The 72,089-nt window shown below is 41.4% G+C and overlaps 2 protein-coding genes across 3 annotated transcripts; one reads left to right on the top strand and one right to left on the bottom strand.

The window, feature by feature from the left end:
• Positions 1-22,409: 22,409 nt before the first annotated feature.
• On the bottom strand, positions 22,410-44,054 carry LOC132691517 (uncharacterized). Of its 2 annotated transcripts, XR_013554987.1 has the most exons (3): positions 43,507-44,054; positions 26,123-26,287; positions 22,410-22,472 (listed from the first exon to the last, which is right to left on the bottom strand). XR_013554987.1 is itself a non-coding variant. In XM_078445271.2 (2 exons), the coding sequence occupies exon 1, from the start codon at positions 43,884-43,886 to the stop codon at positions 43,512-43,514; it is 375 nt and encodes a 124-aa protein (XP_078301397.1). In that variant the 5' UTR covers positions 43,887-44,012; the 3' UTR covers positions 42,049-42,355; positions 43,507-43,511. The 2 variants fall into 2 exon arrangements, 1 of the variants encoding a protein (XP_078301397.1); XM_078445271.2 differs by lacking the exons at positions 22,410-22,472; positions 26,123-26,287 and adding an exon at positions 42,049-42,355 and having other exon boundaries at positions 43,507-44,012.
• A 128-nt stretch (positions 44,055-44,182) lies between these two features.
• Positions 44,183-52,483, top strand: ING2 (inhibitor of growth family member 2). The gene is made up of 2 exons (XM_060652883.3): positions 44,183-44,751; positions 49,719-52,483. Exons 1-2 carry the CDS (start codon positions 44,580-44,582, stop codon positions 50,387-50,389), a joined length of 843 nt encoding a protein of 280 aa, XP_060508866.1. The 5' UTR covers positions 44,183-44,579; the 3' UTR covers positions 50,390-52,483.
• The last annotated feature ends 19,606 nt before the right edge of the window (positions 52,484-72,089 follow it).

Raw genomic sequence — 72,089 nt, 5'->3', positions numbered from 1 at the left:
ACAGGAGCAGGACGATAGTTCAATGAGAGTGGCCACCGTTGAGTTTCTTCCTTAATTCCTGCAGAACCTCTTTGGACCATGAGCAGAAGGGGGTTTAACAACCATGGGACCCAGTGTAGACAAGCTTCCTTCTGCAACAGGTATTAGAAAGTCACTAGCTTACTACAAAAAGAAACTAATCTGTTTTTAAGTAATCTACCATATAGAATTTATAGTTAGTAGGGACTCAGGTAAGGCTTAAGGGACCGTCACACAAGTTAACATTTAACTAATGCTAAAAATAGCTATCACTTAATTTCTTACATTTTTATTATGAAATATAATTGCAGAAGTCCGTAAAGTCCAATAATAATTAATTGAATACCCATATAACATTACCTAGCTCAAAAAGTAAAACTGTCGCCACTGCGAGAACTCCCATGTGAATAGCTACCATTTATTTGGTGCCTACGATGTGTTGTTGGTTTACCTATGTTTGTTGTTTGTTTTTTTAAAGTGAGCCCTATACCCAATGACGGGCTTGCACTCCAGACCCCAAGATCAAGAATCACATGCTATGCTGACTGAGCCAGCCAGGTGCCCCTACCTATGTTTTATTTGAGCCTCCCTGAACCCAATGGGGTGGGTTGGTATTGTTGATCCTATGTTACAAATGAGAAAATTAATCACCATTTTGAATTGTTTCCCTCAAATAACAGAACTAGTGTCTGGTGAAGCAGGGACTCAAATCCAGTATCCTTACAGAAGACTAAATGATGACTTAGTTCCAATTTGGGGCAGTGACTGTGAATACCAATGAGACACGCTGTCCCATGACATTTGTTTCCTGTGTTCCGGAAAATAGTAAGTGTAATCATACTTTGAGGAAAATTTAAGAAATTTTATTTGACCATTTAAACTAGGAAGCTTCCAGAGAAGTAAATATTAAAGGAAACTGCTCAAGTATGTATCTGAAATAATCATTTCCTAATATTTCCTATAATTTTTATTTGTAGAGGCAATCTACAGAGGCAATCAAAGGGACAATTTACAGAGGCAATGGTGTAATCAGTGATGTAACCAGTGGTTGAGGCAAATTATCATGAATCCTGTCTCATTACTCTTCACCATGTGTATATTATTATTATTTTTTTTTTTTTTTTTTTGGACACTGGCTAAAGAAAAATGGTTTTCACGAAATGAAAAAAGAGGTCCGTGGAAGCATTTCTAGTTTATCTTACCTGTGTGTACGGATAGTGGGCCATACTCAATGTGGGGATTCTCAAATACACTCAATAACCTGCAGTTGGGAAACCAATATGGGGTAAAGTATGTGTGTCTTCTGTCCTTGTTTTTCATTTCAAAATATTCAATGCAGTCAAGAGAAATATGACATAGGTAAAATAAGGATACTATTTTGAAAATATTTGTTCCTTTTCCCTTGCAATTCACATTCTCTAGCATTCATTCTGCTGTTATAGTTCCTATAAGGAAGGAGAGGATAATATGACTTTAGGGAATAGCAAGGAAGTTAAATCCACTCATTCTAGCCTGGGTAGATTTTGAGGAGGAGAAGGGTGAAGAAGGAAAGCAGGTGTTTGAGACACGTGGGTCCTGATCTCTGGTCTATAGCATGAACTTCAACTGTCAGAAATGAGGCTGCAGTCATGACAGTTTTCATTTAGTGAGGATGCCTTGTTTATCCCAACGGCCATCAAAGAATGCATCACTCCTTAGCAGGATCTGAGAGATCCAAACAAAGAGGGCTTGAATAAGAAATGCTGAAGGCATCAGGACCGAAACTCCAGAGCCACTGAATTGTACAACACCAGGGGGCGTCATTCCCACGGAATACGATGGATGTCATTTAATACAATGAAAGATGTTGTGGAACAAGGTGGACCTTTTTGGAATCCCTGAAATTGTTGTATGAGTAAACTTATTTTTAAAATCATACTTAAAAATTTTAAAATACATATTAGTTGTTCTGTGAAGCATGGATAGCATATAAATTTTAACTGTTCTTGTTAAAGAACGAATGTTAAAGTTATGTCGACCATACGGGGGGCACTATTTATACATACTTGGTCATGGGTTACTTTGCCCAAAACATTGTTCTATAAGAAGAATTATTTTGAGACAATAGCCTAAAATCAAGTATCAGGTGAAGCAAGGCTACTTGGGTTAAGGATTTTTTTCTCTATTCACAAACCTTGGGGAAAACCTTCAGGAACTAGGCAGATGAAGAATTGTGTCAGTTCAGGTATGGAATAACACTGAGAGCCTGCTCGGTGTTCTCTCCTGCAGATAGATAAAGTCCCTTAATTATCGAGTTTGCTTCTATACACTCGATGTAAGCCCACCAACCCTTTCTCAGTTTCCCTTTGATCCGTGTGTCTGCTCCATTAATTCTCTCTCAGTTGTTCCTTTGAGCTAACATAAATCCAAGATTGTAAGAGTTTTACTTTCTAAAACCATGGAAGATAGCACGTACTTCAGAAGTCAGACATCCCATAAATTTCAGTGTGATGTCGCTTCTGGGAGAACAGTGAAAGAAAATTGCTGACCCTTTTTGATCTCTGTCAGTAGGAAGAAAGAGGGGAAAGACCGGTACGCGGAAAATAATCTAAGTTCATCTCCATCACCTCTGTTCCTGTGAAATGGATCTATGAATTTTGTGTAGACTTTGGTGGTTCTTTAGAATTTAAATTCTATCCCTTATTTTAAGGAAATCCATGCCATCATCTATCGAAGCAAAGCTTTCCTACTGAGTCTTCACCTACAACAGTCAAACTAAAATAACATTAACAGCATATTGAGTTTCTATTGCTGCTGTAACACATTTACCACAACTTTGCTGGCTTAAACGACACGAATCTGTAGGTTAGGAGGCCAATGCAGGTCTCCGGGGGCTCAAATCAAGTCGTTGGCAGTCCTGCGTTCCCTTCTGGAGGCTCTGAGGAAGAATCTGTTTGCTGGACTTCTCCAGCTTCCAAGGGCTGCTTATGTTCCTTGCTCCTGACCCTCTTCCTCAGTCTACAAAGCTAGAAATGGTGGGGCGTGTCCTCAAATGGCATCACCCTCACCCCGCTTCTGCTGTCACATCTTTTTCTCTGCCGCTGGCATCACCTACTCTTCTTTTTCTGCCTTTCTTTCCCACTTATAGGGACCCCTGTGATATTAGGTTCACACAGATAATCTCCCTATTAAAAATGTTTTTTAATGTTTTTAATTTATTTTTGAGAGAGAGAGAGACAGAATGTGTGAGAGAGAGAGATGCAGAATCTGAAGCAGGCTCCAGGCTCTGAGCTGTCAGCACAGAGCCTGCCGCGGGGCTCAAACTCGTGAACTGTGAGATCGCGATTTGAGCTGAAGTCAGACACTTAACCGACTGAGCCAACCAGGTGCCCCAATTATTTCCCTGTTTTAATATCATCTGATTATGTGATCAGAGGATCAACTTTATTAATTCCATTTGCAACCTTAATTCTCCTTTGCCGTGTAATGTAACATATTCACAGCTTCCAGGCACTAAGACATGTTTACCCTGACGGTCCATTATTCTGCCTACCCTATAGGGATTTGAATTCACCACCATCACCACCACCATTTTTCTTAAGAATGTTGGCTTTCTACCTTCATAAGTGAAAAGCGTTGACTACCTTGCTGCTGAGCAAGATGCAGAATGGAAAGTGGTACAGCTTAGAGATGAGTGCAGCTTGATAAATTGATGTGATTAAGACGGATATACTTATTTTAAACAATGTCTGATCACAAGTAGTTTCTCTGCCATTTAATCAGAGTCTAATTAGGGAGTCTTTTTCTACTTCAAGGATCCTTAAATAAGAATGACTTTCTCTTCAGGGTCAAATAATGGAAGTAAAATAACAGCTGCAATGGCAAGCAAATTCTTGACAGTTTTTCAAGACTTCTTTTGAGGCTAGTAGGGTAGAATTGCATCTTTGCCATAATGAGGCTGGTGGGTAGGGTAAGAGCTATAAAATAAATGCTCCGTGCCTAATTTCATGTACATATTGCCTGACCCTGATGTCACAAATGTGAAATGCCAACTTCTCATTGCTGAGAAACATACATGTTTTAGTTTTAATTCATTTATTTAAATTCAAGTTAGTTAACATACAGTGTAGTATTGGTTTCAGGCATAGAACCCAATGATTCGTCACTTACATATAACACCCAGTGCTCACCCCAGTAAGTGCCCTCCTTAATGCCCATCACCCATTTAGCTCATCCCCCCACCACCCTTCCAGCAACCCTCAGTTTGTTCTCATCAGAGAAAGATACATCTCAAATTTTTTTTTTAAGATTTTATTTTTAAGTAATCTCTGCAGCCAATGTGGGGCTTGAACTCACAACCCCAAGATCAAGAGTCACACGCTCCACCGACTCCAGCCAGGTGCCCCAGATACATCTTAAATTTATAGCTTTTAGGTATAGCTGAACAAATAGCCAGAGAGTATATATAATTATTAAAACACATGCTTAGACATTCTTTAGAGCCATAATGGTTAAATACATCCTAGGCATTTAAAAAATCACATTGACAGACTTCAGATATCTAACATTTCATTGTAAGTATTCTAAAGAGGTAAAAGGGAAGTATTCATGACGAACATGACAGCACATTTTGCTCAACATAATATGTATACTTCTAAAATCAGAGTGGTTTTTTTTTTTTTTAACATTTATTTATTTTTGAAAGAGACAGAGCACAAGTGGTGGGGGAGGGGCAGGGAGAGAGAGACACAGAAACTGTAGCAGGCTCCAGGTATAGTGATAAACCCATATGTCATTTAAACATTTTTTTAACATTTATTTATTTTTGAGAGAGAGAAAGCATGAGCAGAGGAGGGGGAGAGAGAGAGGGAGACACAGAATCCGAAGCAGGCTCCAAGCTCTGAGTTGTCAGCACAGAGCCCGACCTGGAGCTCAAACTCACGGACCATGGGATCATGACCTGGGCCAAAGTCAGACGCTTAACCGACTGAGCCACCCAGGCACCCCAGAGTTACGTTGTGTTTTTTTTTTTTTTTTAACTGCAAATTTATAGAACACGAATTTTGTGTGCTTCAAAGAAAATCTTTATTTGTAAAGAAGATTTTTATTTCATTATTCTACCATTTTCAAAAAAATTTTAGGCCACCTCTTTTGGAAGGGCCTTTTGTTCCAGAAGCATATTCTTTGGAATTGCCTCCGTTATTTAGTGGTAGAAAATGTCTGTATTTTGTGGATTGATTCAATTTTTTACTTTTACTTGAGCACAAAATGCACTTATCAGATGGGGCCTCAAATTAACTCATCAGTTTTGATGACTCACAAGTTCCCACTTAAGGGCTCTTGTGTCATTTGTCAACTGGCTTAACAGAAAAGTTCTTCAATCTTGCCGTTTCTTGAGTGCCTGTATCAGTTAGAGTTCTTTCATTTCAGGCTACAGGAATTAACTCTAAAATGGCCAAACAAAAATTGTTAAAAAGTTACTCATTGAATCAAAGGACAAGTTAAACCACCAGAGCTCAAGAATTTAGGCAGCAGCTGCCTGTAAGAGACTCATTTCAGACCTAAAGACACCTGCTGATTGAAAGTGAGGGGATGTAGAAACATCTCTCATGCAAATGGATAGCAAAAGAAAGCCCGATTAGTAATACTTATTTTGGGCAAAATAGACTTGAAAACAAAAACTAGCAAGAGACAAAGAAGAACACTATATATTAATAAAGGGAACAACCCAACAAGAAGATATAGCAATTGTAATAGTTATGCACCCAAAATAGAAGCACCCAAATACATAAAACAGTTAATAACAAACATAAAGGAACTAATCAATAATAACACAATAATGGTAGGGGACTTTAACACCCCATTTATATCAATCGACACATCATCTAAGCAGAACATCAACAAGAAGACAATGGCTTTGAATGAATCCACTGGAACCGATGGATTTAACATATATTCAGAACATTCCATCCTAAAACAGCAGAATACACATTCTTTTCAAGTGCATACAGAATAATCTCGAGAAGAGATCACATGTTAGGCCACAAGACAAGTCTCAACAAATTCAAGAAGATTGACATCATACCATGCATCTTTTCTGACCACAATGCTATGAAACTAGAAGTCAACTGTAAGAAAAATTCTGGAAAGACCACACATACATGGAGGTTAAACAACATGCTACTAAAGAATGAATGGGTCAACCAGGAAATCAAAGAGGAGATTAAAAAGTACATGGAAACAAGTGAAAACAAAAACACAGCAGTCAAAATCTCTGGGATGCAGCAAAGGCAGTTCTAAGAAGGAAGTTTATAGCAATACAAGTCTGCCTCGAGAAACAAGAAAAATCTCAAACAGCCTAACTAGAAAAACAACAATAAACAAAACCTAAAACTAGTAAAAGGAAGGAAACAATAAAGATTAGAGCAGAAATAAATGATATAGGGACTAAAAAAAATCAATGCTACAGATCAATGAAACCAGGAGCTGGTTCTTTGAAAAAAATCAATAAAATTTATTTTATTTTATTTTTTTCTTTATCAAGAAAAAAAGAGAACTCAAATAAAATTATAAATGAGAGAGGAGAAATAACAACCAATAGCACAGAAATACAAACAAACACAAGAGAATATGATGGGGGCGTCTAGCAGACTCAGTCAGTAGAGCCTGAGACTCTTGACCTTGGGGTTCTGGATTTGAGCCCCATGTTCGGTAAAGAGATTATTTAAAAATAAAATCTTAAAAGAAGAACATTATGAAAAACTATATGTTAACAAATTGGACAACACAGAAGAAATGGATACATTCCTAGAAAAATATAAACTACAAAAACTGAAACAGGAAGGAATAGAAAATTCAAACAGACTGATAATCAGCAAAGATTTTTGGATCTGTAATCCAAAAACTCCCGACAAATAAAAGTCCAAGACAGATGGCTTTATAGGTAAATCCTACCAAACATTTAAAGAATTAATATCTACTGCTCTTAAAACTATTCCAAAAAGCTGGGGCACCTGGGTGGCTCAGTCGGTTGAACGTCCGACTTCGGCTCAGGTCACGATCTCAGAGTTCATGAGTTCGAGCCCCACGTTGGGCTCTGTGCTGGCGGCTCAGAGCCTGGAGCCTGCTTTGGATTCCGTGCCTCGCTCTCTCTCTGCCCCTTCCCCACTCATGCTCTGTCTCTCTCTGTCTCTCAAAAATGAATACACGTTAAAAAAAAAAAAAAAAAACTATTCCAAAAAGTAGAAAAGGAAGGAAAACTTCCAAATTCATTCTATGAGGCCAACATTATTACCCTGATACCAAAACCAGACAAAGACACAACTGAGAAAGAGAACTACAGGCCAATATCCATGATGAACATAGATGCAAAAATTCTCAACAAAATACTAGCAAACTGAATTCAATGATACATTAAAAAAATCATTTACCACAATCAAGTGGAATTTATTCCCAAGACGCAACAGTGGTTCAATAATCACAAATCAATCAATGTGACAATCAAATCGATAAGAGAAAGGAAAAGAACCATATGGTCATTTCAAGAGATGCAGAAAAAGTACATCCATTCATGACAAAAACCCTCAACAAAGCAGGTTTAGAGAAAACATACCTCAATATAATAAAGGCCATATACGAAAAACCCACAGCTCACATCATTCTTAATGGGGGAAAACTGAGAGCTTTTCCCTTAAGATCAGGAACAAGACAAGGATGTCTGCTCTCCTCACGTTCATTCAACATAGTACTGGAAGTCCTAGCCACAGCAATCAGAACAAAAAGAAATAGGGGTGCTTGGGTGGCTTAGTCAGTTAAGCACCTGACTCTGGATGTCGGCTCAGGTCATGACCTTTGGTTGTGGGATTGAGCCTGTGTTGGGCTCCACGCTGAGGGTGGAGCCTGCTTGGGATTCTCTCTCTCCCTCTCTCTTTCTGCCCCTCTCCCGCTCGTGTTCCCTCTCAAAACAAACAAACAAACAAACAAACATTAAAATAAAATGAAGTAAAAGACATCCAAATCAGTAAGGAAGAAGTAAAACCTTCACTACTTGCAAATGGCGTACTCTATGTAGAAAATCTGAAAGACTCCACCAAAAAACTGCTAGAACTGATCAATGAATTCAGTAAAGTCACAGGATATAAAATCAATGAGCATAAATCTGCCACATTTCTATATACCAATAATGAAGCAGCAGAAAGAAAAAATTAGCAATCTCATTTACAATTGTACCCAAAATAATAAGATACCTAGGAATAAACCTACCCAGAGGTGAAAGACCTGAACTCTGAAAACTATAAAACGCTGATGAAAGAAATTGAAGAAGACACAAAGAAACGGAAAAACATTCCATGCTCATGGATCGGAAGAAGAAATACTGTTAAAATGTCTGCACTGCCCAAAGCAAACTACACATTTAATGCAACCCCTATCAAAATACCAACAGCATTTTTCACAGAGCTAGAACAAAAAATCCTAACATTTGTATGGAAGCACAAAAGACCTTGAATAACCAGAACAATCTTGAAAAAGAAAAGCAAAGCTGGAGGCATCACAATTCGAACTTCAAGTTCTATCACAAAGATGTAGTAATCAAACCATGCAGTGCCTTGGTGGCTCAGGCAGTTAAGCAATAGACTTAAAAAAATTTTTTTTTAATGTTTATTTTTGAGAGAGAGAGAGACAGAGCATGAGCTGGGGAGGGACAGAGAGAGAGGGAGACACAGAATCTGAAGCAGGCTTAAGGCTCTGAGCTGTCAGAGCCCAATGCAGGGCTTGAACCCACAAACCATGAGATCATGACCTGAGCCAAAGCTGGACACTTCACTGAGCCACCCAGGCGCCCCTAAGCCATCGACTCTTGATTTCAGCTCAGGTCATGGTCTCACGGTTTTGTGAGTTTGAGCCCCTCATTGGGCTCTGTGCTGGCAGTGTGGAACCTGCTTGGGATTCTCTCTCTCTCTCCCTCTCTTTCTGCCCCCTCCCAGCTCATGCTATCTCTCTCTCTCTTCTTCTCTCTCTCTCTCAAAATAAATGAATAAAAAAGACCAGTATGGTACTGGCACAAAAATAGACACATAGATCAATAGAACAAAATAGAAAATCCAGAAATAAACCCACAATTAATATGGTCAATTAATCTTTGAGAAAGGAGGAAAGAATATGCAACGGGAAAAAGTCTCTTTTTGGCAAATGGTGTTGGGGAAACTGAACAGCAACATGCAAAAGAATGAAACTGGACCACTTTCTTACACCATACACAAAAACAAATTCAAAATGGATTAAAGATCTGTGAGACCTGAAACCATAAAAATCCTAGAAGAGAACACGAGCAGTAACTTCTTTGATATTGGCTATTGCAACTTCTTTCTAGATATGTCACCAGAGGCAAGGGAAACAAAAGCAAAAATAAACTGTTGGGACTACATCAAAATAAAAAAGCTTCTGCACAGCAAAGAAAAAAAAACAATAAAACTAAAAGGCAGCCTTCAGAATGGAAGAAGATACTGGCAAGTGACATATCTGATAAAGGGTTAGAATCCAAAATATATAAAGAACTTATAAAACTCAACGCCCAGAAACCAAATGATCCAATTTAAAAAATGGGCAGAAGACATGAATAGACTTCTTTGGATATCTCCAAAGAAGACATCCAGATAGCCAACAGACACATGAAAAAGATGCTAACCATCACTTATCATCAGGGAAATGCAAAACTACAGTGAGCTACCACCTCACACCTGTCGGAATGGCTAAAATCAATAACACAAGAAACAACAGGTGTTGGCCAGCATGTGAAGAAAAAGAAACGCTCGTCCACTAGTGGTGGGAATTCAAACTGGTGTAGCCACTGTGGAAAACAGTATGGAGCTTCGTCAAAAAGTTAAAAATAAGAACTACCTTATGATGCAGCAATCTCACTACTGGGGATTTACCCAAAGAATACAAGAACACTCATTCAAAGGGATACATGCACCCCTAAGTTTATGGCGGCATTATTTACACTAGCCAACATATGGAAGTAGCCCAAGTGTCCGTCAGTTAATGAATGGATAAAGAAGATGTGGTATATATGTATGTATATATGTATACATATAAATACACACAGTGGGATATTATTCAGTCGTAAAAAAAGAATGGAATCTTGCCATTTGCAACGACATGGAGGGAGCTACAGAAGTATCATGCTAAGCGAAATAAGTCAGAGAAAGACAAAATACCGTATGATTTCACTCACATGTGGAATTTAAGAAACGAAACAAGCAAAAGGAAAGAGAGAGAGACGGCACCTGGGCGGCTCAGCTGGTTGAGTATCCGACTCTTGATTTTGGCTCAGCTTAAAATCCCGGGGTTGTTGGATTGAGTCCTGCATCGAGCTCTGTGCAAGCATGGAGCCTGCTTGAGATTCTCGATTCTCTCTCTCTCCCTCTCCCCCTCTCTTCCTCTCACTCACTCGCTTTCTCTAAAAAATCAATCAATCAATCAATCAATAAATAAATAAATTTTAAAAAGAGAGAGAGAGACAAGTGAAGAAACAGTCTCTTGGGCTCCTGGCTGGCTCAGTTGGTAGAGTGTGCAATTCTTGATCTCAAGGTCATGAGTTTGAGCCCGACATTGGTCATGGTGCCTATTTTGTTTTTTAATATTTATTTATTTTTGAGAGACAGAGAGAGAGAGAGCACGAGCAGGGGAGGGGCAGAGAGAGGGAGACACAGAATCCGAAGCAGGCTCCAGGCTCCGAGCTGTCAGCACAGAGCCCGATGCAGGGCTGGAGCCCACAAACTGTCAGATCATGACCTGAGCCAAAGTCAGGCACTTAATCAACTGAGTAACCCAGGTGCCCCTATTTTTTTTTTTTTTTAAGAAAAGAAAGAGTCTCTTAGTTATAGAGAACATACTGATGGTTACCAGAGGGGAGGTGGTGAGGGGATGGTTAAATAGGTGATGGAGAGTAAGGAGTGCACTTGCCATGATGAGCACAGGGTGATGTATAGAAGTGTTGAATTACTATATCGCACACCTGAAACTAATATAACACTGTATGTGAACTAACTGAAATTAAAATAAAAACTTAAAAAAAACCTACATTATGCTGAAAAAGGAAAGAAGAATCTAAGCAGCAAAGACAATTTTTCTTCCTTCCTTCCTTCTTTCCTTTCAAGTAAACTCTATCCCTGAGGTGGGGCTTGAACTCATGACCCCAACATCAAGAGTCGCGTGCTCTGCCATTGAGCCAGCCAGATGCCCCAGATACAGACACTTTCATCAAGATACTGTCATTGAAACAATTCAGTTCTGGGGCACCAAGCTTTATGTTCTCAGGAAAGAGAATCCAAGTTGCTAAGCTTAGGTTACATGTCTGTCCCATGGGGTGTGGGTGGGGGTGCATGAATAATTTATTGATCAATGTCAAGAGTACACTTGGCTCCATGAAGGCCCAGACACAGATACCACCTGCATAAATCAAAGTTTACCTTTTTATTTTTTAAGTTTATTTATTTATTTATTTATTTTGAAAGAGAGAGAGAAAAAGAACAAGCAGGGGAGGGGCAGAGAGAAGGAGAGACGGAATCCCAAGCAGGTTCTGTGCCATCAGTGCACAGCCCATTGTGGGGCTCAAACTCACGAACTGTGAGACCGTGACTTGAGCCGAGATCAAGAGTCAGATGCTTGACTGACTGTGCCACCCAGGCACCCCTCAAAGTTTACTTTTTTAAAGGATATAGAACGAAGTTAGCACAGTTGGGATACTCTGCAGAGAAATCAACAATATTTTCCGAGGACAAAGAGAAGTTGAAACTTCTGGACCCAGACCCTCAAAAGATAATGTTTTGAGTTGGCGAGGGTCACCTCAGACCTTCTGAAGGCACAGCTGCATCCCTCGGGCCCCCATTTCTGTGGCAGAGGCGAGAGGTCTGAGATGCAGCCTGTCTAATACGTTGAAGGCTGCCGTACCCGAACCAAATGCGCCCCATGGTAGAATTACGTTATGCACACTATGATTTCTAGGGCTCAATATATAGTACTTTTAGGCCTGGAAAAACTTCATCCGTTGTCTTAGCTTTCCCAAGACAACATGGCTCGAACAAGAACATACTTGAATTCAATGCTGTAGGACCAGAACAAAGTCAGTTACTTATGTGTCCCCAGGACTCTAGCCCCTGGACCAGCTGATGAGGCTGTCCTGAGCCAGGCACCTGGACCGATACCTCCTTGAGACCATATGGCGGGGTGTGGGAGCAGGCAGGGGTGGGGTACTGGCGGGGGCAGGGGAGGAGAGTTCTTCAAAGTTCTCGTTGCCTCGAGGATTCTTCTCCAGAGGGATGTTTTAACTACAAAAAGGGAAAGATGTGCTGGCCAAAATAGATGTCCTGTGGAGTGACTTATGTGAATAATTGGCTGTCGGGACCTCCCACAAGTTCTTCCTGTGCTTCACACTATAAGAAGATAGTCATTAAAACCAGCCAGCTTCCCGGGTCCCAGAGCACACTCTCTCCCCATTCTCAAAGTCTTTTCTCCCTAAAAGTAGCCCAAGCAATTATGTACCAGAAAAAAAAAAAAAAAAAAGTAGGCAAGAGATGTGCCTCGGAAACTCCCCCCAAAACCTGATGAGAATAATGCAGTGTGGGTGCTTTCCCACGATGGATTTTCCTCACCATGGTTATTGTGGGTTCCCTTCTACTGGATTTCGAGCTACTGTCACATCTAGCTGACGCAGCTCTTTGCTGCTACCCTAATTTTTTGGTCGTCGCTGACTTCCCGGAGAAGCTGTTCTCACTAAAATAATCTCCAACGTTTTCTTCCAGTCCAACAGTTGAGAGATGGGAACCACAAACACACTGCATGCTCTTAAATCTGATATAATCTGTGAGAAAGAATAAAGTATTCACTCTTCCCTGCTTTATCAGTAAAAGGTACTTGTGACGGAAGTCACAACCGAAGGACAGCACATAATGGACAGGGCTGCCTCCTTGGGAGAGGAGAGAGGCAGCCCCAGAGGATTACCTGCTTTCGGGAAAAGTCCATCTCACGAGAGTCCGATTCCAGCCTAGCTCTTTAGCGTTTCCTACCTGCCAGGGGAAAGTCTTCGTGTTGCACACAACACCCCCGTCTTACGGAGCTGGGGAGAATACTTAGCAGACAACTCATGAGTGTTCTTGAGGCACAGGACATGTAGCGCATCCTAAGCACAGGCTGACTTGTGTCTTTAGCACTCAGCCTACCATCGGGCATGTTCGCCCGTGTGATCCAAAATACTTACTCTTCCTCAAAGGGATTTTTGTACCTGAAACTTAGCAGCCTGAGGAACCCTGAGGTACACAGCAGGCATAATAGACCCAATGGGTCACATTACAGCCAACGAAGTCAGTCCGAGACACGTTTGCATTTGCTAAGAAATCTAGCAGCATAAGAGCACTAATTTGGGGTATGAAAATGAAAATTCTATAAAGCTATGGAAAAGACTGCAATTGTAAATTCGCTAATTGGGAAAGAATTCACAAAGACGAGCTATAGAAAAGCATGGCCCATAGTAGCACAGATGGAATAAACATAAAGCCTTCCAAGGTAAAAATTTAAATGAAATTGGCACTTAAATTAATGTGTGTAATTTGGGAACAAATATGAGTTATGCATCGTGTGTTTATAAGGTTTTGTTATAATACAGAGCAATTTCCAGAGTTTGAAGTTGATGGTGTGAAGCTGGCATGGGGCACTTATTTTCCAGGAAATAATCCAAAACCATAAGAGAAAATGAGCAAAAAATAAAAATGTGTGTGTATGTGTGTGTGTAAGATAGGGAGAGAGAGAGAGAGAGAGAGATTAGGAGACAGCAGAAATGCCAGATCACAAAATAGTCGAGGGACCGTGGAAAGCAGTGGGGATCAATCAGGAATGAGCATAGAAGGATATAGAGAAAAAACAACTACGGTGTCGTAAAGCCAGCAAACTACACTTACTAAAGTGAGGATACACCATGAAGCGCGGAACTTAAATCCTTTGTTTTGATAGTGGAACAGGGTACGTGCACCAAAAGGTTCAGTTCTCATGGAGGAAGCAGCCTGTCTCTGTAGCAACAGGAGAAAAGAGATACGGCATTATGAAAACAAACAAAAAAACAAAAAAACCCACCTAAACCTACAAACAAAACTGTAGGTTGTAAGAAAAATCCCAGCCAGGCAGCAACATGGTTTGGGATCCTCTGCAACAGAACTTTCTACAAATAGCTGGTCCAGAAATAATTTGTCTGTTTCAGAGATGAGTAAGCAAAAAAAGAAAAAAAAGAAAAGAAAAGAAAAGAAAAGAAACCATATAGGATCTATAAAAGTATACCTCAGGAAAAAAATTAACAAGATGAGGAGGAGAAACAGAAAGAAAAAAAAAAAGCAATAGTCAACAACTGCAGAAGAAAAAATGTTTGCATAGAATGAATAAGAATTTGGACCATTGCATAACTTCATGAATTAAAAGCAACAACTTAATTATTTTTTTAATGTTTTAATGTTTTATTTATTTTTGAGAGAGTGCGAGCGGGGGAGGGGCAGAGAGAGAGGGGGACAGAGGATCCAAAGCAGGCACTGCGCTGACAGCAGTGAGCTCGATGTGGGGCTTGAACTCATGAACTGCTAGATCATGACCGAAGCCAAAGTAGGATGCTCAACAGACTGAGCCACCCAGGTGCCCCTAAAGCAACAGCTTTAAAAAGCAGTTAGTCCTCTGAAGCAGCAGCTTGAAGCAGAGATACCATAACTTGGACAAGAAAGAATGAGGAATGGGAAAGAATACATAAGACAGAAGCTGGGGGAACTCCGGGAACAAGTAGAAGAAAACAGGACAGCCATCAAAGGAATGGAAGAAAACCGGTAGTGGTGAAGGGAGATTAGACGCGGTGGCTGACACAGGAGCACAGAGAGCAGACAGCATAAAAGTGGGTGGAAGGAAATGCAAACCACGGTTAAAATGGGTTAGAGAGAGAAAATGACAGACGGGGAGAGCAGAGAAAGGAGATTCACCATACGCGTAACCGCATTGTCTTGAAATGAAAGTCCAAATAGTTGAACAGGACAAATGATAACATTTCAAGAAAACATTTATGAAATAAAAGAAAGCTGGAATCGATATGTCAGAAGAGGACACTGCTTTTCAGGGAAAACTGATCCATAGTAGTAAATATTTAGATATATCCTAGTAAACTTACTGGACTTGAAAGGTTTAGAAAAGAATCCCCTGGGTGTCCAACCAAAAAAGATTAAGTCATTTATAAGAAAAAAGTTAGAGTGACCTCAGACTTCTTCACAGTAAGTCAGCACTTAGAAGACATTAAACAGGAAATGTGACCCAAGAATTTTTTATCCAGGGGTGCCTGAGTGGCTCAGTCTGTTGAGCATATGACTCTTGATTTCAGCTCAGGTCATGATCCTGGGGTCATGGGATTGAGCCCCATGTTGGGCTCCACGCTGAGTGTGGAGCCTGCTTAAGATTCTCTCTTGCTCTCCCTCTGCCCCTCTCCCCTGCTCATGCTTTCTCTCTCTCTAAAACAAAAAACAAAAAAAAAAAAAAAAAAAGAATTAAAAAGAATTTCATATCCAGGCAAACAATGATTCTGATATAAAAGAAAAAGACAAACAATTTTTAACATCCAAGAATTCAAGGAATATTGTCCCTATGAGCCCTTCATAAGTAATATACTAGGGGAAAATTTAACCAGCAAGCAATAACCGGGAAAGCTAGGGCATAGGTATTGGCAGTGATCATTGACTCTATTTAGTAGTATAACAAAGATGAAAGCAAACTTGAAGATTAAAGTGGCAGAAACAAAAGTAAATATTACATTTTTTGATAACATAGAAATGATATAATTAATGAAAGTCGGGCCAGAGGCTGAGAAAGAAGTTAGGAGGTAATAAGTATACAAATTTCCTCATCTTTAATAGATGGGCTCAAAGGTTGCCAAAGTTGGCAAATCAAATAATGGATTTTTTTTCAAGTGTTCAAAGGTAAACATTGAGAAAGATATTCAACGAAATTTGGGAATAGTATATATAATAGTGTGATGGTTAATTTTGCCTGGGCCAGGGGGTGCCCAGGTATTTGGTTAAACATTGTCCTCGATGTGTCTGTGAGGGTATTTCTGGATGAGATGAATATCTGAATAGGTAGCCTGAGAAAGCAGGTTGTTTTTCCCCACTCTGGGTGGGCCCCAACCAACCCATTGAAATCCTGAATAGAACAAAAAGGTAGAGGAAGAGAGATTTTGCTGTTTCTGCCTGACAATCTTGGAGCCAGGACATCAGTCTTCTCCTGCCTTCAGAATCTGATTTGGATTGGAGATCATACCCCCAGCTCTGCTGGTTCTCAGATCTCTAGACGAAGGACTAGAACTGTACCACTGGCTTTCCTGGGTTTCTGGCTTGCTGAGTGCAGACCTTGGGACTTCTCAGCCTCCAAAACCATGTGACCCAATTCCTTACAATAAATCTCTTCATAATGTACATATATTCCTATTGGTTCTGCTTCTATGGAGAACCTTCACTAATACAAGAATTAAAAAATACTGCCGAAAGAAGTCAGAGATTAGAGCATACTATGAAGTGAGAAAGGTAAACTCTGAGAAGAAACTCAAATCTTACTTCCTATCACAGGAAACACACACACACAAAACAAAATAGATCATATGCATCATCTTGAAAAAGATTTAAAAAGAGAAAGCACAAGGGAAATAGGACAGAACCAACACCAAATATATCTTATCAAAAAATGTTAACGAATCAATTTACTGCTTTTTAAAAATAGATGTTTATTTATTTCAAGAGAGAGAGAGAGTGTGTGTGTGTGTGTGTGTGTGCGTGCACTCTTGAGGGGGGAAGGGGCAGCGAGAGAGGCAGACAGAGAATCCCCAGCAGGCTCTGTGTTGTCAGCGCAGAGCCTGACTTAGGGCTTGATCCCATAAATGGCGAGATCATGACCCGAGTCAAAATCAAGAGTCTGAAGCTTAACTGACTGAGCCCCCTGCAGGCGCCCCTATACCTTTATCTTTTGAAGAAAACATTTTTCAGAATGCATCACGAAGCAAATACAACCCTATGGGGCACTCAGGAGACATGACTAAAACAAAATTATGCCGAAAATTCAAAAATAAAAGGATGAGCAAAAATATATAATCAGAGTAAAGAATATTAAAGGGGGTGCTATGTGGGGTGTTTACATTGCTTTGCACATAGAAAGTACTAGGAAAGTGACAAAAACCAAACTACCCAAGAAAGCAGGAGTTGAGATGTTATCAGCCAAGAATGCAGGTGTGCCCTCGAATGGCCTTGCTCAAAAGGAAAGACGTTCATTAAATCTTGTCTGGTGACTTATTCGCAAACTGAAAGGCAGGAAAAGGATTAATCTTTCTCTAAGACAGGAATTCAGATAAATACATCATGTATTAAGCCAACTTGGAATGGTGTTAGCAATTGTTGGCCTTGAATATAAACAACTTGACTAACGTCACCCATCCACATATCCGTGCGTGTATACTAATTACACTGGTATTAAACTACGGCTGTGGCGATATTTAGGATTTTCGTTTTTTGTCCTAAAAACAATTCTTTCACATCGGTAACTCTTTGATGGTTTTTACCAGGGACAACAAAATACAAACTCCGTCCTAATTTTTTTCTTCCCTTGCATACAGGAAGAGTGTCTGGTCTGATAGCAATTCTACAGCATTTCCCTATCCATTTCCAGGCTGATCACAGCCTCTGGCTTCACTGCTAGGCCGCTGTACTCCAAGACAGCTAATTGGTGCAGCACCAACACCCCCTACACGTGAAAAAGCGCTTGCAAAAAACCAAGCACAAACACTGCTTTAGTCTCTCCCAAATGCTGGAGCTTTCCTAGGTCTTTGGAGAGCGAGCCCACGGTATTCGAAGAGTAAACACTGTCTTGTGTATATCCGAAGCGGTCTTGAATTCATTTCCATCCACACTTAAATGTTTTCTAGGATCACAAAATAATGAAGGGAAAGAATACAAATAAACTTTGAAAGAAGCTGGAGTGTCCAAGGTTGATATCGGGGTATCCGACTGACCAAAGGCCTGATACGTCATACCTGCGGGTCTCAATTCATAAGGCACCTCCCCAGAGAGGCCTAGGCTGGACCACATCATCAGTCAAGTAGTTCCCACGCACCCGCGTTGTCTTTGAATGGTTTCTCAACTGGCATGCGGGGTAGGAGGGGGCGGTGCTGGGTTCTGTAAAATGTCGCTAGGGGTCCTATAAGCGCCTGTGACTGGAACAGAACATTTGTTTGAACTTTGCATGCTGTTCAACCTCAGCACACATAATGATCAATTGTACTATTAATTTCGTTAGAGGTCTCTGAGCCCCTTACGGCAGGGCACAGTCGGACAGTGCTCATTTAGTTGAGTCCATTCTCCGTTTTTGACACTGGATAAAGGGGTCCACTGATAATCTGATAATCAGTAGGCACTATTGCAGGGGGGCAGTGGGGTGAGGGGAAGACCGTAGGCTGCTGACACCAGCTCCCCAGTCTCCCCTTACATGCCACCGACGGACAGCAGCAAATGTGACTACTGGTTAGAGTATCGCGGCGAAGGGGCACCTGTGTGGCTCAGTGGGTTAAGCGTCAGACTTCGGCTCAGGTCACGATCTCACAGTTCGTGGGTCTGGCTCTGTGCAGGCAGCTCTGACCCTGGAGCCTGCATCAGACTCTGTGTCTCCCTCTGTCTCTGCCCCTCCCCAGCTTGCATTCTGTCCGTCTGTCTGTCTCTTTCAAAATAAATAAAAATTAAAAAAATAAAGATTATTGTGGCAAAATGTCCTTTCAAAGGAAGGAATCTTGATGCGCTGTGACTCAGCTGCCCACCCCCGCTGCTTTGCTGATGTAAATGCTGCAAAAGGTAGATCGTGCAGGTAAAAGTGAATTATTACTTTTTTGTGCTTGCAATCCTCTCGTTTGGTTTTTCACTATGCCCTTCTGTTTCATATTCGTTTCGCTTTTTGTGTGACAGCCTAAGGTAGCAATTTTGTTCTGGAGAATAGATGAGATTGACGGACATCAGTTTACACGAATGGACGATTCTAAATAAGGGTTCGTACAACTCTCTGAGCCATTTCACCACTAGTGAAATGAAGAATACCCAAAAAGTAACAGTGAGAGTTATTTGTCAATGGGTTTTAGGGGAGCTGGCAATCCAAGTTGGCCTCTTTGTATGTTGTCAGACAACTTAAAAATGCAGCAGTGGCTCCAAAAAAAGTGAATAGAACTTAACTACAAACCACGGCTGTTTGAAAGGTACTGACAATGTCCCAACACACTGCTTTCTTCACAGAGAGGTGCCGAAGTGAAATGAAATGATAAAGGTTCGGAGTGATTTTACAAGAAGAGTAAACCGCATTTAAACAAAGCCCAGTTCACCTGAGTATGTTCTCAGAACTGAAAAATCGGGACAAAGGCACATAAGTCTGGTATATAAAGCAACCCGGCCGCTTAGCAGAAGGAGAGTTCCCAGCCTGGTTGTCTGAGTTCAAAGGGGGCTTGCAGAAGGACTTTTGAGAAAACAATAAGACAGATTTTCCTGGTGCTTCAAAGATAAAGAATGTCAGCAAATACTGCATCACATGAACTAGCCGAATGAGCATCTACCAGGCCCTGGAGAAAATGTTTCCACTTCAAGTAACAAGATTCCTGGGTTTTGGGTTTTGTTTTTTTTTTAACATTTATTCATTTTTGAGAGAAGAGAGAGAGACAGAGAGTGGCGGGGGCGGGGGGGGGGGGGGGGAAGGGGAAGAGAGAGAGGGAGACCCAGAATCCGAAGCAGGCTCCAGGCTCTGAGCTGTCAGCACAGAGCCCGATGTGGGGCTTGCAGACCCAGAGATCATGACCTGAGCCGAAATTGGACACTTAACCGACTGAGTCCCCAAGGCGCCCCACATTCTTGGGTTTAAAAAGAAACTGAATTTTTGGAACAATCACACTGAGAAGGAAAACCTTGAAATGTTTCCATTGCTGTTTGGCCTTAAGAGTGAGGAAAGATATCAGTAGGTCTCAAGTTTTTCTGAAAGCCACCCAGAAGAACCCATGGCAGAACAGGGGGAACAGTGCCTTCCCTCCCTTTCAATGCCACCGAACACCTGGGGGAGGGTTCCTTTCTCTGAGTCTGCTCTGCTCAGCTTGAGAACTTGACTTTGAGACAAGAGAAAAAATTTTGTCAACTACAGCCTGAGGGTACACTCTGGATGAAATTCCTGACCTTTTCCTAGACATGTTCTGGATGTCTGCAAAAGAAAAGTATCCTGACTCTCATGGGCCAGCAATGAAAAATTTGCCGCAATAGTCGACTTCTTTCTTTTATGAGTAAGCTTTTTGTAGCTTAACAAACATCAAGGACAAGGACAGACAGATGTGGTCCTGCTTCAACTGAAAATGAAATCTGTGGGTACATATTTCAAATTCACTCCAGGATCAAGTATTTGCATAAACAGAAATAAGCACTGGTGTCTTTTAAAGAAGGAAATTTTAGTCTTTCTTTTTAGTTTCAAAAATATTTTTTATGCACAAATAGGCCTATAAGAGATTAAGAAACCAACACACGTCAACAATAATTTTGTAAACTGTTGTGCTGATGTGATCATTTCACTCAATAAGGAAATGTTTTTACCAAGTCTTCTATAAAATTGTGTTCTGGAATCTATTTTTATTAATATTGCTTTGACTTCTGGTTTCCATAGCTTTGCTATTCAACATGGTCAATACATTTTCATGTTAAGGAACATTAATTAAAATTGATTTATAACCTTAAGTTAAAGTCATTCTACTGAGACTCCCTTTTAAAAAATTAAACCCCAATTTTGGCTTCAGCCAGTTACTTATTTTACTGTGTTTGCCTTATGACTTTTAAACATTTATGAAAAAGAAAGAATGATTTATCTTAAGAAAAGAAAGCTAACTTGAACTATTTTTTAAAAGAACATTTGGCTAAAAAGTAACTTTTCATTTTAAAATGGGGAGACTACTCTTGCACATAGCCATATTATATAACATATACCATATCTTATTACCCTCTTAAGTAGTGGAGATTTTTAACAAGAGTTGTAGGCCAACTTGGATGAGGTTTAAAAAAATCAAGTATGAAATTAATAAGAAGGAAAAACTTGTTTATTCTACCTACACTACTGTTATCCTACAACAGCCTTAATATCTCTTCGGGAGAGGAAAACCACAAGTCAAACACAGAAGCTCGGTGCCCGGCCAGGAGCATTGCCTGGGAAGAGGTTAGGCTTGGTGAAATGTCCAGTGACAAGATCCTTGAGCCACCAGGGGGCAGCATTAGGGCGTTGATTTCTTAGGAACTAAATGAAGGAAAAGGCAGATACACATCTTATTCAACAAAAATGTATTTGGCATCCTACGTGCCAAACACTTAAGAAGTGTTTACTGCAGAATGAAATGGTGTTATAGCAGGTATCAAAAGCAAAGTTCCCTGCTTCCAATTTTGCCGGTAGTTTAGGTCAATAACATCGTCTCTTCCCAATACTCATGTCAGCCTTTTAACAAACATTGTGTTTTTCTCTTACTTCTCACTTTGAGCCCATTTTTATGTTATTAGTCCCACTTTGGAAAAGACGATAGTTCAGGCAAGGCTATGATCATTTCTAAGTGGAACAAAGAGAGTGTTCCTTTGGCCTCTCCTTTCTTAAAATTATATGTATCATTATAGAGTTTTCTTCTACCAATGCCATTGTAGGAATTTATTTATATACTTTTTCCCACTAGGCCTTCAAAGCCTGCATTGTTATTAAAAATTTTTTTTGAGGTTTATTTATTTTTGAGAGAGAGAGAGAGAGAGGCAGAGAGAGAGGGAGACACAGAATCCGAAGCAGGCTTCAAGCTCTGAGCTATCAGCACAGAACCTGACATGAGGCTCGAACCCCCGAACCGTGAGATCATGACCTGAGCCAAAGTCAGACGCTTAATTGACTGAATCACCCAGAAAGCCTACATTATTTATCATCTGGTGCCATACAGAAAAAGTTTGCCAGCCCTTGACCTAACCCACTATTATCTCTTCCTCGCACAAACTCAGAAGATTCTAGACCATGTACCATCTGGCTTCTGTCTTACTTCTTCACTTACCATGGCTGCTTTTTTCTTCCTCAAACGCATTAAATCCTTCCCCTCTTCAGGACTTTCATATTTGCTGCACCCTTTCCCTGAAATGCCTTTAAAGGTTCATTGTCATTCTTTAGGTCTTATCTCAAATATCACTAACTAGAATGACTATTTCTTACTCCCAGTTATTCTTTCTACAAAATCACCCTCTTCGTTTCCTTAATCATTATCTCAATTATCTATCTTTTGCTTAGTCATTGTCTGTTTCCTTCATGGGAATGGAAGCTTCATGAGACAACTCACCTTATTGTCTTGTTCATCAGGCTGGTACATAATAGTACTTAATACTTTTTTCGTTGTGCTAAAATACATAGAACATGAAATTTACCATTTTGAAGCATACGATTGATTCAGTGGCATTAAGTAAATTCACATTGTTGTGCAACTTTCATTGCCATTTATCTCCAGAACTTTGTCACCCCCATCCCTCTACTACCAGCCCCTGGCAGCCACCATTTTACTTTCTGTCTCTATGAATTTGACACAGCACGAATAAGTGAAATCGGACAGTGTGTCCTTTTATAACTGGCTTATTTCACTTAGCACAATGTCTTCAAGGTTTATCCATAGTGTAGCATGTCCCAGACTTCCCTTCCTTTTTAAGACCAAATAATATTCCTTTGTATGCACACACCACATTTTGTTAATCCGTTCATCCATTAATGAACACCGAAGGAAACTTAATTAAAAAAATAATCTTACCATTAACGAACACCGAAGGAAACTGTTAATTAAAAAAATAATCTCATCAACAGTAAACTTTCCCTGGGTCACTTAAATTAAGCTTCACATTACAATTACAATTAATGTACAGGTATTTATTTTTGACAGAGACAAGAGTGTTAGTGGGGGAGGGGCAGAGAGAGAGGGAGACACAGAATCCGAAACAGGCTCCAGGCTCTGAGCTGTCAGCACAGAGCCCGACGTGGGGCTTGAACTCACAAACCATGAGATCATGACCTGAGCGCTTAACTGACTGAGCCACCCAGGCGTCCCAACGTACAGTTAGTATATGCTTAATTCTATATTTAAAATTCCCACTAGCAAAACCAAGAGAATAATCAGCAACAAACCCCAGAGATTTTATAATAAGACAGCCATTAGAAAGCATTAAGGTGGGCAGCTTTTTTTTATTCCAATTTTTTTATTATGGAGTTTATCACACATACATACAAGTAAACAAAATAATACAATGAACTCCCATATAATCATCACTTACCTTGACAACTACCAGCTCCCTGCCAATCATATTTCATCTATAACTTCATCTACTCCCTATATTATTGTGAAGCAAATCATTTTGTCTATAAATATTTCAAATGTTTCCCTAAAACATAAGTAAAGGGTTTTGATTTCTTAATACTTTATTAGGAGGATATGTTTTAGCTGAATTTGTTTGTGGTGTTATCAGATACATGTCTGTAAGTTTGTCATACAATTTGATGGAAAGCATTCCTTAATAAAACAACTTTTGAATTGAGTATTTTAAAGGGATTTATAAATGCCTGAGTATCTCAAGAATGCCGACCCTGAAGGAAAATATTTGCTAACATTTGGCCACAAACAAAAATTTTAAATGTTGGGCTACAAGGTGACTGTACTTATTCAAATGACTGGCACCTGAGCAGGGACACGAGGTCTATGGTTCTCTACCTCAGTGAGTAGAAAAGTCACGAGGAGCTTGGTTAAAAAGCAGATTCCAGGGCCCTGTTTTTCTGGATTTCTGATTTAGTAGGACTGGGCAGAGATCTAGAAATATGCATTTTTTAAAATGTTTGTTTGTTTGTTTGTTTGTTTTGAGAGAGACAGAGAGCGCGCACGCGAGCAGGGGAGGGGCGGAGAGAGAGGGAGAGAGAGAAGCCCAAGCAGTTTCCACACTGTTAGAGCAGAGCCCGATGCAGGGCTCGATCCCACGAACCATGAGATCATGACCTGAACTGAAATCAAGAGTCAGACCCTCAACCGACTGAGCCACTCAGGTGCCCCGAAAAGTGAATTTCTAATAATTGCTGGAGATAATTCTGACGGAGGGCATCCAAGACTGCCTAAAAACCCTATTTCAAACTTTAGGACTCATTTGCTGGATGGTTTTGCCATGTAACATTCGTGCCTTTTAGTATTCCCTTCGGTAAAAATTTTCAGGCACTGACCAAATCAATGTACCACAATCTAGCATTCCCTCCCTTTTAATTCTCTACTTTGAATGATATGCATTTTCTCCACAAGTTTATACATGATCATATATGGGTCTCCCTTGTGAGTGTCATTAGTTTTCATGGGCTTTGGAAATTTTGATTACTTTATTGGTTTCCAGAACAACAATCTTGGTAAATCAGGATGACATTGTCCTGAACAATTTACAATATGAATAAGAAAATATTATCTGTTTTGGTAACATTCATAAGTTCTTTTGTATCAGACTATATTTATTGTTACAGCAGAAATGAATACAATTTGGCTCAATTTTCTTAATTTAAAAACTGTACCTAAATCAGCAGTGCTTGTTAGTTATTAACAGCAATCTTCTTAGAAAATCATTTTATGCTACCTAATTAAAATTTCAATTTCACAGTGATGTAGCCAAGGCAAAAGGAAAAACTGAAAGAATCAGTGGCCTAAACATGAGAAAAAATGTAACAGAGGAAAATAAAGAATAAAGGGAAGCTGGATTTTAGTTACTTATATAATTGCGTTAAATGGCAGCGGTAAATTGAAGAGGGTCATAATATGCCCCCCCCAAAATATGCCACTTTGGGATAAGGGTTATTTTGAACTGATAGCAATGGAGACTTTCTGCCTAAAAGCAAGGCATAAATTTTCCTTTGTGAAGGTGTCTCCTGTTGTACCAGAAAGGGAGAAACCTTTACCACAGGAGATGGAGAAAGCACCGAGACAAGTCTGCATAAACAAAACCATACTAGGAGCGCCTGGGTGGCTCAGTCAGTCAAGTATCTGACTTCAGCTCAGGTCATCATCTCACAGTTCATAAGTTCGAGCCCCGCATTGGGTTCTGTGCTGACAGCTCAGAGCCTGGAGCCTGCTTCAGAGTCTGGGTCTCCCCCCATCTCTGTCCCTCCCTTGCTTGTGCTCTGTCTCTCTCTCTCTCTTTCTCTCAAAAATAAATAAACATTAAAAAAAATTTCAAACCCATACTAAATAACCCTATCTTCCAGTAGTTTCCCCTGTATATTTACTTTCCCACAACTTACCAAACCCCTTTTACTTTGTCACTTCTCCACAATTCATTACCTTGGTTAGGATGGTTTATAAGCCCCTTGAGATTAACTACTTCTTTGGATTTTCACTTTATATGAAGACCACCATGCACATAAAAAAATTGAAATATTAACATCAAATAAAGTGTGTATGCCTTTTGTGAATCTTTTTCAGTCTAATTCTCAGGCTCCAGACATGAACCTAAGAGTGTAGAGAAAGTTTTTCCTCCTCTACATATTTATTTAAGAACTTAACCCACTAGGCATTTGTTCACACAGTTTTTCCTTTAACCGGGTACAAATAGTGGTATAGTAGAAAGAGCTTTGAAGTTAGACTAGCCTGGATTGAAATCTTGAATCTACTATGTAATGCACGACCTTGGGCATTTATTTGAACTCTGTATCTCAATTTCTTCATCTATAAAACAAAGGTGATAAGACCAGCCTAATGTAATTGTTGTAAGGGTTAAATATTTGAAGTACAAGAAATAGCTGGCACAAAGCAGTGGAGCCTCGGTAACACTTAGTTCCTCTAAATTTTGATGTGTATCTCTGTTGTTAAAGCAGAGACTGTTGGGAAGAGATAAGAGTTTAGGAAGAAGGATGGACAGAATGTGAACCTTGAGCTTCTCTCAACCACCCAGGCGCCCCACCCTCATTTTTATAACCCCTCCCCTCTTAAAAAAACCCACCAGCACAACAAAAAGTATTCAAAAACTATATACACAGAAAATACCTGTAGTGAAGGCATTCTTTGTTATTGATTAAAAGGAGATCGAATCACTTCAGGTTTCAGATTTGTAGGTGGCAAAATGGAAATTTCCGGATGTCGGTTAAAGAGCCTGAGATTTGTGTTTCGTCCAGCGGGAGAGGGCCTCCTCTGACTCCACACGGAGAAGGCCTGCAAAAGAGAGTCAATACCCCTTCAGTAGTAGATTTAGAAGGACTTGAGCCAGAAAAAGCCCTTAACTGAAGCCTCAGAATTCTGTATCTTAAAGTATGGAAGAGAGAATCCTGGCTTAGACCTTGAGGGTAACTCCACATTACCATAAAAGGCCTTGATACGACTATTAAAGAACACTTGATTTTGAACAGGACTATATTCATACGTTTGGTCATAAGAGATTTAAACCTTATAACTACATCAGATGACTTCTCATTCCCTGAACCTGGCAAGAGTTTAAAACTGCTTCTTTCTTGGGGCTTCAGATTCTCTCTCTCCCTTTGTCCCTCTCCCCTCTGTGAGTGCTCGCTCTCTCTCTCTCTCTCTCTCTCTCTCAAACAACAGACAAACAAAACCCAACAAAAACCAAAAATTGTTTCTTCCTATAGCAGGTGATTTTGTCCTTCCAAGACCACTACTAGGAATATGTGACTGTATTTCCCACAACAACTCAGGCAATGTGTTTTCCTTCTCTTGCCATTTCTACCATTCATAGGGTCTTACATGGTCCACTCCACAGGGACTTTTTCTTTTTGGAGCTCCATTAAGTGCATTTATTTATTTATTTATTTTTTAGTAATCTCTACACCCAGTGTGGGGCTTGAACTCACGACCCCAAGATCAAGAGTCTGATGCTCTTTGACTGAGCCAGCCAGGCACCCTGGTCAGGATTTTAATTAACTCCAGGCTCTATGGCCCTCATCTGATCCTCAGGAAATATTCAAGCAACTTTAGGCTGGACACACTTAAGAATGGTGGGCTGATCCCAAAACATCAACAACCCCATCTTCCTTCCTTCCTTCTTAGGAACTAGCTATCTCTTCTTTGTTTTTTAGATTTTCTAGGTGTGAGTTGGTTCATGTACTGTGTTTCCTTAATGACAGGTGAATATTTTAGACTTTCTGAGACTTTCCACTGAAATCCCTTTCTCTTGACCTTGAGTATTCCCCACTCTTACTCTCTGGATGACTCCACAGCACAGCCATTTCTAAAATAATCTCCACAAATCATTCAGCTTTTTTGAATCCTTAATCTATGCTGAAATTTTGGCATGGTGGTCCGTTTAGAAGAAAACTTACAAAGAATTCCTCCCTCTGCTAAAATTTTGACAGGAAGAGTGTCATTTAAACATTCTATTATGTATATACCTGTATTACATAGAAAATTTCTGGAAATGTCTGATGAGAAATTGGCTTTCTCTGGGAAGAGAAGCTGGGAGGCAGAGGTCAGGTATGAGGCTATAATTCTGTTCACTGTATATCCCTTTTTGCTACTTGGATTTACTATGTACATATTTTTAAAAAATATTTTTGAACGTTTACTTATTTTTGAGAGAGAGGGAGAGATAGTGTGTGTTCAGGGGAGGGGCAGAGAGGGAGAGAGGAGACACAATTTGAAGCAGGCTCCAGGCTCTGAGCTGTCAGCACAGAGCCCAAAGCAGGGCTTGAACTCACGAACTGTGAGATCATGACCTGAGCCAAAGTCTGACGCTTAACTGACTGAGCCACCCAGACGCCCCACATATATATATTTTTAAATATTTGAGTTAAGAAATTTAGAAATAAGGAGGTAAGAAATCCTGCATATATGAATGTTACTACTATGTTCTTGGTTGGGACAACATATTTTAATTGTTCCGTTCACTAAATTAATCTATAAAAAAACTAATCTATAAAAAAACAATTGTAAAATTGTTCAGTTCACTAAATCTATAAATTTAGTGCAATTCCCAGCAAATAGTTGCACTTAAAGAAAATGATACTTTCATAAAAATCTAAACTTTATAAAACTAAGTAAAATGAGTATTTGCACTAAAAGATTCTTTTAATTTATATCAGGATAATGGGAAGATTTTTATTAGAAACCAGAACACCTGGCTCCACCATTCAATAGTTATTTGACCTCAGACTAGTATCTAGCCTAATATTTACTTAAGCTTATTCCATCACTGTGAAATGCTGTCTACTTTAGCATCAGTGTGAAAATACGCATGAAAATATTTTGTGAAATATAGAATGTTGTAAATAAATATCCGAGGAGCCACTAAAACTCTGTTTTGATGTAACATAGCAGCTTCCCTAATAATTTTTTAAGAATGGATTTATAAAAACTGAATTTATATATAATTTAAAGGGAAATAGGGGTCAATTACTTTCGAGCAAGGTAGGAGGTAGAATTATACATATCAGAAGATTCTGAAGACTTTAACAATAGGGTTGGTAGTCGGCTATGAGCAGCCCCTATCTGCTCTTTAGAAAGGGTCATTACTTCTTTCAGGGAGAAATGTTCATAGTTTCAGGATAAGTGTTATTTATCACCGTACAAAGTAGGTCAAATTTAGGAAAATTTTATTTTTTTTAATGTTTTTTAACGTTTATTTATTTTTGAGAGAAAGAGACAGAACATGAGGGGGAGAGGAGCAGAGAGAGAGGGAGACACAGAATTGGAAGCAGGCTCCAGGCTCGGAGATGTCAGCACAGAGCCCGATGCGGGGTTCAAACTCACGAACTGTGAGATCATGACCTGAGCTGAAGTCGGACAGACGCTCAACCGACTGAGCCACCCAGACGCCCCTAATTTAGGAAAATGTTAAATGTAATCAGCCAAAGAGAGGAATGGAAATTTAACTTTGTAAATAAAAATATGATTCAACAAAAGGAAAGATGTCCATCTCCAAATTCACAAATAAAAATTTTTAGTTCATTCTTCTGTAGTTGTTAGCCAACAGTTAGGTGTTAGGTTGTTGATGGGACTGTTAACACCTACCTATCATCCTTTCTTTTGTTCTCCCTCTCTTTTCTCCCTTCCTTCCTTCCTTCCTTCCATCCCTCCTTCCCCCTCTCTCTTTTTCCTTCATGTTCTATCAGTTCTAGAGGAAGAGATGTTAAAATTACCAATTTTGATTATGGAATTGTCTATTTCTCCCCTTAATTCTGTCCATTTTTGGTTCATGTATTTTGAAGCTGTCTATTCATGTTTTCTGCCCATTTCTTAACTGGATTATTTTGGGGGGATGTTGAGTGTGTAGATTTTGGATACTAACGCTTTATCTGATATGTCATTTGGAAATATCTTCTCCCATTCCATAGGTGCCTTTTAGTTTTGTTGTTTCCTTCACTGTACAGAAGCTTTTTATTTTGATGAAATCCCAATAGTTCATTTTTGCTTTTGTTTCTCTTGCCTCTGGTGACATGTCTAGTAAGAACTTGCTGCATGGCGCCTAGGTGGCTCAGTTGGTTTAGCGTCTGACTTCGCTCAGGTCATGATCTCACGGTTCGTGGGTTCGAGCACCACGTCGGGCTCTGGGCTGACAGCTCAGAGCCTGGAGCCCGCTTCAGATTCTGTGTCTCCCTCTCTCTCTGCCCCTCCCCTGCTCACGCTCTGTCTCTTTCTGTCTCAAATAAATAAATAAATAAATAAATAAATAAATCGAGGTCAAAGAGGTTGCTGCCTACATTCTCCTCCAGGGTTTTGATGGTTTCCCGCGTTGGGCTCTGTGCGGACAGCTCGGAGCCTGGAGCCTACTTCAGATTCTGTCTCCCTCTCTCTCTGCCCCCCCCCCCCCCGGTCACACTCTATCTCTCAAAAATAAATAAATAAATAAATAAATAAATAAATAAATAAATAAATAAAACTTGTTGCAGCTGAGGTCAAAGAGGTTGCTGCCTACATTCTCCTTCAGGGTTTTGATGGTTTCCTGCTAAGTCTTTCATCCATTTTGAATTTATTTTTGTATGTGGTATAAGAAAGTGGTCCAGTTTCATTCTTTTGCATGTTGCTATCTGGTTTTCCCAATGCCATTTGTTGAAGACATTGTCTTTTTTCCATTGGATATTCTTTCCTGCTTTGTCAAACATTAATTGCCCATATAGTTGTGGGTCCATTTTTGTGTTTTCTATTCTGTTCCATTGATCTATGTGTCTGCTTTTGTGCCAGCACTATACTGTCTTGATGACTATGGCTTTATAAAATATAGCTTGAAATCTGGAATCGTGATTCCTGCAGCTTTGTTTTTCTTTTTCAGGATTGCTTTGGCTATTTGGTGTCTTTTGTGGTTCCATACACGTTTTAGGATTATTTGTTCTAGTTCTGTGAAGAACTCTGGTGGTATTTCGATGGGGATTGCATTAAATGTGTAGTTTGCTTTGGGTAGTATAGATATCTTAACAACGTTTGCTCTTCCAATCCATGAGCATGGAATGTTTTTCCATTTCTTTGTGTCTTCTTCAATTTCTTTCATACGTGTTCTATGGTTTTCAGAGTGTACTAACAGTTGTTTTAAAATCCCTGTCTCTAGGGGCGCCTGGGTGGCGCAGTCGGTTAAGCGTCCGACTTCAGCCAGGTCACGATCTCGCGGTCCGTGAGTTCGAGCCCCGCGTCAGGCTCTGGGCTGATGGCTTGGAGCCTGTTTCCGATTCTGTGTCTCCCTCTCTCTCTGCCCCTCCCCCGTTCATGCTCTGTCTCTCTCTGTCCCAAAAATAAATAAAAAACGTTGAAAAAAAAAAAAATAAAATCCCTGTCTCTAATTCCAACATCTAGTTCGTTTTGGAGCTGATCTCCATGGATTGACGTTTGGGTCACATTTTCTTATTTCTTATTATATCTAGTAATTTTAGACACTATACTGAACATAGAATGATGTACTTTAGAGATGCTTGGTTCTATTTCTCTAAAGAGCAGTAATTTTTTGTTTGTTTCAGCAGGCAGTTAACTTTGCCTAAACTCAAACTCTAACTCAGTGCGCTTCTTTTAGCCTTATCTGTGCTTCTTGGAGTCCACCTACACATGTATAGTCTAGGAGTTAGCTAGAGATTTGGGAAGTTTCTGCAAAAAATTTAAGCATCCTCTCTCTGGCTCTCTCTTTTCTGGAAACTCTCTCCCCCACTTTCCAATACTGTCTGGTTTAATTGCCTTCTTTTCATCTCATTGGTAAGGGAAGGGAGGAATTCCCACCCTATGTTTATGGGAATCACCTAACACGTGACACCCAGCACTGGACAGATAAGATCAACAGTAGTTTACTAGTACATATATTCACAGCCTGATTGGAAGATACCAAACCCCATGTAGGGCCACATGGAAATTATACCCAGGAGTAAATAACCAGGCACTGTGGGAGGCAGGTTTTGTAATACCAAAAGGATGAGGTAGCCCCTGGGTTCCATGGAAGGATGTGACTGGTTTGAATAATTCCACAAGCTTGCAGGGATAAGGAGGAAATATACCGGGTTTCTGAGACAAAGGAGGGTTATTTGACGAGGGGACCTTATCCACAGGAGGAGAGTGGAGAAGGGAACTTGGACTTAGGCCACTGAAGACATTCATGATTTTACCAAGGCAGTATATGTTAATTTTAGACCCTATAAGACACTGTGGTTGCCCTGGACTCCGTTCTCTGGTTCTCCAAGTCAATATGTCTGCAAGTTTCTAAGTTTGGGTCAATCTACATGACTGGATGCTGCAGGCTAAAAGACATAAAAATAGGAAACTCTTGAAGTGCCATTTCATTCTTCCAAGTGTTGACTTCTCTTAAGAATTCGCCTTCTTTTGCTTGCTCTCCAGTGTCTTTTCGGTATTATTTTTATATATTGACCTGATAGGAGCTATTTGGCCATCAAAGAAGAAGAGCTCTTAAAATTCATTCTTAATCTTTGGATAGAAGCAGTCTAAGTAAATAGCTACAGAAATTATCAGATATTGTTTATTGATGAAAACACGAATTAGCGTGGAGTTTGGAATGATACTACATAATTCATAGGTGACATAACTGTGGATCTCAAATAATCGTTACATAAAATATTTTAATTTAGTACAAATTTTTATTCCACACAAAAAGTTCAGTCAGACTTGAGTTGGACTAAGCACTTACCAGATAAAACCCAGAAAAAAGCTTTTTATTTTACATTTTTTATATAGTGCTGAAGTATAAATGGGGGAAACGACGAAAGCTACTATTTGACAAGCTGGTCCCATATTTCTTCTTAAATATGCATCATCTTCCATAAATCTTGACTGACTCTAACCAATGTTAATATTTTAATCTGCCTTCCTTCTACATTTATCTCTAATTTGCTTTTATTTATACTTATGCCCCTAAGCATTTTTACCAACACTCTGTGTCCTATATCCCTATAGAGACTATAAATGTCTCCTGGACATGAGCCAAAGACTTGATTTAGTTTAAATCCACACACACAGATACACACTCACATCTGTTAATTTTTTTTTTCCAGTAAATCCTACCAAGATTTGGATGGACAAATTGGGTTTTAAATTTCCTCAGTACTTTGTGTATCTGTGCTCCCAGAAGGACTCACAAGACTCAAGAGGATGTTATACACATGACTAAAATTTATTACAGCAAATGGCAGAGAGCCAAAGCAATGGGAAAAAGATCCATTGGTGAAGTCCAGAGAGGTTCAGCATAAACTTCCAAAGTCCTTTGCCTGAAACTATACAGGAACGATCTCTCTCCCACTCTCTCTCTCTCTCTCTCTCTCTCTCTCTCTCTCTCTCTCTCAGAAAACTATAGGCATCTGTGGAATGTCTCTGCCCATGGAAACCCATTTGAGTTTCAGGGTCCAAAGCTTTTATGGGGGCCGGTTAATATACATATATTCTGCTACGCAATCAGCCATGGCAACTGAAACTCAGGACCACAACAATGAAACCAAGTGCACACGTTTGTGCAAAGCAACCTGACAAGCCAGTATGGCATGATCCATTGTTCCAGGTGTATGTAACAAAATCATCAACGTTAACACAAAAATACTCCAAGGCCAAATTCCCAGAGTTGGCCAAGGGTCAATCATGGTTCCCTTGGAGATATGCAAGGACTAAGCAAACACCGGCTGCATTGACTTTTTCCTCACAGGGGTCTATATATATCCTTGATATCATCTATTATCAATTCCTGACTTACTAATAGAAATAATACAAGCTAAGTCCTGGCATATGGGAAGATATTTTTAAGACAACTGTGTCTCTAAATTATTTCCTCTAGTCTCTCTGCCCTTCCCAACACATTCCCAGCCTCCAATTTCTATAGCTGGGTGTTCTTTACAAACAAACAAGCTGTTCATAGGAAGCAATAATTTGTGCTGTTTGGAAGAGGAGGCCTAAGGTTGATAGAGCCCAAAGATGTAAACAATACAATTATATTCTTGTATGACTTAAATTCGTATCTCCTCCCTACGAACCTGCCTTGCCTCCTGGATTTCTATTTCACGCAGTATTGCCAGGATCTGCTTATGGCCCCAGCCACAATTCTAGATGACTTTTCTCCCATCCCCGGAATATAGTTACTAAACTCAGGTGATAATACCTCCTAGAAGTTTCCTGAATCTATTTCATTCTTTCCATATGACCTCATTTCCCTGTTAATTGCTCCTTTCATGCTTCCCCTTGCCTCTCGCCATGGGCCATTATTCGTTACGGCAGTGCTGTCACTCCAGTTTTTTTCTAGAAAGCAACATGCCATACACTGAAGAGTAACTTTCTGAAGAAGATCTCTTCTGTAAGGTATTATAATCACTCAGGTCACTATGCTCAATTGTTTTCCTGTATGTTATGTATCTACTAATATCTATTTTATTGGGAAAAATTAATCTATATCCCAAATTGAAAAATATGTCTGGTGGGACAGAATTAATTTCTTGGGAGTTCTTTGAGTCATGCGACAGAACAAATAAGAGCTGCTTCCTGTACATCATCCTCTTTGCTTTATGACATCTGGGCTCTTCTCCCAATCTTTTTCCTTTCTCATCTGCTATGTTCAGAGTCTTCTTTATTAGATACTTCTGTTACATTTCAATCCCATAGAGAAGACCACAGCTCAAGGGAAGGACTCTTTCTTGGGTAGATATATTGCATAGGTCCCTTCTGAGGTCATAGGCAGAAGTTACAGATGGCATTAATATATAACATCTACCTGAAAAGGAATTGTCAAACATTCAATTCATAAAAATTGATAAAAAAAATTTATCCCACCTTAACATAAAGTACGCAAGTGACATCACACAGAAATTTAAAAAGCTCTTAAGAAGTTGAGGGCTATACTGAATGAGAAAAAGGTTACACGCAACATCTCTTAAACTGCTAAAAAACCTTCACAAAAAATAGGTTACGGATGCAAAACCGCCCAGATTAGTTCCTAATGTGGGAAGTCTTTAAAAGCTTCAAATTGACCAATTGTATTTCTTGGTTTTAATTTACATAATAACATATGTGTAATTACAATGCTAGTATGCTAAATGCAGACAATACTAACAGTGGTGATAGAAACATTCTCATAAAAGTGAACTGAATCTAAGTATTTAGATTATGTGTCCTTTCCTAGGAGGTAGTATACATATGCATTTTGTTATTCCAGAATGTACAGAAAGTTTTCTTGCTTCTTTTATATTTAAAATAAACAAAGTTTAAAAATAAAATAAAGTTTAGATTTTATTAAAGTAATACATGTATCAAAAAAATTAAATGCAAAAAAAATTAAACGCATAGCATAATGTATAAACTTGTCTGAATCCCTACACTGTATACCTGAAATCTGTGTGACACTGTGTCCATTATATTCAAATAAAACATTTTTAATTAAATGTGCAAAATGGCATTTGTGAAAACTAAGTGTCTCTCCAACTCCAGATCCCCAGGCCCTAAATTAGAGGCAACTATTATCAGTATATATTGCTGGACAATTCTTCCATAGATATTTACCTGGATATAAAAAGTTAGGGGTATTCTAAAGATAACAGCATATAAGGAAGTCACTAGGCTCTTTTGAAATTATTTTGGAATCAACACGCCAATTTTCAAAGATTAAGTTAGAGAAACTATTCGCCCAACCCTGTGTTACAACTGTGTTTTTCACTGCATAGTGAAAAAGAATAAAAGAATCACATAAAAGAATCACAACTAGTTTCCATAGAAATAATTTGCATATCGTGGTCCCTAAATTTAATTCTAATGTACTACCACCATTAATGACTTAAATAATCATTCCTTTCTCTGATTCTTCTACTTTTCTGTAACAGAAAGCTTTTTAAAATGTATTTAAAAAATTTTTTTTAATGTTTATTTTTGAGAGAGAGAGCGAGACAGAGTGTGAGCGGGGAAGGGGCAGACAGAGGGAGACACAGAATCGGAAGCAGGCTCCAGGCTCTGAGCTGTCGGCACAGAGCCCGACGCGGGGCTTGAACTCATGGACCACGAGATCGTGACCTGAGCTGAAGTCGGACGCCCAACCGACTGAGCCACCCAGGTGCCCCTAAAATGTATGTATTTTTAAGTTTATTTATTTATTTTGAGAGAGAGAGAGAGAGAGAGAGAGAGAGCGTGTGAGCAGGGGAAGGGGAGAGAGAAAATCCCATGCAGGTTCCATGCTGTCAGCGAAGAGCTCAATGCAGGCCTTGATCTCAGGAACCATGAAATCAAGATCTGAGCCAAAATCAAGAGTCAGATGCTCAACCGGCTGAGCCATCCAGGTGCTCCCAGAAAGCTGTTTAGCCTCTAATATTTTCCACTCAGAATTTCCCTCCATCTTTTATATCTTTGACTTTTTATGCCTCTAATTCTGGTGCTTACTTCAGCCAGATACCAGAAGAAAACATTTCTACTGTCACTTGTGGGCATTTCTTCAGAGCCTTCTCCCTGACGATGGCGTTTCTGTGACCATAGGCTATCATGCTGAAGCATCTGGAATGTATGCCACAGTGAGAACAAGCAAAAGAAAGTACACCTAGGCTGCGGTTAGATAAGGAGGAGCACGAACTGTTTTCTCAAGCAGAGTGAGACACTTGAGGCCATTCTAGTAAATGAAAGAAAGCCAGATGAGGTGTTTTTTTTTTTTGTATTAAACAAATATTTTCAAAACTTGGATCTCTTGTTTTATAGAACTGGCACATTGCATATTACTTACAGCAAAATGAGGTTTGAGCACAATTTTCCAGAAACACATACATTGCATAAAGTGAGATCTATACTGGTTTCCATATATAAAAGAGTCTGAGAGTGGAGGGGGGATGAGTGAAATAAAGGAGATTGAAAGGTACAAACTTCCAGTTATAAAATAAATAATTCACAAACATGAAAAGTGCAGCAAAGAGAAGTTAATCAAAAATATCGTGATAATGTTGGGTGACAGATGGTGACTATACTTATTGTGGTGAACACTGAGTCACTTACAGGACTGTTGAATCAATGTTGTACATCTCAAACTAATAGAACACTGTATGTTAATTATACTTCACTAAAAAATAAAATAAAATGCTTGCTCTCCCCCACAAAAGAGTCAGAGAACCTCAATTTATGGAACTAAAACTGGATAAGCAATTTTTAAAAAATTGTCACCCTCAGAAATCAATAGTTACCAAATGCTGGATTAAATTAACCATGACAAGAGTGATTCATGTAGCACCAGCTCCAATAAAGCCTCATTAAATAATCAGTTAGAAATAAGTCACAGGGAGGGGCGCCTGGGTGGCTCAGTCGGTTAAGCGTCCGACTTCAGCTCCAGTCACGATCTCGCGGTCCGTGAGTTCGAGCCCCGCGTCGGGCTCTGGGCTGATGGCTTGGAGCCTGTTTCCGATTCTGTGTCTCCCTCTCTCTCTGCCCCTCCCCCGTTCATGCTCTGTCTCTCTCTGTCTCAAAAATAAATAAAAACGTTAAAAAAAATTAAAAAAAAAAAAAAGAAAGAAGTCACAGGGATAAAAAGTAAAACAAAGGGACTAATGTAATAACTTTGTATGGTGACAGAGGGTAACTACACTTTTCGTGTTAAGGACAGCCTAATGTGCCTAATACCTACTGTGGAGCCCCTATGCTGTGCACCTGAAACTGATATAACATTGTATGCACACTTCAATTTAAAAAGAAGACAGGAAAATAACATTGAAAAAATATTTAAGTGAATAAAGTTAAAAACCTGTTAAGTAAAATATATTCCATCCTTCTAAAAAAGAGAAAAACCAATCAGAATAATTTAAAAGGAACAAAGAATTTAGCAAAAATCTCCTGGCCAATAGTATGTTTTATTCATTAAAGAGTAGAGCATCCTGGGGCACCTGGGTGGCTCAGTCAGTTAAGCATCCAACTTCAGCTTAGGTCATGATCTTGAGGTTCACGAGTTTGAGCCCCACGTCAGGCTGTGTTCTGATAGCGTGGAGCCTGCTTGGGATTCTCTCTCTCCCTCTCTCTGCCCCTCCCCAACTCATTCTCAAAAATTTATTATTTTTTATTATTATTTTTGAGAGAGTGTGTGAGCAGGGGAGGGGTAAAGAGAGAGGGGGACAGACGATCCAAAGCAGGCTCAGCACTGACAACAGAGAGCCCCACATGGGGCTTGAGCTCACAAGCCGTGAGATCACGACCCGAGCAGAAGCCAGAGGTTCAACCTACTGAGCCACCCAGTCGCCCCAAATTTCTAGGTGTACGCTTAATTCATAAATTGCCATGTGACCCTGGGCAAATGAATTAACTCCTCTGGGTCCCCCAATCATCATCTGTAAGAAATGTTGGTCTAGAGGTGATCCATTAATAGGGATCCTCAACCCCTTCCCCATCATTACAGCCATGATGATTATGATAAATTACTATGAGTGGCGGAGGCTTACCCAGCTATTCGGAGAGACTATGTGTTGTTGCCTCTTCTTTTTCCTTGATGGGAAATCGTTGATCTAAGATTACTTTTTGCTATAAAAAGTCTATGAGTCTAGACTGATCATGAGATTAAAAATAACCATCTGCAATCCCGCAACCTCGAGGTGCACTTTTTAATTTTCTTTTCCTGCATCTAACTTCTATTTATTGAGCACTGTGCAGGGCTCTGATAACAGACATGGTTCCTGAATAAAATCATCATTTTTGTGGTTCTTAGTAAAAAAAGATATATATATGTGTATATATATATATATATATATATATACACATTTAATTTAAAGATACGGTTTAGTCTATGTTACCACAGCTTTCAAGTTTCTTTGTTTTGTTTTATTTTTTAAAGCAGGCTCCCCGCCCAACGTGGGGCTGGAGATCAAAAGTTGCTGGCTCTACTGACTGAGCCAGACAGGTGTTCCACTACCACTTTCAAAACATTCCCTCCCTCCACTTTTCTCTATCCATTGATGAAATTAATAGGAAAATCTCTATGACCAATTAAGAGTAGCATCTGACGCCAAGCTGTGATCTCAAGCTTTCAAAGAAGGTAAGAAGTCAAAGTTTCCGTTTACATGTGATTTGGCTACTCCAAGATTCTAGGCCATTGTTGGGTTTACTGATTACCTGCAGAAACATTTTAAGATAAGATGGCTCACTAAGATAAAAGAGGGATCTTCAAGGAATGCATTGGCAACTCCTACCACACTTGTGAATCTAGCCATTGCAGCATTTGAATAGATTGAACAATTTATACCCATAGTATCAACTATTTAATTTTGGACAAAATTTTAAGTTTCACTGGCAAACCTAGACCACGATTTCAATTTTGAACATATAGTATAAATCTCTCTTCCCTAAATTTTAAATGTTTTCCCGTTTTTAGGAAGCATAATTGCATAATTCAAACTCCTTCAATACTGTGACCTAGTTCCTCCTCTTGATGTTATAAACAGCTCATGTAACTATGGTAACCACCTAGGGAAAACTGAATGTTTTTCTGGTCAGCGATATGCAAAGTATACCATATGTGTTATTTTTTTCTGTCTGGAATAACCAAAGTAGATAATATGTGTTTGCTTTTCTTCTTGGCCATGGGAATGATAGTTCATGATACTGAATTTTCTCTTTACTAGTCCCAGTCATTCATAGTCCCTTCATTTTTGGCTGTGATCATCTTCCACTGTCAGTAGTCAGAACCCATAGTGGGATTGACTGCATACACCCAATTTTAAATCCGTGCTGTCTACCTCATAAACTAAATGTACAGACCAACACTGCTCAGATTTCTAAAGTTCCAGCTTGAGAATCTGGTATTTTCTTAACTTTATCCTTTAGTCCTAGCCCAAGCATTTCCTTAAAGCAAAAAACTAAAATGCAATTATATACTTAGATTCCAAGAAGAGTTTTATCTCCAGTTTGTAGTGACTTTTATCTATCTTCTTTCTAGCTCTATTTTTGTTTTTTAAATACAATTAGTGTGTACCACTTATGTAATAAAGCAATTCATACTTTAAAACTGAGTTCAATGGAAACAGACTGCTTTGTTTGTTTCGTTTTTTGGTTGCCTATTGTGCTAATGAATTGATTAAAAGTTTTAGGTTTTTTCAATACAACTTACAATGCTTCACTGGACCTTCTAGAACAAGTAAAATATGAACTCTTAGATTTGTAATGATTTATTTATTTGCATTAGGTACAATTGCATTTCTACAGTGGGCTATCAATTGGTGACCTTTTAATATGAGGATTTTTATTTAAAGTGATTTTCTTTCTACTTATTTACTTTGAGAAACACGAGTGGGATGGGAGAAAGAGAGAGGAAAGAGAATCCCAAGCAGGCTCCACGCTGTCAGTGTAGAGCCCGACGTAGGGCTCGACCTCACAAACTCTGAGATCATGACCTAAGCCGATATCGAGTTGAAGGCACCCTAAAGTGCTTTTTTTTTGAAGTTTATTTATTTTTAGAGAGAACATGTGCATAAGTGGGAAAAGGGCAGAGAGGGAGAGAATCCCAAGCAGGCTCTGTGCTTGTCAGCTGACAAGGAGGGGTGCGGGGTGGTGGCTTGATCTCATGAACCAGGAGATCATGACCTGAGCTGAAATCACAGGTAGGAAGCTTAACCCACTGAGCTAACCAGGAGCCCTAAAGTGATTTTCTTCAATTTCCTTATACTTTTAACAGTGTTTTCTAACTATCCAAATACCCTCCTTACAAAAACACTGCTATTTGCTTCACTGAATTAAATAGGAAATTAACTGCCTGTTTTTTTTGGGGGGGGGGGGAATTAACTGCCTCTTACTGGTTTAGAAAAAAATCTAACCAAATGCAAGATACGGAACTTGTGTGGATCCTGCTAAACCTGTAAAAAGATATTGAGACAATGGGGAAATTTGGACATTTTAATTGTCTGGATATTAAATGATAGATAATTGTCTTGATGGGATAATGGAATCGTGGGTATGTTTTTATTTATTTATTTATTTAATTTTTTTTTTAACGTTTATTTATTTTTGAGACAGAGACAAAGCATGAATGGGGGAGGGTCAGAGAGAGGGAGACACAGAATCTGAAACAGGCTCCAGGCTCTGAGCTGTCAGCACAGAGCCCGACGCGGGGCTCGAACTCACGGACAGCGAGATCATGACCTGAGCCGAAGTCGGCCGCTTAACCAACTGAGCTACCCCAGAGCCCTTGTTTTTATTTTTTAATGTTTATTTATTTTTGAGGAGAGAGACTGAGCAGGAGGGGCAGAGAGAGAGGGAGACACAGAATCCAAAGCAGGCTCCAGGCTCTATGTTGTCAGCACAGAGCCTGACACAGGTCTCGAACCCCTGAGCCGTGAGATCATGACCAGAGCTGAAGTCAGAGGCTTAACCACCTGAGCCATCCAGGCACTCTAGTGAGCATGTTTTTTAAAAAATTCTCTTATCCCTCCATATTTAAAGTATTTACAGGTAAAATGAACAGTCCAGCAGGAGATAGGAAGTGTAGAAGGCTACAGATGAAATAATATTGGCCATATATTGATAAATATTCAAGCTGGTGAATAGTGCATTAGGATTTATTGTATTATTACCTCAATTTTTGTGTGTGTTTGAAATTTTCCATAATAAAAAAGTGTTAAAAACATTAAGAAGTAGAAAGAAGAAAAGCATTTCAAATTTAATTGGCCTGACTTAAGCAATAGCTGAAATTTTCTCAGGTGGTATCTTTAGGAATCCTTCAGAACTATCTGCTAATTTTCTTTTCTTTAAGTTTTGCGTTTTTTAATGTTTATTCATTTTTGAGAGACAGAGAGAGAGAGAGAGAGAGAGAGTGCACAAGCTGGGGAGGGGCAGAGACAGAGTGGGGGACAGAAGATTCAAAGCAGGCTCAGCACTGTCAGCTCAGAGCCTGATGCAGGGCTCGAACTCACCAATTGTGATATCATGATCTAAGCTGAAGTCAGAGGCTTAACTGACTCAGCCACCCAGGCACCCTCCCCTGCTAATTTTGTTTTCAATGAGAGTTTTAAGCTATTGCCCTCCCCTCTCACAATATAAATAAAGCTTATAAGACAAACGTTTAGAGGCATAAACATTTCCCACCAGGGACCTCTTAAAAGAAACTGATTTCAAAATTACAGGTAATCCCAGACACTTGGTACTAATTTGGGGGAGTCAGTTACTTATCTTTTTTAGGGTTACTTAATGGTAGAAAACAGTTTGAAGAGCAAATAATATGCCTTTTTGCTTTATCAGAGGACTTGATATCACCAATTAATTCCTACATTGCAAAGAACTGGGGGCTTTTAGATTTTGCATTTAGCAGAGTAAGGGAACCCAATGTGAAAACCCCCCAAATGTCCAGGTAAGTGATTACTGAGAAGAAAAGAACATCATAAATAACCAAAGGTCAAGAATTGAGTTTAGGGAATACGGTGATTTCTTTTTTTTCCAAGTTAGTACTCTCTCCACACAGTGTGCTCTCACAGGTATGGTAGGAAGAAGCCTTTGATTAGCTTATATTAATTTAGCCAAAAAAAAAAAAAAAAAAAAAAGCACGTCTGAAATAATTCACACCCCCTCCCCCCATATTAGAGTGTTTTTTACACGCTTAGGCCAACACAAGCTGAAAAAAAATCACCATTTGGATTTTTTGCTTCCTTTCAGCCTGTTTAACAAGAGTCACGAAAGGTGAAAATAATGTATAAAAGATCTCCATTACCATACTCAGCCTCTCTTCCTCTCTTCTTGCTCTAGCTTCTTGGACCGAATAGTCTAAGCAGCCTGCATCACTGCCTTTCTTGCTTCTGGTTTCTAACCACGTGTCCTATCTGCCAGCGGATTACTTCTCAGGCTGAATAAAACCCATAGGCGCATTCAGTGTCTAACCTGAATCGGTAAATAACAAGGCATCTTGCATTATTTGGGGCTTCCAATAAGGACTCGGTGATTCAAATCCATGAATAAGAAAACAGTAGGGTTCAGGTAAAAACCAAAACATTCAATTTTTAACAGTGACGGGTTTTTGATAAGACCTGTCTGCTTAATCTGAAAGATTTTAAAGAATGACAACAATGAAATCCCTAGACGATTCTCAGAAACACATCACCCTGTACTGCCTGGGTCGGTTTAATATTCAAGTAGTCAAAACCACAAAAGTGTCACAGTATAGTAACACGAGGCAATCTCCGAGTCCCGAGCAATATTTTTATTATTCCCAAGACGCCGAATTTCCTGGAGGGCTTTTTGTTTGAAATTTAGCATTTCCAGCAGATCAGCGTCTAGATTTCTCTTTGCACGTCAATGGGTACTTCTACTAACAGATGTTTTCAAAGTGCTCTAAATAGGTCACCGTACAGGTGTACCACCGCTGCGAACGAACTGGATAGAAGGAGAAATCCAAGTTCAACACCCACTTACGTTTCCTTTTTAATTCAAAGCTACTACTCGGAATAGGACTTGTGTTCATAGACACTCTACGAAAATCCTCCGCGGATTCGTTCTATTTACAGCCATGTCTTTCAAAAACACATGTTAGCATATACTCTGAGAGTCCATCTGGAATTAAAAGGAGCTCTTCTGCAGGGCGTTTCATTTGGCACTACGCAAAAATTAAGCCCTGAAAGTCGATCACGTACATAGGGACGCGGGCCTGATTACAGATTAGGCTTTTATTCTTTCGCTTCTTCCCGACCCCGTGGTTTTCAGTCTTAGGATAAAAAGAGATGAAAAGGGGGTGCTGCGCCCCTCACGCCTTCAGTAAGCGTCGCCTACGTTGCATGTCTAAACGTTCTGACACCGGGAGGGGGGAAAAATTCTTTCTTAAAGGTGGCCTATTGGACGAACACGTTTCTGGGGGCAGATGCAGCCTAAACTAAAGAGGAATCCTGAAGGTGGACAAAACCTGCGAGGCACTTCGGCGGCGGCGGACCTCCCGCGTCTGAGAAAGGGCGGAAAACACTAAAGCCAGGAGGGAGATTTAAAAGCGAGCGGCCTAAAAGAGAAGGAAAACGCAGGGGGCACGCGGGAGCTCCGCCTACCTCGGCTACCAGCCCTCCCCGGCGCTCCGTGAGCCCGAAAGCCGCGGCGGGAGGAGGGCCGGGGCCCGCGGGCAGCGCTGAGGCGGCGGCCGGGCGAGCCGGGGCGGCTCGGCGGGAACTCCGCCGCCGAGCATGCCGGGAGCCGCGCCCGCTGCACGCTGGGTCGCGTAGTTCCCGCAGGCCTTACTCCAGGTTGTAGCGAAAAGCGGCCGGCCGCCTGCTGCTCTTTTAAGGCCTCGCGAGCTGCCGCGCCAGATCCACCTGATGGGGAAAATGTCGGTAACGCCCGGCCGAGGGAGCTGGACCAAGATTCCCCCGGCCTGTGGGAAAGACGAGAGGAAGGACTCAGCCACCTTCCCGCTCAAGTCCCATTCAGGCATTGAGCAAAGAGGCGGGCTTGACAGCGCTTCCCCTTTAAGAGGGGGCGGGGCGCAGCCTGCCGTTTGGCCGTCCTCCGCACCCTCCCTCCGGGCCGAAAGTTGACAGACCAATCGCCCGGGTGGCGGAGGGAAGGCGGGAGAATGCGAACCCTTCGGTAGGGCGGTAGGGGCGGGCCCCCGGCCTTATTAGGAGTAAGTCCTGCGCAGGCGCAGAGGCGGCCACAGGCGGAGGGGCGGGGGCAGTCCAGTGAGAGACTCTCCTACAGGCACGGAGGGTGATTGGGAGAAGAGGGGGCAGCGAGGGGCTTGTCATGGGGATCCGTGCTACGAGACGGCATTGGTAGCATCTGGGGACTCCCGGGGGGACAGGAAGTGTCAACGCCCGGGACCCCGGCGCCAGCTCCGCTGGGGGGATCCCCGCTGCTCTAGTCTTTGGGAGGGAGGGGAAAAAGGAGGGAGCTCTGATCTCGCCCCGCCCCTGGGCTTGTTACCGCGGGGGCGGGGAGTGAGGGCTTCTTTTGGGGGGAGTGGAGATCGGGGGACTCGGCTGTGCCCTCTTGAGCGGCGGCCGGTGTCCCCGCGGCGCCGGGCTGCCGAGCAGAGGAGCCGCGGCGGCCGTGGCTGTTGCATGTGTGGCTGCTGGATGCGGAGGCGGCGGCGGCGGCGGCGGCGAGGAGCAGCAGCGGCGGCAGGATGTTAGGGCAGCAGCAGCAGCAACTATACTCGTCGGCCGCTCTCCTGACCGGGGAGCGGAGCCGGCTCCTCACCTGCTACGTGCAGGACTACCTCGAGTGTGTGGAGTCGCTGCCCCACGACATGCAGAGGAACGTGTCTGTGCTTCGGGAGCTGGACAACAAATATCAAGGTAGGGGGCCGCGGAGCTGCGTGTGCGGGTCCTCCCCTCAGTCGGATTCGCTGGCCTCCGGGCACTGTCGCTCGGAGGCTGCCCGGGGAAGTGCCACTTTCCATTTCTCCTGTGACAGTCTCCCCGAGTGCACAGAGGGGGTCTGGTGTGTGGGACGGGGGAGAGGGACTGGAGACCGCGTTCGGGGCCCTCCCTTCCCCCGCTGCGGTCGGCGAGGACCTCTGTGGGGTATCACGGGTGGGGGTGGGGGCCGCTCGTCAGCCCCCGCTGCAGACCCAGCGGCTGCAGCTGGTGTGGAAAGGAATCAGCCATTTTAAGCAGCATTTGTTCCGGCGCTTGCCTGCCCGGTGCCGCAGACCCTCCTGCCCCGGCGAGGGAGCGTGCAGCCGGGCGGGGGGCTGTAGGGAGTGAGCGGCCGGCCGCAGCCGGACACCCGCTGGTCTCCCGGGCCTGGCTTTCCCCGTCTCCTCCGACCCCCACCCCGAGAGCAGATGCATTGGAACGTGCGGGGGGGGGGGAGGGGGCGGGAGAGGGCCGCGAAGGCGGACTCGGGGAGGTCCCTCCCTCCGCTCTCCGGCTCCCGGCTCGGGAATTGAGTTCGTTCCCTTCTCCCGCCCCAGGGAAAGTTCCGGGCCGCAGCCTTTTCCTCTGAGCCTTCAGCCAAATGGTTAAAAGGGGAGGGGTCCTCGCGGGGAAAGGAAGAGGGGTGTGTGTGTGGCGGGGAGGGCCTCCGTCCCTGGGGGCGGGGCCTGAGGGCGTGACGTAGGGCATGGGAGGGGCGCGGACGGGCGCGCTCCCGCCCGCCTCGAAGATGGCTGGTGCCCGGAAGGTTTGGGCGGAGTTGGCTGGTTGGGAGGTGTCGGAACGTTGCAGGACGTTAATTCGTCCCTAGCGCAGTCGATGTTGGGGTTTGGGACATATTTGTCGTGGTTTTTCGACTCTTTCTCAACCACTCAATCAGGACGAGGAAACATTCAGCTAACTAGGACCATCGCTGGCCCTAGCACCGCGTAGGTTCCGGGCCTTGCGTCACTTCCGGGCCCCAGGTGGAAGTGGGTGGTTGACAAGGCAACCGCCTGGCGTCCTTTAACCCATGGGTCCCTCCTTCGCCAAGTTTGAGTAATGAGGCAAAAGCCACCCTTTGTGGTCAGAAAACTAAGATAGGGAATCAGCCTTTCCTGCAGAGAGTATCATTTATCATCCACTGTTGGTTGACTTTGGCCTGCTACTAGGAGGGGAGAAGTTTAGATGGGGAGCCGTTTCGCGTTTTCTAACCCTGATCAAGGAACAGACCTTGGACATAATGTGGGAACAGCCATACGGACTTCAAAAAGATAACTTTTGGACCCCATTCTTTGTTTTTCTAGGCCCTCCACTAATCTTATGATTTAGTCTCAAAGGAACCCACTTCTGGGGTGACATTTTCTGACCTGTAGCATATTAGAATATTTAAGTGCCTCTGTGTTTTTGAATCTATTAACTTATTTCTGCCTTCTGAATCCATACGATAGGGCTGATGATAGGACTGATCTCTGTTAGGGGGAAAGAGAATTAAATAGTGATTACTTACTGGGTGTCATTGCTGTGTCCGATCCAGAACATTATTTCATAATTCTCTGAAGTAAACATTTATTTTACTAAGGAGTTAAAATTTTCAAGGAGTTTAAGTCACTTGTTCACTTAATTAGGTGGGGAAGTAGCCTGGCTCCTCCATGTACACAGCCTTGTTTTTAAACTATTAACGTTGTATACAAGCTTTTTTCAAGCACTCTAAAGGTATTTTCTACAGACAATGGAGCACATACATGAAGTATAGCCTGAGAATGATACATATGTGCTTAAGAATTGTGTATTGGGGCGCCTGGGTGGCGCAGTCGGTTAAGCGTCCGACTTCAGCCAGGTCACGATCTCGCGGTCCCTGAGTTCGAGCCCCGCGTCAGGCTCTGGGCTGATGGCTCGGCGGAGCCTGGAGCCTGTTTCCGATTCTGTGTCTCCCTCTCTCTCTGCCCCTCCCCCGTTCATGCTCTGTCTCTCTCTGTCCCCCCCCCCCCAAAAAAAAAAAATTAAAAAACGTTGAAAAAAAAATTTAAGAATTGTATATTGAACATTTTTAGTTTTTCAGATAGTAACTGAAGTTTGTAAAGCTTGCATGTTTTTGCATTTCTTCACAGACATATTTGCCTTCACAAGAGTTCAGCTATTTTCATTTTAATTGGGGAGGGAAAATTGGTTACAGGGAAATCTGCCATGTTGACCATCTAGAATTGTGCTAAGTAGCTCTGGTAACATGAGAAACAGTATTAGGCTTTAAAAGATTGAGAGATTATAAACATTTTCAGCTCTCTTAAGATTGTGGTCAGCTTCAAGATTAAGGTAAGACAAGTATCTGGTTTTCAGTCTGTGCCTGTGCTTACCAAGCTCTGCTTCCACAGGTTTATGTTCATTAGCTTTATATACTTCTGTGTTCTTGGTTCAGATTTCATATGCTTTTTGTTTCTTTGCTAGTCCTTAGGCATTTTCTGTTTTTGGATGTAAAACTTACGGCAGTATTTAGTGATATGAATTATACGAGAAGTCAAAAAAATTTCTCTCCTATTTGAGACACCTTCAGAAATTACTGGAGAATCTTAAAAGTAACCTTAAAGACTTTAAAAATAGAGAAATGAAGAAAACAATTTCACAATTGAAGTATTTATTATAGGACCTGGTTATTAGAGAACCTCAATTTTTGTTACAATATTCTTGTTCCTAATGTCTTGGGCAAATAATCATTGAAGAAAAAATTAATACTTAATTTCAAGTGCTTTCCGTGCAGCTTAGTAGCAAATGCTTCAAGGGCAGAGCCAGACATACGTATGTGGCAGAGTTCAAAGTCTGGGGTTGTTACCTCTTGAACTTCATTTTCTTCACATATGGAAGTGATAGCGTCCACATAAGGTCGCTGTGGGGATTAAATGAGAAAATCTTTATCACATACAAGGGCCCTAGTAAGTGTTAGTTTCCTTTCTTCTTTCACTACGTAATTAAGATGTCTTAGAAATGTGAATTTTTCTCATGCATAGTATCATATCAGTGTGCTTGTATGGTATGATATAATTAGCCTCAAATCCTGATGGTTAGGTACAGAATATTTAAAATAAGGTTTACCTTTATTTTTTAATCCTCAAATTTTGTCTGCGGGGAAAATATGTAATGTCCTTATTTTTCCTGGAGAAAAATTACGTTCTTAAGAAAGTCACCCAGCCAGGCAAATGGGCTAGATGTGAACTTTGTTTTAAAATATGCTGTGCAGGTACGAGTACCCTCAAATGTGCGGTGGCATTTTGTCACGTATCCCGGGTTAAGCAGTTGTCCAGCACATGTGAGTACTTCTAATTTCTAGGGAGGAGTTAATTCATAAGAGTTGTGTTGAATGCCTGCTTTGTGTTAACATTTCTCGGAGACAGCCTAATGTATGCATTTTACTCGTCTAGAATTTCTGTTCTTGTTAAAGTAATAATATTGGAAGGCAAAATGATGGTATGCCATGTGCTGGTAATAATATTAGGATGTAAAACAGTGATATGCCATGTGGTGTGATCACTTAGAGTTAATTTTTGTTTCTCTCCCTTTAGTAAGACAGAACTCAGCATTGTATCTCAGAGGGACAAGAAATAGAACAATAGAATAGAATAGAAATTTAATCTTACGTAAATTTTTGGTGACATCTGGAACTCTATTTTCAGATTTTTGTATGCCTTCTAGTGACTCAGACATTTTTAATTGATTTAAATGTGTCCCACATGCTATACAATACCAAAATCAGCAGTTCAAAAAGCTTAGAACCAACTGCTGAGTTATCTACAAAAGCAGAGTGATCCGGTGCTGACTTTACTGTAATTGTATTAGTAGCTTCGTCAGTTGATGCCAGAATGGGAACCTAACCCCACTTTGTAAATAGCTTGGTTTTCAGAATCTCCCCTATGGTAAAATAAGAGAGCCATTAAAACTAATATGGGGGGGGGGGAGAGTGACTCGCGTCTGCTTTGTTTGAGTGTGCAGGGATATGATACGCAAGTAAAGGTGTAATGTCTCTCTGGAGTCATGTAGCAAGTCATTGATTGAGCTGTAAATCCTGTAAACACGGTTGGACAGTAGTCTGTACCCAGTTTTAGAACCTAAGTTTTACAGTTGAAGTCTGGCATGTAAATTTCATTACAGTGAGTGTTTTGAGGTTCACGTGAAGTGTAGGTGACTTCACTAGGTGGGCTATAAAGTGGCATACAGTGTTCTTGCCCATGTATGTATTAGTGCATACATCTCTTATCCTTTTTTTTTTTTTTTTTTCTCTTTAAGTAAGTTCAGTGCCCAATGTGGGGCTTGGACTCATAAGCCTGAGATCAGGAGTCACATCTTTACCAACTGAGCCAGCCAGGCACCCCCTCTTAATCTTTGTTAATATAAATTACTGAGTATTAGAAAGCTTTGTAAAAAATAAACACATAAATAAATAAGAAAAAAGAAAAAAAAGAAAGCTTTATATTCTTCTTATTAGTTTATTTCTTTAAAAAAAATTTTTAATGTTTTATTTCTATTTTTGAGAAAGAGAAAGACAGAGTATGAGCTGGAGAGGGGCAGAGAGAGAGGAAGACCCAGAATCTGAAACAGGCTCCAGACTGAGCTGTCAGCACAGAGCCTGACATGGGGCTCGAACCCAGGAGATTACAGCCTGAGCCAAAGTTGGACGCTTAACCGACTGAGCCACCCAGGCACCCCTTATTAGTTTATTTCTAAATATACTTTCATATTGGATAACGTCTGGTTTTTCTAGGGGAAATAATTTTTTTAGTGTATACATACCATAGAGGAGACTGGTTTTATGATTTGAGTTCATTCAACTTTACCAATTCTGTGAACCATAACTAACTTGAAAAATATCACATGTGCTAATGCACAATAATGTTCTGGCTTTTCTCTTCTGTTTTTAGAAACATTAAAGGAAATTGATGATGTCTATGAAAAATACAAGAAAGAAGATGATTCAAACCAGAAAAAACGCCTACAGCAGCATCTCCAGAGAGCATTAATCAATAGTCAGGAATTGGGAGATGAAAAAATTCAGATTGTCACGCAGATGCTCGAATTGGTGGAAAATCGGGCAAGGCAGATGGAGCTGCATTCACAGTGCTTTCAGGATCCTGCTGAAGGTGAGCGCGCCTCGGAGAAGGCAAAGATGGATTCCAGCCAACCAGAAAGATCTTCCAGAAGACCCCGCAGACAGAGAACCAGTGAAAGCCGTGATTTATGCCACATGACGAATGGGATTGAAGACTGTGATGATCAGCCACCTAAAGAAAAGAAATCCAAGTCAGCCAAGAAAAAGAAGCGCTCCAAGGCCAAGCAGGAGAGGGAAGCTTCGCCTGTTGAGTTTGCAATAGATCCCAATGAACCTACGTACTGTTTATGTAACCAAGTGTCTTATGGGGAAATGATCGGATGTGACAATGAACAGTGTCCAATTGAATGGTTTCACTTTTCATGTGTCTCACTCACCTATAAACCAAAGGGGAAATGGTATTGCCCAAAGTGCAGGGGAGATAATGAGAAAACAATGGACAAAAGTACTGAGAAGGCAAAAAAGGATAGAAGATCGAGGTAGTAAATGCCATCCACATTTTAAAAGGTTATTTGTCTTTTATATAATTCTTTCAGAATTTACTTTCAGAAAATGTTTTAGGGTAAATGCATAAGACTATGCAATAATTTTTAATCATTAGTATTAACGGTGTATTAAACGTTGTTGTACTTTGTCTGTGACCTTAATTTTCTGCACTGAATTACCAAATATTTTAAACCAGGTAGTCTTTAGATCGCCTGACGAAAGGAGCAGGGAATAGGGAGAGGGGGGTGTGAGCATTAGAACTTCACAAACCAGGCCTATTTCATTTTCATTGAAAACTACAATGCTGTTTCTGAGGTAAACACCAAAGTTTTGCTAGTATTTTAGTTCTCTGTGCTTTAAAAATTTAGACGAAGTTGGAGTTCTCTGTAAGCATTCAGATCATCTTGGGTAATTTAAGGTATGAACACTACATTTAAAGCTTCTTTCTCCCTAGCCCCATTTATACATACACTTGTTCATCTCTAGGCTTCCATGAATTTAAGGAGCTAGAGATAAGAATAATTTGGGATTCCATGTGGAATAATGTGCTCTTATTAGAGTATTTGCTGCTGTATTTTCCTTAGTAGCATTTTGATACACTGTCAGTAGCCCATTTGTAAATGCCTTCCTGCTGCATCATAGATACATTTAATCTAGTGCTTAATAAGGGAGTTGTGTTTTGTTTTGTTTTAATTGGGACAGGCAAGCATAGTTAGGATACCAAAAATGGTGCCATTGGCTTATATTGGAAGATTTGGGGTTCTGTAGTATCATGGTTCAAGGTTGAGCAATTTAGGAAAAGCATCTTCTTTAAAAACATTTTCCACGTGACCCACTGCTGAGTTGCCTAGCCACGGGCCTATCAGTGGGGACAAGGGCATATACTAGTCTTTAAATATTGCCTTTATGTCAAACAGGAGTTTCAATAGTTTTGCTAGTGGCTATAGTTGATTTCTGTCCCAATCAGTGATTATATATTATTTTAAGTAATAGTGTATTCACTTTCACTTTCTGGTACTGGTGCTGTTTGATGTTTTCATGTTTAATGAACTAATTTCATTATAACAATGCAATTAATAATGTATTTGTAAATTGAATTTTCCAAGATCCTGGTACTTTAAGAGTAAGCATATTGATGGATATATATGAACATATATTCGGAGAATTGTTTGGTCTGGGGGAGGAGGCAGATGATTGACCAGTCCTTTAAATCTGTGTGTAACGTAACTTTTTATTCCTCATTTCTTCCTAATCTGATGATCTCGATTCTTTTTGATTAGCGTGAAAAATTCTGTCTGCTTGTTTGGAACAAAAAAAAAAAAATTGTTTTTTCTTCTTCTAACTCTCCTGTGTGACTTTTAGGCATGTTATTTCCTCTCATCTGGGTGTCCGGCTACACATCTGTAATACAAAATACAAGGTTGGCTTCAGTATCTCCAAGGTTCTTTTGAAATCTATAGTTTTTGCACTATGGTAAGGATTTTAATAATCAAATGACTTGTTTTTCTCTTTTGTTAATTTTGTCCCTCATCCTGAGATATGAAGATACTTTAAAGGTGATCTTTGAGATAGGTAAATGCACAATATTTGATTAACTTCTGTCCTAAGGATATTTTGCTTGATGACTGGAACTAGTTGGTTATATTACTTCTTGAGCGAGAAGTATTAGACAGCATGATGAAGAATTTATTTGTTGTAACATAGTTGAGTTGTAAAGACATTCTTTTCTCTCTTGAAAATACAGCATTTTGTCTTAGTGATGACATCCTTATTACCAAGATAGAGCTGTTTACCTGACACCATTAAAAATATCAGTATGTACAAAGTCTCCAAAAGCTTTCAGATGTCACTATATGGAAGTCACCGCTTTTTCATACGTTAAATTTCCCTTAGCTTATGGGGAAAACAAAGTAAACTTCATAACAGAGGCCCCAAATTTGGATTAGGCTTGCTAGGAAAACAGACATGGAAAATCCTGTAAAATGTGCTCTCTTCAAGACCTAATGTTTGAAACAGTCTTATTCTTATGAATTTTTTTGTTTGTTTTCTGTACCATACCACACAGGAAATAGAAGTCTTAAGTTTGCATAATATTTTGACTGGGATTTCTTTTTTAAGTATTCTAGGTTTCATATACTATCTCTTATCGTGGTTATTAACTCATGCTATAAACCAGGGGTTCCTAAACTTGTCTCATATTAGAGTTACTTCAAGAGTTTCAAGAAATACAGATATCTCTCTCCCACACCCAACAATTGTGATCTCATTCATTTGGAATGTGGCTGAAACATTAGAATTTTTTTTTTAATCCCCAGGTGATTCTAACATACAGAAAAGTTTTAGAACCACTGCCATATTATGAAAATTTGAACCTGTTCGAAACTGGGTGTCTTCTCTACATTCAGACTTATGGGACTCTGAAGCACATCTAAGTTCTGAAACACGTGCAAGAGGTTGTCCCTCGCACCCAACAGTCTACCAACACTTGAAGACGCCACACTCGAGTGCTGCTTGTGTGCTGTTCTAAGCAGTGGCGGTTTCGAAGACAATCCTTGCTCACACACCAGACATTCTGATGGTCAGATATATGTAATGGTAGGGAACGGTTTAGAGGGGAGTAAAGCAGAAGAACAGAAAACGGATGGAAAGAGAGGTGAGTCTTAATTGTGGTGATTAAAGAAGGTCTCGAAGGAAGTGATCTTGGAGCTTAGGCCAGAGGGGGAAATAAGGGAGGCAGGCAGAGGTTTAAGGGAGAGAGGGGTAAAAACAAGCTCATCAGTTTAGCTAGAACACTTGACACAGTGTGGAAGGGACTAGAAACTGCTGACTCTCGAAAGCCATGGTAGGAAATTGGGGAAAGGTTTATATTGAAGAGTTTTTTGACGATCACGATGATCCTGCTGCACTCAAAATCTGGGGAGCCTTAGTGAAAATAGGGAGTCTCAGGAGACTCAGAAGCCTTTGCACAAGAAATATTGATGGCTTACGGTAGGACTCTGCTTAGGTCTTCGAGATTTTTTTATTTTTTTAATTCACAGGATTCCTATAGTTGCTTTTTAGCTTCAAATGGATATTAGCAAAACTTCAAGGATTTTGGCCCAGTGATTGGAAAGCAAAGAGATGACAAGGGTGACTCGGGTTTTGGGGTTGTGGGGAAAGATCAAGATTTCTGTTTGCATTTGGGTGTGAGATTCCTGATAGACTTCTTGTGGGATCCAACGTGGGGTTGAGGGAGGGGCCGGGAGCTAAACATGTGGAAATTAGCCTGTGAGTAGAGTTTAAAGCCATGTGACTAAAATCACTTGTAAACACATGATTGCCTCTCAAATTTTTTTTAATGTTTGTTTGTTTGTTTATTTATTTATTTATTTATTTATTTATTTAGAGAGGGTGAGGGAGAATCCCAAGCAGGCTCCACGCTCAGTGTGAATCCCAACCTGGGACTCGGTCTCAAGACCTTGAGATCATGACCTGACCTAAAATCAAGAGTCAGGATGCTTAACCCACCGAGCCGCGGAGGCACCTCGAGTGCCTCTCAATTTTTTTTTTTTATTAATTAATTAATTAATTTATTTTTTAACGTTTATTTATTTTTGAGACAGGGAGAGACAGAGCATGAACAGGGGAGGGTCAGAGAGAGAGGGAGACACAGAATCTGAAACAGGCTCCAGGCTCTGAGCTGCCAGCACAGAGCCCGATGCGGGGCTTGAACCCACGGACTGCGAGATCATGACCTGAGCCAAAGTCGGAGGCTCAACCAACTGAGCCACCCAGGCGCCCCGCCTCTCAAATTTTAATGTGCACGAGTCACCTGTTTTTGTCAAAATGCAGACTTGGATTCAGTAGGTCTGGTATGGGGGCCTGAGATGCTACATTTCTGACAAGCTCCTCAGTGGGGCTGATGCTGCTGGCGGGGGGGGGCGGGGGCGAACCTACATTTTGTGGAACAACTGGGTGGATCCAGAAGAGGGAGGGGTGGGCCCTGTGGCGGTGGGAGGGGCGGAGAGGGAGCAAGAGAATCCCAGGCGGGCCCGCGCTGTCAGCACATAGCCCCGCACACCCGCACAGGGCTCCGTCTCATTACGTGCGATTGTGACCTGAGCCGAAATCAAGAGTGGGAAGCTTAACCGACTGAGCTACCCAGGCGCCTCAAGTTTTGGTGCGAAGGGAAGCATGATTGTAGCTGAGGTGAGCGAGCTAAGGGAGGATTGTAACTCCTAAGGAGACAATACAGCGTGACCATATTGGAATATTCCATTAGAAGGGGACGGATGCATGCTGTCAGGAGAAGCAGGTTATTGCAACAGTCACATCTGAACAGGCAGGCAACAAGGAGTGAGCGAGAACTGAGACTCGTGACGGGTTCATCTCAAACAGGCACAGGGACAGCTCCAGTTAATGTGTCAAAAAGGAAGGTGGTTTTTCAACTCACTTGTTAAGATCTGTATTTGCTGATCTGTTACTTACAAGGCACTGTTTTTAGGCCTCGGGGAATAAAAGTGATCGAGACGACAGAAATCCGTGTAACCTGGTGGTACTCAGGTTCTGCGAGTGAACAGGTGTGAATGCAGGCAGCTCGCTAGATTTGGTATTGAGAAAAGAGCTCGTTCTCTTCTAACAGCTCCCGCTTTCCCCGTGAAGGGCTGACACCGGGAAGGGACATGGGAAGTCTGCAGGAGTCCCGAGAGGTGTGTGCGAACGATCGCTGGGGACAGTGGGAGAGTGGCCGGGGAAGGCTGGTCCGATCCGGGGGTCAGCTGGAGCCTCGGGTCACAGCTTCAGATGAGCTGATAACTCATTCTTGTTGCCTGGATGCAAGCATGACAAAAGAGACGGACAAAATAGCAAAATTTCAAAATATCCCTACAGCGAGCTGGAAAAATTGCAGCCCTCCTCTCCTTTTTATACGCCCAGTAGGTGGCTTCCTCGGAGGGCTCTGTCCTCATTACCCCCACCCGACCTGGAGAAGGGGCTGTCTTCAAGGAGCAGTGAGGGTAGAAATAAGCCAGACAGCTCTTCAGCCCTTCCTGAATCAAGTGCTTATAGTTTGATGTATACTTTTATGTTTTAATTTTTTTTTTAGAGGCAGAAAGAGCGCGCGAGCAGGGGAGAGGGGAAGAGGGAGAGAGAGAATCTTAAAACCCACCCGATTGCACGACTCCATCCCACAATGGAGAGGTCATGACCTGAGACGAAAACCAGGAGTCGGATGCTCAACCCACTGAGCCACGCAGGCGCCCCTGAAAATCTGTTTTAAGTAAAGTGTAAGTTACCTTGGAATTCACTCACCCTGTTGCCTAAACTGTATACATCAAGTAGAGAGACCAAAGGTCCCTGTCCTGTTCTACATGCGAGGTCAGTACCCTGATCGAGGACTCCAGAGATGTGGGCTTCTCTGGGCTCTGCAGTTTGTTCAGCCATAAAATGAGCGATTTAAGGTAAGGTTATGCTAAAAACGTGGTTATTATTAATCACATACCTTACAATTGAAAGGAAAGAGTTCTTCTGGTCACAAACTTACTAATCGTGGAATTTGTAAAACAAACAGTGTTTAGTTCATGTATGTGGTAGCTAGACTTTACAACAGGGTTTTCTAAACTTCGGACAATAACATGATCTTGATGGGTTTTTCCACGTCCACATCCCATTCTAATTTTATATTTATAGGAATTTACTTATTCAAGACTTTTCTTTAAAATGACTCACTTTTGGATGTCAGTTTATGTGTAAAAGAAAGCCTGTCACTTTGGTAAGTGGAAAATTGTCAAAGTATCACTTTGATTGGATTACCTTAAAATATAATGAAAACAAAGTCGTGTTATTAAATTCCAGCTAGGTAGTATCATTGTGAAAACAGAGCCCCAAATCTGCTCTCCCTTTTTAGACGTGTGATTAGTAAATAATATTGGGTAAGGGTAAAAGAGACAAATAAACACCGAGTCAAGTCTCTTCTGCATGATGTAACCAAAAGGATTTGAAGAGAATATCGAGGGGCGCCTGAGTGGCTCAGTTGGCTGAGCGTCCAACTTCGGTTCAGGTCATGATCTCATGGTTCATGAGTTCAAGCCCCGCTTCGGGCTCTGTGCTGACAGCTAGGAGCCTGGAGCCTGCTTTGGATTCTGGGTCTCCCTCTCTCTCTGCCCCCTCCCCTGCTTGCACTCTGTTTCTCTCTCCCTTAAAAGAAAAAAAAAAGAAAAAGAATATTGAGCACTACGTCACCATCCTGCTCCCGGAAACACTTTAAGCAACAGCAAAGGTTAACTGCCGCACTTTGTCGGCAATGCTAACGTGTCTTCGAGGCACCCGTCTACTACGTGCAGATGGACTGACTGTGCGTTGTAGTAAAGGTTTCTGTAAAACCCCTAAGGTATTGGCCAGCACCACCACCATTGCTATGAGGGTAACTGACATTATCCTGACTCCACTAAGTTTCCGGACTTGTTGGTGTTTTTAAGCTCAGGATAAAAAAAATCTTCAGCTCCTCGAATACCAGGCTGGGAGCAGAGAGAGCGGTCCTAGGCAGCCTCGTCTATAGTTTTGGGCCTGGTAGTCCAGCCTTAAAAAAAAAAAAAAGAAAAAAAAAATCTTTGGAATTTTCCAGATAACTTCCTCAGTCACCCACTTGCTCGGCTTGGCGATCTTCGTTGTAAAAAAAAAAAGAAAAATTCCAATTTCCTTATGAATTAGATAACAGCAAAATGTCCTAACACTGCAGGACTCAGATTTCTGGTATTTGTGTGTTTTGGTGTGGTGGGTAGCTGTGCCCCCACATGCAAAGTCGTCTTTCACCTTTTAATTGTATTAGATAAAAATTGTCCTGCCCCCTTAAATACATCCTTCCATCCTTTTTGGCAAGATTTGATGCCTTCGTCCTTTGACTCAGCACCGTGTGCATATCCGGGGATTTCCTTTCATCTTGGCCCAGTCTGGAGGGCTGTTACCTCTCTACTTGCCTCGGATGAGTTTTTAAAATAAACGTGGCTGCTTTTAACGCGATTGGTTCTTTCTTGCTTCTAAAACTGCCTGCCCAGCGCTGGAAAAGCATTTGGGGAAATTTGTGTCTAGCTGAAAAATAAATACATTCTAAGAGAGAATTTCGTGCTTGAGCTTTGATGTGTGGTTTTGGTTTTTTTAGGTAGGTGGATTCCCCCCCCCCGTTTTTGACTGTGTTCAGATAACAGTGTTTTGCTATATTCTTGCTTTGAGCAGCAAAATCGGATAACTGTGACCGGAGTCCTTAATTTATTTGTATAGTGCCTTAATCTTTGAAACTTCCCACATAGAAACAAAGGTGTTAGACCAACCGGCTAGTTTTCGCTCCAAAGATTCAGGTTTTAGACTAGTAATACGGAATCATGTCCTCAGTGGGAGGTAAGGATTTGGGTGCTAAGAATCTGCTGTTATACTTACCGAGGTTGTAAAATGGTAACATATAGCAATTCCAAGCCTTCAAGACAGACTTTGATTGCATTTTTGTGCCCCCCTGAGGCATGGTAAATCCCTCAAATGTCAGAAAATGTCCCCCAACATCTTTGGAGTGCATTTGGTTTTTTGGTCATAAACTTACATTTCTCACCAACTTGAAAAAGAAAACAATTCTCGGATTAAGAAAAGCCATTTATAAACTGTAGCAAATTAGTGCCTGAAAAGTTCCTCAGTTTTGACTGCAAAACATTTCCAGTAGCTTTGGCCTTGAATTTATGATGCTTGGGTATCGCACTGAAAATTTTCTCCGCCTGCATCAGTTTAATGTTACTTTGGAATAATTCTGTCTAAATGTAAGGTGTAATTTAGTAAAAGTGACCGTCTCGCACTTTTCTAACTGTACAGTGGAAAATAAACCTTCAATGGCTAGTTAGAAGGATGTAAATTATTTTTTCTGTTTAAGACTTTACCAAAATCCACCTGAAATTATATTTCTCTTTCCAGTGCAGATCAAATGCTTAATTATCTGGCATTGAGAGATTAAAAACCTTTTCATATGACTTTCATGTCCTTTGAAACATCTGAAAACAAGACTTTGACCCTTTCAAGCTAACAAGAGTGAGTTCAGGATGTTGGTAAAGCGTTGTAAAGAAGTACTTTATGTGTGAGTTTGTAGTGTCTGCTTAAATAACCAATGATTAACTCAGTGAGTTGATAAATAGTAGCTAAGGATATTATTTTGCATGCAGGGTTAAGGTAGATGATTTGCTGGGAGTTTTTTTGTTTGTTTCTTGCTGCTTTTTGTTTGTTTGTTTTTACCAGATAACCCGAATCTTTGTTTCACTCATTATGATCCCACTGAAAGCCACGCTTCTGGGGGGACAGAGATGCAAATACTATGCTATGAAAGAAAATTCAGTAGTTTTGGTAGCATTCCCACCACTGTTTAAAGGGACAAGGGCTTGCACCTTCTTTCTGGTTGCTAGGCAGTCCTACTCAAGCTGGCGGAGGAAGTGTGTCAAACCTTCCCAAGTGAATCTGATACAACAAATAACAATATGGTTCAAGGAAGAATTGTCTGTCAAATATCATTGGGTTATGTAGCCTATCAGCTCAACTTTGAAAGTATTGTGCTCAGTTTCCCGATTGGTAACATTGGCCTTGATTTCTTAGGTAAAAGGGGCTGTAACCTTCCTATTTGATCAGAGAAATTCTAGAAGAGGCCACTTTTAATCTTGCACTCATTTCTGGGAGAAGCATGGACTACAGAGAGCGAGCAATAATGAAGATGTGAATTCAAGCCCTGTTTTATTATTACCATATGAGTCAACGATATGAGAACTGACTGTTGGGGAACAATTTTCTGTTCCCAGTGGGCTCTGACATTGATTAGGATTTAGTGTCGTGACATTCCTTTGGCTCTAGAACCTATAAAGATCAGGCCAACTGTTGTCCTTGGAGATCTTGTTGTTTCAAAGTCATATAATTTACTTCTGTAAAATGCAATTACTGAAAAGGCGGAATTGCTTAATCATTGTCATGGTCAAAAATTTCTGCGAAAGGGTAGAGAAATACCTTCTGTAGACAGAACTGAAACCTGAATTGTGTATGAGGCACAGGGCCTTTGGAGAAAAGGGGTAGCCAATTGCCCAAGACTTACAACGCCAGACAGTGATTGGCAGAGTTCCAAATTTATCATTTCTAGCACAGTTCAGTTGAGAGAGCAGGAAATCTTTTTGTTCGTTTCACCTTGTTATTAGTTGGGGTCTTTAGGAATATCAAGAGCCATGAAGAATCAGATAAGTAAATTATTCCTGGAACCAAGAGATTAAGCTAAAGCAGTATTTGGTATGCCGGCCTCTATATCCTGAGAAGCAACAGACTCTCTGTTAGTCTCTAGAAATGTGTTTGGTAACGCTCTTTTGAGAATAGGTTGTTTATTCAGAAGAGAATGATGTGTCAAGTCCAAGTGAGGGTGATAGGCAAAGGGAAAACTTCCTTTCTGCCTTTTCACAATCATGCTCATTTTACAAAAGAAGGAAGGAAAGAAAGAAGGAAGGAAGGAGGGAGGGGAGGGAGGAGGGAGGAAAACCTTTTCTTAAAGCACCATAAAACTCACTCTTTGTCGTGTTTAATACAGTTTTACTTATTTTTAATGAATTATCAATTTTATAATGTTTTAATCAATTGTGAACTAGTAATTGTAATACTAACAATTGAGAAGAAAGAGGCAGATATTTGTTGCAAAGAAGTATGATACGGTAACCAAACAATTCTTTTTTTTTAACTTTATTTTTTAAAATTTACATCCAAATTAGTTAACATATAGTGGAGCAATGATTTCAGGAGTAGATTCCTTAATGCCCCTTACCCATTTAGCCCCTCCCCCCCCCACAAGCCCTCCAGCAACCCTCAGTTTGTTCTCCATATTTATGAGTCTCTTCTGTTTTGTCCCCCTCCCTGTTTTTATATTATTTTTGTTTCCCTTCCCTTATGTTCATCTGTTTTGTCTCTTAAAGTCCTCATATGAGTGAAGTCATGATTTTTGTCTTTCTCTGACTAATTTCACTTAGCGTAATACCCTCCAGTTCCATCCACGTAGTTGCAAATGGCAAGATTTCATTCTTTTTGATTACTGAGTAATACTCCATTGTGTATATATGCCACATCTTCTTCATTCATCCATCGACGGACATTTGGGCTCTTTCATACTTTGGCTATTGTCGATAGTGCTGCTATAAACATGGGGGTGCATGTGTCCCTTCGAAACATCACACCTGTATCCCTTGGATAAATGCCTAGCAGTGCAATTGCTGGGTCGTAGGGTAGTTCTATTTTTCGTTTTTTGAGGAACCTCCATACTGTTTTCCGGAGTGGCTGCACCAGCTTGCATTCCCACCAGCAATGCAAAAGAGGTCCTCTTTCTCCACATCCTGGCCAACATCTGTGGCTGCCTGAGTTGTTAATGTTAGCCATCCTAACAGGTGTAAGGTGGTATCTCATTGTGATAATCAAACAATTGTTAAGAATAAGAATGCATCCGGGCGCCTGGGTTGGTTGGTTAAGCATCTGACTCTTGATTTTGGCTCAGGTCATGGTCTCATGGTTCGTGGGATCAAACCCTGAGTTGCGTTCTGTGCTGACAGCGTGGAGAAGCCTGCTTGGGATTCTCTCTACCTATTTGCCCCTCTCCTGCTCACACACTCTCTCTCAAAATAAAAAAATAAGCTTAAAAAGAAAAGAGTAAAAATGCATCATTAGGATACTATTTTGTGGGGAAAGTGGAATGGACATATAATTTCGAGAGAAAAAGAACGTTCAACTCTGTGCAGTAAAAATGTGCGGTATGTATATTCCATTGAATGTATCTGAGCGACGTAATGATTTTATTTTAAAGTGCCAGTATAGATTACACGCTGGAATTTTTATTTGTTGCATTCACACAAGCTTAGAGGTCAAGTTATATGTTTGAGAGGATATATAGTTTTTCAAAAAAAAAAAAAAGTTTAGTAGATTTGAGAGCACAGCCAGAAATCATTGACAGAGATAATCTGTTCCATATTGGCCTTGACCCTCTCACCTCAAATGATTTATCCCGCCTTCGCCTTAGACTTTGCGATTACCAGAATCTTTGTGTGACTACTACCAAAGAAGCCATCGTCGATTTTCAGCATCTCATCCTCTAACCGCCACCTTCTGTCATTCTCACTCCCTTCTCTACTCCGACTGGAGCCATCCTTCAGCACCCGCACCTCCAAAGTATCCCCACCAAACCTTCCTACTTGCTCACCTCCTCAGGGGGGCGTCTGCCTCCTTACCTGACACTCTGTGGCCCATCACTAATCAGGTGTCTGCACGCACAAAGCTCAAGCGGGCCCCGGGGCGGCCTGACCCACCTCCTATGCCTTCTGAGTGCACTTCTCCCTCTCCGAGCTCCCTGTTCTGCGAACATGCAGTACCGTCCTCCTTCTAATCTAATCACAAGCTGATTAATTCACTTCTTACTTCACTAGAAACAGGAAGGTTAATCAGAGACCTCCACCTGCTGTTTCTACCCGAGGTCTTGGCCCACCCGCCTGGCGTCTCCTTCTTCTGGGTGAGCGTCTGTTCCAAAGGTCTCCACCTGCACAGGGACTCTGTCCCGACATTTACTCCCTCCATCCTAATGATCCCCGTTTTCTCCTTCCATTGCACTTTCTACTGGCATGTGATGTTGTTGTATTTCCAATCTGGCAGCTTTCAACTCCTTTGATACTCTGGTGGCTCCCAAATGCACATCAGCAACCCGACCCTCATCTCGGCTTATGTACCCAACACCCCTTGCAACACATGCCTTTGTCTAAAGCGTGCCTCAAACTAAACACGTAAGCCCCGGAGTTTTTCACTACCCGCCCCCCCAGCTGCCAACCTACTCTTTCCTTGTCTTTCTCTACGCAGTAAAGGGCAGTTACATCTTCCAGTTGCAAAGATTGCGAAAAATCTTGGAGTCATCTTTGATTCCCTGTGTTCTCTTACACGCCCAAACAAATCTGTCTGCAAATTCTGCCAGTGTGATATTCAAAATATATCCAGCGGCTTGCTCTCCGCTGATCTTTTACTTCATCTAGACCACCATCAATCACTTCTGCCAGAACCATTGTAATCGCTTCCCAACCAATCTTCCTGTTTTGGCCTTTGTCCCTATGCGTGTTTTCTACAAAGCAGCTCAAGAGATTCAGCAAATCAGTCTCTCCTCTGATAAACGTCCTTCAGTGGCTTCCTATCTTAAAGTAAACTCCAAAATCTTTACAATGGCCTAAAAGGTCACATTTAATCTGGCTCTGAGTGCTGACCTTTCTTAGCCCTCTCCTTTTGCTCACTCTATTCCAGCCACATCAGATCGGCCACCTTGCTGTGCCCTGAATATATATCTATCACCCCAGCCACAGGGCCTTTGCGCCTACTGTCTCCTCTGCCTACAAGGGTTTGCTCTCAGATTCCCATTTCACTTGCTCCCTCTATCACTCTGTAAATACCTATTTTATGCTGTAGAATGCCCTGTGTTTCTCTCCCGAAACTCTTCATGAAACTCCAGCGAGATTAGAAAAAAGACCAAACTTTGTGAAATTCTAACTAAAGAATGATTATCTGACCTTAACCTTCTTACCAGCATTTTAATATTGTTAGTCCTGCTAGTGTGATATTAATTCAAACAAGTTTTGAATTTGTGGAAATTTGAGATAGTATATGAAGAAAATTCAAATATTAAAAAAAGAACCCTAATAAAAAGAGAAAATGTTCCACTGACGTCTCTTCCCGCTAAAATATAAGCTCCTTGGGAGCAGGAACTGCTGTTTTGTTCACAGCTGTATTTTCAATGCCTAGAACAGTGCGAGCACAGCATAGTCCTTAATAAATATTTTTTTGAATGAATGTCATGAAGCTTTTGTTAATTTAGCCCAGCATCTTTGGTCTTTAAACATATCATCCCTTCTCAGTAGGCCTGTTTTCTTTTCTTTTCTTTTTTTTTTTTTTTGTTTTTTTTTATGTTTATTTTTGAGAGGGAGAGAGAGAGAGAGAGAGACAGCACGAGTGGGGGAGGGGCAGAGAGAGAGGGAGACACAGAATCCGAAGCAGGCTCCAGGCTCTGTCAGCACAGAGCCGGATGAGGGGCTCGAACTCCTGAACCCTGAGATCATGCCCTCAGCTGAGGTCGGTCTCCCAACTGACTGAGCCCCCCGCAGGCGCCTCTGGGCCTGTTTTCTTGGAATGCAGCTGCTGGGTGGACCCAGGGCTTGTTCATATGACTGAGTAATCAGTGATTCTGGCAGGGACCTACTTGTCAAGGCATTAAGGGAACATCAAGCTATTGTGTTTTTTCTCTAAAATTAAACACTGATGCATTTAGTTCATGTTTTGGGGGGAAAACGTGTTTGAGAGAAAAGCGCAAGAATGCTTTTGTTTCCATAGCAAGAAGTAAAATATGATGTTGAGTAGAGGAAATGTGAAATTAATTTTAATAATGCTTTAGTGCTTCAAGGAATAGGACGTAGCACAAACCTGTGATAAAGGCATTAAATGGACAGTGACCATCACAAAATGCCCATTGCCTGTTGGGCAGTTCGGTCTGAATAAAGGAAGACAAGGCTCACTGAGTTTTCACTTGAACTTGCTATCACCTCGGAAACACATTTGTCAGTTTCTGTAACGGTCAAGCCATACAGATCAGCTTGCTGCTTATTCACTGGGAAAGATGAGGGGTCAGCTTACTACCCTTGATTTCCTGTGTCAAAACATAGAAAAGCGTGTTCTGCTATCCAGACAGGAGAACCGTATTACTTTAATCGGGAAGGACCTTTCCCGGTTGCTGTCCCTGGCGGTATACAAATGCTTTCTTTTTCAGGGTGATGTTCTCCACCTAAACAAGCTGAAGATAAGACAGCAAAGGTGCAAAGTCACAGGTAGGTTAGAAAAAAAATGTCCAAGATGTTATATCCCTGGAAGATACAGATTGGCCACAGCCTTGTATGATTTGGGGAAAGAGAGGTATAGAAACAGCAAATATCTGGCAAGAGCGTTGCAGTTAGGGACCCATGCCAGACATCACTAATTTTTTTCTGGCATTCTTTACTGCTGAGTTTCGGTGACCTCAAAAGGTCTTCTCGATGCTGACATCCGTTGATTGATGTTAGCACCAAAGATCAAGCCTATCTGCTATTGCAGTTTGAATGGAACTTTAGAAATTCTTTCTGACAGGTGTTCTGTTTTCTGATTATAATTCTATGCGGAAGATCAAAATGAGTTCTTATTATTGGTCAACTCATCGTTGACTGGGTTAAACAGTCATAAAGACTGTTCTCATAAAGAGACATTCTCATAAAGAGAATTTAGCTTTCTGTTTGCTCGATCTCCAAACTACGTTGTTTATTCTTTTCTTTCCCCTCTTTCTTAGTTTGTAGTAAAGTACTTTGAAATTTATGGGCTACCTTGAGTTGGGAAAGCAGAGACCAGTGCTTCTAGATTAGATCCTGTGTTAAGCGTATAACACAGGCTCATCATCAACAAATTGTGAAGGGAGGGACGTGCATGGTTTCCCTTAAGTCATTACTCTGCCCTTGGAGTTGGGACTCTGAAGACTGGCTGGTGTTGGTGGCGGTGGTGGTGAGGCATTCTAAATAAGTCGGCATCTCTCTCCTACTTCCTTTTCAAAGACTCCACATTCTTGTCGACTTTTGTTGTGCTCAACAGTATTGGCATTTCTCGAAACTGTCTGATTTCACCTTCACTGCAACTGCACTCTGTTTGCTTTTATTTCCAGGGCTCTTTTCTTCTTTGTGTCACTTCTTCTTTGTCTCCTTAACCAGGAATGTCACCCCATGCTTGGCCATGGCCTTCCATTTCTCTCCACACTCTTCTGAGATCTCGATCCTTAATGACTTCACCCATCACCTCCTGGATCTATATCACCATCCCTTAGCCTGACAACCAAGCCTTCTCAGTCCGCTTGCCCTAGCTAGCTCCTATTGGATGGTGAAGTATCAGCTCACAGCAAGGCATCTTCCCCTTGACTGGCCCAGTTCCCCCCCAATTTCTGTGTCAGCTAAACTGCCTCTGTATCATTTCCATCCACTTCCCATCCACTATAGACGCCAACACCACGGGAGATGAAAAAGAAAAAAGCATCTTCTTGAAGTTCTAGAAAGCCAACGGATCCTATGCTAAAAGAAGGGGAGAAGCAGGGCGCGCCTGGATGGCTCAGTCAGTTAAGCGTCCGACTCTTGGTTTCAGCCCAGGTCATGAGCTCACAGTTTAGGAGTTCGAGCTCTGAATCGGGCTCTGTGCTGACAGTGTGGAGCCTGCTTGGGATGCTCGCTCTCTCTCTCTCTCTCTCCCTCTTTCTCTGCCCCTCCCCCCTCAAAACAAATAAATAAAAAAAAGAAGGGGAGAAGCTATGAACCATGGAAAAGATAGCCTTTTCAGCAGGCTCTCAAACAGAAATGCATGCCTCCGTGCTGGTCATCCCGTCCCAAACAAATCTATATTATATTACATATTATGTGACACTACACATATATTAATAATTATAGTATACATTATATATTATTTTCCTTCTTTTTAAAGTGTTGATCCTACTTTTCCACTTGAATATTCTTGTTACGTGATCTAATGTTTCAATAAGTTTGAGATTCATTTGAATTAATACCATGTGATTAGCAGGCTTAATATTCTAACCTAGATAGATATGGAAAGAAGAGTTTGTTGGTTTGTTTGTTCGTTGTTTTTTTTTTCCTTAATTTTTAAAAATACAATTTATTGTCAAGTTAGCTAACATACAGTGTATCCAGCGTGCTCTTGGTTTTGGGGTTAGATTCCCATGATTCATTGCTTCCATACAACACCCATTGCTTATCCCAACAAGTGCCCTCCTCAATGCCCATCACTCATTTTCCCTGCTCCCCGTTCCCCATCAGCCCTCAGTTTGTTCTCTGTATTTAAAAGTCTTTTGTAGTTTGCCTCCCTCTCTGTTTGTAACTATATATATATATATATATATTTTTTTTTTTTTTTCCCTTCCCTTCCCCCATGGTCTTCTGTTCAGTTTCTCAACTTCCACATGTGAGTGAAAACATATGATATCTTTCTCTGACTGACTTATTTCACTTAGCATAATACCCTCCAGTTCCATGCGCATTGTTGCCAATGGCTGAATTTCATTCTTTTTTTTTTTTAATTTTTTTTTTTTCAACGTTTTTTATTTATTTTTGGGACAGAGAGAGACAGACAGAGCATGAACGGGGGAGGGGCAGAGAGAGGGAGACACAGAATCGGAAACAGGCTCCAGGCTCTGGGCCATCAGCCCAGAGCCCGACGCGGGGCTCGAACTCACGGACCGCGAGATCGTGACCTGGCTGAAGTCGGACGCTTAACCGACTGCGCCACCCAGGCGCCCCTGAATTTCATTCTTTTTCATTGCCGAGTAGTATTCCATTGGATATATAAACCACATCTCCCTTATCCATTCATCAGCTGATGGACACTGGGGCTGGAAAGAAGGGTTTTGATTGGGCCAGAGAAACTTAGGGCAATCTGAGCACACTCTACAGATCTTTTGGGATAGCTATGTAATAGCGGCAAAGCATTAGGACAGCTCAGAGGGAAAGATATTGGAAAGTGAGAAATGGCCGAAAAATAGGTAAGAGTTTGGGAAAAGGAACGGGGCGCATGTGGTTCAGCTCTGTCTGGATTCTTCCGTCAGTCCCGTCTGCCAGCAGGGAGGATGCATTCCTGTCTCCTCTCTGCCACGCTATCCATAGGGGTCTGCCCTTGTGGGACAGCGGGGACCGGGTAGGTAATGGGTCTAACCCACTTAGCAAGATCACTTAGCGGCAGTTACAGAGTCATTAATAAGCTCTCCACCAGCTTATTAATAATAAGGCTGGCATGTGGTCTGCCTTGGCCCATTTCCTGTTCTTCTTTCCGCATTAGTTCAAGCACGCGTGCGTGGGAGAAACCAAGGAAAGGTGTTATTTATTCGCCTCCTGAAACTTCCACACTTAGTTACAATTAGTCCTCAATAAATAGTTGTTGAGTGATTAAGGAACTTTCCCATTGTGCAAATTCTCCCCATCTCACCTCGTTTGGCTTGGTCCAGCATAGGACCAATTTGAAATGCAATCTCGCTAGCCGCATGAGAAGCTGTGGCCTGGGTTAGTGTCTCTGGGAGAGAGAAAAAGCGCATAGGTTTGTTGGGCAGATTTCTGGCACATATCTTGTCCCAGGGCCGGGTGAAGTAACATTAGGAGAGCTCTTTCCCTGAGGATCAGGCCGCTCTGTCCTCAGCCGGTTCGTGTATTTGACCTCATCTAGCTGGAAATGACCCCGGGAGGACTCTCATCCTTTCAGGAACCACCTTTCTGAATGCAATTTCATTTTGGACAAGATATTCCTGATCTTCTCATCTCTTCCAAGGGGAAACTAACAAATGCCAAGGGACTTTTTATGAAGCAGTTATTGAAATGTTTCCATTTTCTCTTTCAGTTCATTTTCCAGCTGTCTTTGTCTTCAATTTTCCTATCACTTGGAGTCCCAAAAGCTGAAATGATACAGCGGATAAAGGAGAGTGATTTAAAGAGGCCCATCTACTCCCAGTGGCCACTCCACACAGCCCAGAGTTTCTAGAACCAGGCCAGTAGCAAGCCACAGCTGTTGATATAGTAGCTAGCTTCACATCTCTCTGCCCACCCAGGAGCAGGAAGGCACTCCGCACCTTTATCTCAAAAATGCTATCAATACTTGTCAAGCCCACACTCGGGAAGATCCTCAAAATAGAGGACTGACTTCATGTGAGTCTACACCTAGTGACAGAGGATGCTAATTCCGTCCGGGTCCTCAGCTTGTATTTCCCATCTCGCTCCTACTTTTGCTTTCGTCCTAAATTTGGAATAGTCCACTCGGTGCCTCCTTCCAGTAACAGATCATAGATCTGCTTCTTGGATTCTCAGTTCCCAAAGGACTTAAAGTTTTCAAGAAAGAATCTGGGGGCCCCCACATGGTCTTTGCAGAAATAGTGTCAGGGATACTCACTGATCGGAGGTCATTAAATATGTCAATATGAAAGTGTTTGGGGGCCACTTGGGTGGCTCAGTTGGTTAAGCATCTGATTCTTATTTTCAGCTCAGGTCATGATCTCACAGTTCATGAGATCGAGCCCCACGGTGGACAGCAGAGAGCCTGCTTGGGATTCTCTCTCTCTCTCTCTCTCTCTCTCTATCTCTCTCTGTCTCTCTTTTTCTGCCCCTCCCCCAACTCTCTCTAAATAAATAAACATTTAAAAAAAGAGAAAAGAGAGGGTTTGGAATGTTTACCCACCTGATAAAGAGGATCACCATAAGAACATGAAATTTAGGGGCACTGGGGTGGCTCATTCGGTTAAGTGTCCAACTTCGGCTCAGGTCATGATCTCACGGTTCGTGAGTTCGAGTCCCACATTGGGCTCAGTGCTGACAGCTCAGAGCCTGGAGCCTGCTTCCAATTCTGGGTCTCCTTCTGCCTCTGCCCTACCCCACTCGCACACTGTCTCTCTCTCTCTCTCAAAAATAAATAAACATTAAAAAAAAAAAAAGAACAGGATATTTGCATGGCACCCAAGTATCACCACACACCTTGTTAACTGACTTCAAAGGGAAACATACCAAGTCGGTGGGAAGGTCTGGCTGTCAGCACCTTTTACCAAATCACCATTACTAATAGTGAGACAGTTCACTGTTGTGTGCCCTGTGGCATGGTGTGGTGTGAAATACCCAACATCGACTCTGAATATATTTATCAAAATGTTAAATCTAAATGAAATCCGGGTCTCTAGAGCTAACATCTAGAGGGACTAGAGCCAGTTAAATTACAACATCAGGAAACAATCAGAAAAGTCCAGAATGTGAGATAATTGGCATAGACATTCCAAAAAGTCAATGTTTTAGGGGAAAAAAAACGGGGAGGGGTGTTGCCTGTAATTCTGGGAAAAAAGACATATACTCAAATGCAATCTGTGAACCTTGATTGGATCTTGACTTGAACAAAAACAGCTCTAAAATACATTCTTGGAAAAATGGGCAAATTTGACCATAATTGAAGATTAGACGATATTATAAAATTATCGTTAATTTCCTCCGCTGTAGTAATGACATATTGATCACGTAGAGAATGTCAGATGATCCCCTTGAGTCAGGTCAAGGCCTTCCTCTTTCCAGGTAGGGTGAGGAATCTACTTTTGGACACCTGGCGTCCTTGTCGGCCGGGCCCAGAAAACTCAACCAGTGTGATTCTGTATGGGTGGCCCAGATGCTGATCCGAAGCCTATCCAGAAACTGGGAATCCTTCGCAATGGTACAAGGCTGAAAAAGCCCTGTGGCAAAGGAACCTGTTTAGTGAGCAAACCGGTGACTCGGCTGGAGAACACTGGGCGTCCTCATCTGAGCTGGCTGTAAGCCGTAACTGAGAGCTGAAGTGTCCTCCCTGTAGGCAGATGAGTTCCTGCTCTGGTGTCAGTGACCCCGCATCTCAGAGGAGGAGGGCGACAAGGAGAACTTTGCGGAAGGCTTGTGATTTGTGTTTCCCTCCTTAGGCTGTGCTCCAAATAGGCTGCAACCACTAGAGACCAAATGTAAGTCTGGGGAAAGTAGGTTATCAGGCACAGGACGGAGATAATTAGTCTATTGGGTTCTGCTTACAGCACGATTCTTTTACCATGTTGTCCTCCCCAAATGCTCCGTTTCGTGGAAATTAGTGTAGTATTGGCATAGCATCTAATAACGAAGCCAGGAGATGAGGAGAATTCCAGCAAGCGCCTGACCTAAGCAGGTGGACAGAGTCACGCTCCCAATTCCTTTGTACCCACCACTTGCTTTGCTCATATCCCATTTCTCATGCTGCTGCTGGTAGTTTAGCTGTCTCAGCCCAATTTGAGTTACGAAAAAAAAAAAAAAAATGTTGGCTATTCTAAGTGCAGCTCCAGGCAAGTGACATTTACAACTCGTAGTTTCTTCCCTCCACCCTGTTTTTTTCCAGGGTTTTTTTGGTGTGTGAAACTGTACTTGTTTCCGGATAGGGCCACGACGTGGCACATTGCTGGAAGAAAGTAGTGCAGGGGGGGGACCAAACTTTGTGTCTACTCTCTTCGGGTATCCAGATGGGCCCAAGAATGAAGTCAACGGAAGACAGATTGACAAGAGAAAAAACACAGATTTCACATGTGCGCGAGGACCCCCAGAGGAAAGCGCAGACCCAAAGAAGTCGTTGGAACGGAATGTTCATATACTAAGTTGGACAAAGAGTAGTGAGTGGTAGAGATGGGAAAGATCAAGGGACTTGGGCTAGGGCAGTTAACCATGACCACGAAGACAAGGATTCATTTAACAAGGCTTGTTTTGTTTGTACAGAATCTCCTTGGCTGTGACTCCCGTCTCTGGTGATAAGGATGTTTGTTTCCTCCTGGTGTAAGAGGACATCTTTCATGGGGGGGGCTTCATCTCCTTCTTTCAGGAACAAAACAGAAGGTCAGAGAATCCTTCTTCTTCTTCTTCTTCTTCTTCTTGTTTGTTGTTGTTGTTGTTGTTGTTGTTGTTTTTCTTCCTCTCTCTCTTTCTCTCCAGCTATTCGCTCCAGGATCAGGGCTCCCTCCCCACGGTGGCATCCACGGCTCTTTTCTCCCACAAATTAATTCTCTGCAGTTCCCACCTTCCACAGGTCACTTTTTAGTGTTTGTGGATGTGCAGCTTTGTTTTCTAAGACTTCCAATTGATTTCTTGGGTGTTCAGAATGATTTGATATTTATCTAGCTGTTCGGGGGAGAAGGCAGGCTTGGGGTCACCCTACTCCTCCGCCATCTTAACCTCCTGCCCGGCATGTGGTTCTTGCATTTGTTGCTTTTCCAGCGCCTTTAAACTCAAAATAATCCTTAAGCCAAAGTGGCACATTTTGGGGTGGTGTAATTTGCCACCCTTCGGTAGTACATCGGTTGAATTAAATAAGCCCTCACCGTGAGAGTCTTCAGGTTTGCATTATGTCGGTACTGAGGGAAGTAGGGAGAGGGGCGACAGAGAAAAATGCCCTTTCAGAGCTTATACCCTAATGGGGCAGACGGACACACACACATCTGTGGAGAAGTAATCAGATACGTCGTCATCTTCCCATCACCCAAACCACCCAACTAGCCATGCCTTTGGCCACACTCTCCATCCTGCTCCCTGTTGGCTCATGTCTCAAGTCAACCTCTCTTCCTTTTTTTAAAGTATTTTTATTATTATTATTTTAAAATTTTGATCCAAGTTAGTTAACATATAGTGTAATAATGATTTCAGGAATAGAATTTAGTGATTCGTCACTTATATATAACACCCAGTGCTTGCCCCAACAAGTGTCCTCCTTAATGCCCCTTACCCATGTGGCCCATCCCCCCACCCAAAACCCCTCCAGCAGCCCTCAGTTTGTTCTCTGTACTTAAGAGTCTCTTCTGGTTTGTCCCCCTCCCTGTTTTTATATTATTTTTGCTTCCCTTCCCTTGTGTTTATCTGTTTTGTATCTTAAACTCCACATATGGGTGAAGTCATATGGTGTTTGTCTTTCTCTGACTGACTTATTTCACTTAGCATAATACACTCTGGTTCCATCCACGTAGTTCCAAATGGCAAGATTTCATTCTTTTTGATTGCCGAGTAATATTCCATTGTATATGTATACCACATCTTCTTTATCCATTCATTCATCGATGGGCACTTGGGCTCTTTCCATACTTTGGCTA

Source organism: Panthera onca, chromosome B1 (genome assembly GCF_046562875.1).
Source record: "Panthera onca isolate mPanOnc1 chromosome B1, mPanOnc1 haplotype 2, whole genome shotgun sequence".
NCBI lineage: Eukaryota > Metazoa > Chordata > Mammalia > Carnivora > Felidae > Panthera > Panthera onca.
The sequence above is the reverse complement of the archived record's forward strand: the minus strand, read 5'-3'. Positions and strand labels throughout refer to the sequence as shown.

Excerpts from the sequence above, each read along its gene's own strand:
- ING2 (XM_060652883.3), top strand. The coding sequence starts at position 44,580 with ATGTTAGGGCAGCAGCAGCAGCAACTATACTCGTCGGCCGCTCTCCTG. Across the intron at positions 44,752-49,718 it reads GCTGGACAACAAATATCAAG|AAACATTAAAGGAAATTGAT; the intron begins GTAGGGGGCCGC and ends TTCTGTTTTTAG.
- LOC132691517 (XM_078445271.2), bottom strand. The coding sequence starts at position 43,886 with ATGCCTGAATGGGACTTGAGCGGGAAGGTGGCTGAGTCCTTCCTCTCG.